The following is a 72089-nucleotide window of genomic DNA, read 5'->3' on the forward strand; positions in this document are numbered from 1 at the left end:
ATGTAAAACATTTCTGTTTAATTTTTTTCTAAAGTAACTGTGTTCTTTGATAAAATCTGAGCTTCGTGTGTGTGTGTGTGTGTGTGTGTGTGTGTGTTTGCTCAATTTTATTGGATCTCAAGATTTACCCTACCTTCTTCATTTACCAAACTTTATAGTTTTTTGTCTTTTACCCATCAATATCAATTTGTGCTGCACAAATATTTCCTGATAGGTCTTTCTATTGAAGGGTAATAACTTACTCTCTGTCTTCCAGCAACTAACTTGCCAATACCACTGTGGAGATGGGGTGGGATTCTGTGCCTGGTTCCCTTCTCCATGCTGGGATTGCGCTTTGACTTGGCCTTGTACAGGTTTTGTGCATACTTTCACAATTACTATGAATTCATATGTGCAACTGTCTTGTTGTGTCTGGAAGAGTTTCCTTGTAATCATCTACTACCTGTGGACCTTATACTCTTCATTTATCTCTTCTTCATGATCCCCAAACTGAGGAGTAGCAAATGCAATGCATATGTGCCACTTTTAATTTTTGTGCATTGGCCAGTTGGGGAAGGGGAGTTATGTGTTAATAATCATTTACTAAAAATATGGCCTACAATGATAAGGGTTGAGAAATTCATTGATCTATGGGTCCAGCAATAAGTCATTAAGAGTCATTTAATATTATGTTTATAAAATAGTAATTATGTGTTATTGCTCCAATGACCTGTCTAGCGATAGATTCCCAGACCAATAATGGTGCTAAGTAGGGTTTTCATCTTGTGGAAAAAGACTTAAATCAATTCAGAAATTAGTTGATCATTCCCATGGCATTTGTGTTACTATTGCACCTGTAGACCTGTCTTGTCAGGCCTGTCATGACTAGCTTGCAGGGAACACAGATGGATGCAAGTGATTGTTACTTTTCTCCTCCACTGGTATGCATACTCATTTTTCAGCACGTGTAATTTACCGAGCAGAGTTGTAACTTCCAGGTCAGCTTGATTTCTCTGTGTTCTGACTCAAGTATGTGGTGCCTTCAACAATAGGAATTTTTCATCTAGTTTGGGATGAGTATTGTCAACATCCTGTAATAACTGATAGTCTGTGGGTTCTCCTTGACCTACCACACCAAAAGAAGTAACCCATTTGGGAGGGGGGGTAGTCTGGGCTTTTTACTAGGTAGTCTTTTATATCTAGTAGGGAATACATTGCCCTATTATAATCTAGCTGAATTTTAATTTCGTGTGTATGTGTGTAAGCTTTACAGTAGTGGATTCATATGATTTTTTCAAATAACTTTATTTGAGTATATTGAGTACTCCCCCATATTCCCTCCTTTAATCTGCCTCCCACTCCCCACCCTAATTTTGCTCTTCTGTTCCATTGTTTTCTTTTAGCATTTGGCACCAATGTGTTCTATCTACCCTCTGAAAGCTCCTCCCCAAGATCCCCAGTAATTTTCTGACCCCTGTGTGTATTTCAAATAAAGCACAAATAGCTGGGGATTCAAAACTAACATCCAAAAAAACTGAATATAGACCTGCCACATGACCCAGCTGTAGTACTCTTGGGCAATATCCAAAGGACTTGATATCTTGCTAGTCATCCATGTTCTTTGATAGCATATTCACAGTAGCCAGATGGAAACAGAACAATATCTGGCAATTGATAAATATATAAAGAAAATGTTGTATATTTGTATAGTGTAATATTTTTCATCAGTTAAGAAAAGTAAATTTTGAAATTTGCAGGTAAATGAATGGAATTAGAAGCAGTCATTCGTAATGAAGTAACTCAAAATCCCAGACCCTGAAGTCAAATTTAACATTATATTTTTAGTTTTGCCTATTTGTGTGTGTGTGAGGTGGGGTTGGGACAGAGCCTTACTATGTAGTCTTTGTTATCCTGGCTGGCCTCAAACTCATAGACATCTGCATGCATCTGCCTGCCAAAGACTGGGATTAAAGGTATGCATTTGCTGTTTTGAGTTAGGGGCTCGTAGCCTATATTGACCTTAAATTTGTGATCCTTCTGCTTCCTGCCTCAGTTTTCAAACTATAATTTTAGTTGTACTGTCACATTCAGTAAATGCAATCCTTTTTCTATTTTCAATATTCGCAGCAGGGCTGTTGCAATGTGCTATAGAACTTAAAATAAAAGAAATTTCATATAATTGACTAAACCTATCATGACTAGTCACTTGTTCTCCTTTATAAATGTACACCCTCAGCCTTCAGACTTTATAGTGATTAATTTCATATGTCATGTACTATATATTTAGAGGTGGAGAATATATATGCTTTTTTCATATTTAGTCTTTCAGTAATAATAATAACAATAACAAATGCTCCTTACTGCAGTTAACTCCTTTTCCTAGTTACTTTTCTATTACTGTGATAAAACCCCATGACCAAGAGAACCCTTAGAAGAAAGTGTTGAATTTAGATTTGCAATTTCAGAGTGTTAGAGTTCATGACAGCTGAACAAAGGCATCACCATGGTGGCAGGAACATGAAGAATCACACCTAAAAAATGGGGCAGAGAGAGACACAGAAATAGTGCAAATCATTTGAAATCTCAAAGCCCACTGTCAGTAACAGACCTCCTCCAACAAGGCCCCACTGTTCCATCAACTAAGGACCAAGTATGCAAACATATAAGCTTATGGGAGCCCTTCTTATTCAACCCCCCCCCACAACAATGAATGTTAGTAATATAGGAACTGGCTTATAGGTTGTACAATAATGAAAGCTATAAGCCTAATGCCCACCACTGACAGAATGTCAGATCCCAAAGACTATCCTTGCATTGCACTTCATGCAGCCTAATAACTGGTACCCTCCTTTTACATAATAATGTAATTCTGATATAAATTCATTATTGGTTTGATGAATTATTTGGTCTTCATATCTACTTAAATATTCTGTTAAAATAGAGAAAGAGGCATAATAGTCATGCAACTAAAATCCAGCAACTATAGTTTATAGGAACCTCTTTCAAAGAGATATCAATGGTAAATAGTGTGGCTGAAAGAAATTTTCCTCTGGAATAAGTCTAGATAATTTAATTTGCATTTTCAGAGGAATGAATTTGTCCTACTCCCACTGAACTTTAAAAATAAAGTAAAATCTCAGTAGAACTCATATTGCCTATTTTAAATTTTAAAAACTTTTCTCAGGAAGAGGTCAGAAGATCTAATATTTTCATTTCATTTGATCAAAGCCATTAACTATTTGTGATAATCATCTTAAGTATTTTGCAGTACCCACAGTTAGTTTTGGAGCTAATGAGAGTCTCCAACATAAAGAATGATGTGTTTGCCTTCTTTTTCCTCTGGATGTATGGTTGCGGTGCTACCAGTGGTTTGTAGCAGCATACCCCAGTATTATTAGCTTCAGGGGAAACATGGTATCTCTTTATGGTTAAAAAATAATCACTTTATATTTTTTTGTTTTGGGAGAGAGAGAGAGAGAGAGAAACAGAGAGAGAGACAGAGAGAGAGATCTCACTGGTGCACTGCCCTGGAACTCACTACATAGCTTATGCTCATCTTGAATTAATTACCATCTTCTTTCCTGCCTCATATCTCCTAGTACTAGGGTTACCTCAGGCCTATTCATAAAGTAGATATTTTTTGTAAGAAAGAATGTAGACAAAGATTAGAATAAAATTAGGTATATTGCTTTTAAAATCCCAGATGTCATGAGCCATAATTTTGATCTTTTCATTTGAAAGTTAGACTTTCATTCTATCTCCCTTTAATATTTTTAAACTCTTATTGTCTAAATGGATATGATTTTTTTCTTTATTTAACTACCACTTTAAAGGCCAACTATAGTTGTTTAAATGAGAATGACCACTATAGGACCATATGTTTGAATGCTTGGTCCCTAGTTGGTGGGAGTGTTTGGCAGGGTTATAGGAATCTTAGGCCATAGATCCTGGATGGAGTAAGTGTGTTACAGAAGGCAGGCTTGGAATGTTTATGTCTTACTCACTTTCAGTCTTTCTATCTGCTTCCCACATGCAGTTGATATGTGATCTCTCAACTTCCTGCTCATGCAGACCTGCCTTCTCTTCCATTATGGACATCTAAACACCCAGAAAAGTAGCCAAAATAACCTCTCATTTAAATTGTTTTGGGTTAAGGTGTTTTCTTAAAGCAGCAGTCAGTAAAGTGCTTGGACCAAAGTTCAGTCCCAAAACTCACATACAAAAGCTAGGCATGGGGATGCACACTTGTAATTACAATGTAGAGAAGGGAGAGATGGGAGAGATGGGAAGACTTCAAACCTTGCTGTCCAGTCAATCTAGCCTGTCTCAGAAACTAAACATAGCAAAACAAACAAACAGATAAACACTAACCACAACAAAACACGCACATTACCTAAGTGTATTTAAGACAGGACTGAGAAATGACATCTGATGTTGCCTTCTGATGTCCACGTGTACTTATCACATGCACACATAAACCTGTACATGTACATGCTTTATGACATGATCAATAGAATCTTAGGGACATATATACTAGCAGCAGAAGCAGTGAGATACATATGTAAGTTTAAGGAGCTCTGTGGAATACCATGCACTGAGTACCAAGTGAGTCTTCAGTAAAACATAAGAATTGCTAAGATAAGAAATGAACAACAACCATTGGAGTGGTACAGCCCTTTTATTGTTAATCGTTGATTGGAATGGGATTCACTGGGGAGACATACTGTTGGGTGTATCTGTGAAGAATTTTCTATAGAAATTAACTGAGAAGAAACAAACCAACACAAGTGTGTGGAGGATCATCCCTGAACTGAATAAAATGGGGAAAAGGTGCAAGAAAGACTGAGGGAAACCAGCACATGTGTCTCTCTCTGCTTCCTGACTGTGCATAAAATGTGACCAGATGCTTTTACTCAGGCCCCCAAGGCCACAGTTGTTTGTGCCACCCACCATGTCTTTAACCAAATTATAGACTAAATTCACAAACTGCTAGCAAAAAGAAATCCTTCTTTACGTTGTTTTCATCAGGTATCTTGTCACAGCAGTGAGAAAAGAAACATAGAAAGCTCACATGAAACACAAGGCTATTACTGAGACAAAACTGACCATGTCATCTTTAGCTCTTTAAAAATGATTTCTGGGTGAAATATGGAAGAATTTCGGTGCAGGGGTTGGAATATCCCTGGAATTCTGTAAGCAGGTCTTAATGAGCTACTCCGGTGGGAGTGTTGAATAGCAAAATTCTGACTGAAGGGCTAACAGTGATGAATGTGGTTCTTAAGCATTCAGAGAAGAATAAAACCTGTTTTACGAATTAGATTAGAGGCTTGTTTTTCTAACATGAAGGCAGCACACCTGGCTGTTTCTCTCCCTACATGCAGAAAAGTTTAATGAAACTAAATTCAGATATAATGGACTAAGTTGTTTGCTGAAGAAAATTTCAAGACAGTGAGATATCCAGGCTATAGCATGGTTATTATTTGATGGAATTAGTCAGATATTCAGTGAGAAAGATCAGAAAATATGAGAAATGAGCAATTTGACAAGAAATGGACTGTGAGCAAATTTAATTTCAGAGATAAAGTAGATGTACACAAAGCATCTGTACTGGTAAAGGTATTAGCATCATTAGAGAAACCTCAACCTCTTCACTGAGACAATATATTGGGAAAGTACAGTAAGGGCAGGGTTTATTGAAGGCACCAACTGGTATAAATTCAAATTGCTTTGAAAGGAGAAAGCCTGAATGAAGAATATTGATGAACAGGTTTCCTGCTCTCAAACAGTCACCTATGGAAATTTTTCCCCAGGTTTGTCAGCCAGTGTGTACAAAAATCATGACAGCTTTGACAGAAACGAGATAGACTACATATTGAATGGGTGTCAGAGCTTGTCAGCATCTCCATGGTGCATGCTTTTCAGGCATGCAAAATGCAAGAATTATGTGGTCTTGAAGGCTTGGTCTGAAGGTTCTAGAAATTGGCTGAAACCAGCTGATGTATGGGAGGTAGGATTCTCCTGACAGAAGCATTGGAAGACCATTGCATGAAGCTATATAACTTGTAATGGAGACATCACATGTTAGGGGGATGCCAGAATCATGTAATGTCCACTAAGAGAGTGCTGTACAGCATGGAGTGGACTCAAGAGAGAGTCTAAGTGTGATACAGTTGTCAGAAATAGAGGGATAGTTGATTCCTAAACATACTGGAGCCTGGATGATACCACAACCCCCAGGTAGTAAACATGGAGTAGCTGGGATTAATATTTTCCCTTTTCCTCTGTGTCTGCCCTTTCCTTTCCATCCTTCCAAACAATGTTGCTGTGTACTATTATTGGGAAATATATAATGTTGGGATCTTTTTTTTTTCTTCCCTGCTTTTTTTTTTTTCTTTTTTTTTTTTTTTTTTTTTTTTTATTCACAAGGCCTCTTGTTATGAGTCTCAAAAGAGACTTTTAGGTTTTTGAATACTGTTTTAACTGTTAAAGGTCATGGGGACTTTTAAAATTGGACTGAATGATAGACATCAGCCTTTGACGACCAGAAATGAAATGCTATGTTGAAAGTAATGTGTTTAGATTGACTGACTACGGACTTTGCATTGATTAACTATCATTTTCATGTTGACTGGGTTGGAATCACCTATGAGGTACACCAATCTGCATGTCAGTGTGGACATTTCCAGAGGACTTGAGTTGAGGGAGAACTCACGCTGAATGTGAGTAATGCCACTCAGTGCAATGGGATCCCAGGCTATATAAAAGAGGGGGGAAAGACAGGGAAAGCCCAAGAAGCACCGGCACTCATCTTCCTTTGCAGACTCTGGGACTTGGATCTCATGATTCTGCCCTCATGTGCTACAGCCGCTCTCACTATCCCTCCTGCCCGACTGTGATTCACTCTACTCTGAAAATGTCAGCCCGAATAAAGGCTTCCTTACGTTGTTTTGTCCCACAAACAGGGAGAGTAAGTGATCCAAACCTTTAATGTGATATCAGCTCAGAGGAAATGGGCATTGAGTTATCTGTTCAGGATTTGAATGTCGTATTAACAGTCAAGTGAGACATCGGGGGAAACCAAGGAAGAAACAGCTTTTTAAAATAAATAAATAAATAAATGTCTTTTATTTCCTGCTGATTTTCTAATTTCTTTCCTAATAATTGGTATTGAAGAATGTAATGGAAAGGGACAGTGTTGGGTGGGTAGAGAGGGAAAAAGATGAATCAGAGAGTGTTTGGGGGCTGATCAAACTACATTGTAGGAGACTCTACAGCATGTACTCTACAGGACTAACTTTTTTAAATAAATAAACGTTTGTGTGAAGCCATGTTAAGGAGATATTTTCTGGGCTACATATTAGAGATTGTTACATCTTTGTTTCATATTACTTTTAGAATCAGGATATCTAGGGGCTGTAGAGGTGGGTCCACAGTTAAGAACACGGATAGTTCTTTCAGAGGATGCAGATGGTGGCTCACAACTATATGAAACTCCAATATCAGGGTATCTAATCCCCCTCTTCTGGCCTCCATGGGTATCAAGCACTGGATGTACATATATACATGCAGGCATAACACCCATGCACTTAAAAACAAGTAAATAATTTTTTTTACAGATCAGATAATCTTATCTCCTGAAGATATGCTAAAAACTGACTAAAAACAATACTATACATAATTTATATACATGTATAGTATTTTTGTGTGTATACATACATATGTAACTTTAATAACTTTTGTTAAGACTCTCTTATCCTAAGACAATTACAGTGGCTTTCTCCAGTCACACACTATTCTCAACCTAGAGAGAATCATTGTTTATATTTATTTGTCTTGATTTTATCTGCTTGGATTTCTGTTACTTTTCATTATTTTGTCCATTGAATAAATTGGCATTTGTAGCATTGGCTTTTTTTTTTTTTTTTTTTTTTTTTTTTTTTTAGTTTTTTGTTTTGTCTTGCTTTTAAACTAGTTATTTTTTTCCATGGATTGAAAATAGTTTTTTTTTTTTTTTTTTTTTTCCCTCACATAATATATCCTCTCCATATCCAGTCCTCTCGGTTCCTCCCCACCCTCCCTTCTCATCTGTATTCATTCCCTTTCTCTCATTAGAAAACAAACAGGCTTCTAAGGGGAAAATGAAATAAAATATAGTAACATCAGACTTGGGATGAAACAAAGAAACAAAAGGAAAAGAGCCTAGGACAAGACAAAAGAAACAAAGACCCTTTTGTTCCTACAACCAAAAAGCTTATAAAAATACTAAACTAAAAGCCATCTTATGTAAAAAAAAGTACCTGGTATGGACCCATGTAGTTCCTGTGCATGCTGCCTCAACCTCTGAAAGTTCATATATATGGTAATCATGTTCATAAGAAGGCCTTGTTTTCTTGGTGTCCTCCATTCCTTCTAGCTTTTACATTCTTTCTGCTTCTTCTGCAGGGTTCTCTGAGCCCCGAGAGGAGAGATTTGATGGACACATCCCATTTAGAGTTGAATATCCCAAGGTCTTTCACTCTGTAAAATGTCTGGCTGTGGTTCTCTGTATTTGTTTCCCTCAGCTGCAGGAAGAAGCTTTTCTGATGATGGCTGAACAAGGCATTGCTCTCTGTGTATAGCAGAATGTCAGCAGGAGTCATTTAATGCTATTTTACTTTAGTAGAACAGAAGTATTTCGGTTTATTCTATGTTCTTGGGCTGGTTCTGAAAGACCCGACTCAGGAAAGGCACCCCCCCCCCCAATCACTCATGCACGAGAAGTAGTCTTTATGCAAAAGCATGAGGTCTTTTATATTCCAGTGCACTGGGGTCTGCAGCCATACTCCACGTGGGGTAGAGGACTAGGTTTAGACAGTTTTTATAGGGTTACAACAAAGCCCGTGCGTCATAAACCAATCATCTCATAGCATCCAGTGTGGACCAATTAATTTGAACTATCCAAGCCTGCACTTATCCCAGGAAGTCTGCTTTCACTAGGGCTTCTGGGTGGTGTGACAAGGCTCATTTCCTGTGTTTAGTCACTCACAAGTGCTGTAGTAACAACCCTGTTGTAAATAGTCAAGAATGTGACCTTTTGCCTACTCACGGCTAGGGGGCAGGGTCTAGGGAGAGTTAGGCTAAATTTTTCCATCCTTACAGTTCTATGTGACCCAAGCAGTGTGGGGTGTGGGCTTCATCTCCTGGTTATAAGTCTTCAGTAAAATATAATATTGGTTGATTACTCCTGTAAGCTTTGTATCACCATTGTCCTAGGATATCTTGCAGATAGGACACCATTGTAGATGGAAGGGTTTGTGGTTGAGTTGATATTTATGTTTTCCTTTTGGCAGCATGAAGAGAACTTTCTTGTAACAAAGATGCTAGCAAGTAGGAGTGAAGGCTCTATGCAGGTACCCAGCTTGACTTCCCCATGCTCAATGAGTTGTGCAGGTGTTGTCTTCAGCAATGGGGCTTTACTATCAATTTGTGGAGAGCAATCTATAGTCTTGACAACAGCCTGGATTATTTTTTCCCTGGCTCAATTAGTTGTAACCAAATCCTGGTATTGTAACTTCATTTGGTTACAAAAGATGAAAAGTAGGGGTTCTTCATACCCATCATTATTTGACAACTCAATTTAGATTGCCTTCCTATATGTATATTTTTAGAAGCTTCTAGTATATTAAATAATGAAAGCTGTCTTTGTGGGGCTGCAATCAGAACCAACCTAGCAGCCCTGAGTTCATACCTTAAGGGGGGTGTGTGGATGAGGGAAAGGATAGCTATAGACGATAAAGAAAAGACAGAGACACAGAAAAAAATCAGGAGGGCAGATTCAGTTTATACTGAATTGCCACCAGTTTATTTTTCACCACTCTTTCACCACCTTAACCAAAAAGGGGAACATGGTATTACAGAACAAACAGACTTTTCTTCCTCCTTTCTCTAAGGATTCAGTAACCACACCTTAGATTCAACTTCTTGTTCCCTGGCCTTAAAGATAAGGAATAACCACACCTCAGAACAGGGTTGTTGTTACTTACAATAAGACAGCCAAACACCCTACTGTAGCCACACCTTTGACCATTAAGTCTTATGTCTTGCTGGGGACAGTTTTGAACTCTCTGTCCTTGAGCCAAGATGGAGTGCAACCATCTTTATGGGCATAGACTATTAGATTGCCATAGTACTCTACAAATGGCCCTTAATTGTACTGTTTCTCCCATATTCCCTCCCTCATTCTTCTCTCTTCTCCCCCTCCCCCACTTGTTCTCCAGTTCCAGTGTCCAGTTCCATTCATGGCTATTTATTACATTCTCTTTTCTAATGAGATCCATCTGTCCCCCCTAGTTCCTGACTCTATACCTTGATTCTCCTGTTCCTGGACCCACCCCACCCCCAATCCACTTTGTTTGCCTTGTGATTTGAGCTGAAATAGCTGTCCCTTTTATTTTCTGGAAGATTTTATTATAATATCAATGTTATTTTGTTTATATAATATTAGGGTTACTTAAATAGCTAAATATTTGGAAGAATGCATGGGTGGAGCCACCTGTGCATGTCTTTTTCTCTGTGGGAGACTTTATAATTACAGATTCAATTTCTAAGTAATTTTAGGACTATAGTTTACATATCTTATGTTAGTTTTTTAATAAGTTACAGTTTACTAAGAATATTTTCATTTGATCTAGTTCTAATTTACTAGCATTATATTGTGAAATATTCCCTCTTGTGATATATTTGATGTCTGATAAAGTCTAAAGTATTTTCCTCTGCATCCCCTCATAGTTGAGAAACATCCTTATGGACTGTCATTCAATTTTTGTAGTATTTTCAAAGAACATATTTTTTTCTTTTTTTTTCTTATTATTTTATTTAATTTTATATAACAAAGTCCAATGAAATGAAAACAAACATTTATACACAATATTTGGGAATTTGGGCGTCGTTCTTTCCAAACTACTTCCTGCTGGTAAGGGGCACTGTCATGGGGTATTCGAAGAAGTTTCAGATATCCTGGCTGTAGTCTGTAGGGCTGTTTTGTCTAGCTGTTTTGAATGTAGGATCACCTTGTACTATGTTTCAGGCGGTCTGGCATGATCAAACCACATTAGTCTGGAAGGAATCCACATCTTTTCATTTTCTGTGGAAACAAAAATAGAAATCCTTTTCCCCAGTAACTTGTCCTTCAACTTAAATTTTGGAGTCAAAGCATTTTTTTTTTAATTTAATTTATTATTTTACATGCCCATCCCAGTTACCTCTCCCCTCCCTCCCTCCCCTCCCACCCCCTCCCTCCCTCCTTCCCTCCCTTTTATCCTCTCTGCCCTCTCACATGCACTCTAAACACCCTCCCCTCCCATCCCCCCACCCCAATTCCATATGTAGGGGAATGCTATCCAGTTCGGGTCATGTAGATCTGACAGGTCCTGTGAAGTAGGGACTAGGGCTTCTCTCCTGTCTCTAGATTAAGGCAGTTATCCCTCCAAGGGGGATATGTTCGCAAAGTCCTTTTGTGCACCAGGGATACATCCTGGCTCCACTGTCTGAGGTCTCTTAGACTGCTCAGTCCTTCTGGCTGAGACCCATATTCAGGGGGGCCTGAGTCAGTCCCATGCTGGCTTCCCAGCTATCAGTCTAGTGGCCGTTAGCTCCTCCTTGTTCAGGTAAGCTGTCTCTATGTGTTTCAAAGAACATATTTTAACTTGTATAAAATATTCCTTTTTAATTTTTGCTTCTTTTATTTATATAATTCTTTTGTATTTGCTTCTTTTCATTTTCCTTTTGTATTATGGAATTTTAATGTGCTGTTCTGTTCATTTAGGATAATAAATACATTGTTTATCATTTCCCTTTTAACATGTGCACACATGTGGAGATTTTTCAGAGCACACCCTAAGTCTCAATGCATTGCCTTTTCACGGAGCTACTTTGTTATTGCTGTGTTTAACTTATTCCTAGCATCCTTTTATGATTCATTTTGTGTATTGATATTTACAAGTATGTAAGTGTTAAGACATTTTTAGGCTTTCAAGTCATCTCTTCGTTTTTTTACTGTCCAGTAAATCATCTGTGTCTATAATCTTACCACCCAGGAGAAAGAAAAGAGTACTTGAAGTGTATAACTGCGACAGTAGTTGGGATGTTATTTTGTATTTGTCTGTGTGTGTACATACATACATACATACATACATACCTTTAATAAACCTTCATTAAATCCCTCCTATCCTAAAGCAACTGTGAATTAAGACTTTCTTGTGGTCATTTGCTCTATCTTTAACTTAGCGAGATCATTGCTTATATGTATTTGACTCAACTTGAACTGCTAGTAATTTTTGTGTTGTCATTTTGTGTGTGTGTGTGTGTGTGCATGTGCATGTTTATGTAAATTCATATATAATATAAATGTATTGAATGCTTTTTTATTTTTGGACACTAACTTTATTTTTAAATTATGTGTTGGTGTTTGTGTGGAGATATGTTTACTTGAGTGTGTACATGAGTGTAGATGCCAATGAAGGCCAAAAGAAGGTGTTAGACCACCCCAGTCTGCTGATACAGATGGTTGTGAGCTGCCATGTGGGTACTGGAAACCAAACTTGGATACTCTGCAAGAAAATTGCTCTTAACTATTGAGCCACCTTTCCAGTCTCACATGTAATACAGCTTTTCATCTACCCTCCCCATCAACCTTGTGTGTGTCAGGGGGTAGTTGAAGAGGTAGAGAGCATACTGGTGGGAGGAGGATTTACTCATAGGTATTTGCTCACTTACCTATGACGTCTGTCATGTGTGAAATCTGTTTGACAGCAGGCTGGAAAGTCTGTGGTAGAAAGTAATGTTGCAGCCTTGAGGCAGAATTCCTTCACCCTCTGGGAAACATGGTTATTTGCTTTTAAGACATTGTAGCTGAGGTGATGAGGCATATTTCCATTCTTAAAGTTAATGTTCCTTACTTAAAACCCACTCATTGAAAAGTACCATTATGGCAATACCTAAAATACTGTCTGTTTAAATAGCCAGCCTGTCACAAATATCATCAAATATGTGATAGATTAAAAAAAAATCTATAGCTGAACTTTTGAAGTCCTAATGGAATGGAGAGTTTGGCAACTCAGTGGAGTTTAAAAGTGTTCCTAGAGTAGGTAGAGGTTTATGTATGGAAGGCTGCTATGCAGCATGTTTTCTTAACTTGAGTCATATAATGTGATGCTAGAGAGAAAAGTTACAGAAGTAACTGCTTAACTGAAAATTGTTAATGGTTTTAACATGTTGGTTTTTGCTTTTTATTTTATTTGGTCTTTCATGTGATTTCAAAGATTTAACATATAGGCTAACCCATGCTTTTACTCTTGAGTTACCTCTCCAGCCCCAGGAGTAATAGTGAACTCTTACTAATAATAATGTTCAAATATTAATTAGATTACTGGTGCTTACTGCAAATTCAGTTTCAATATTATATGTTCTTTGACATCTGGTGTAAATAACATATTTTAAAACAGTATTTTGCTCACATGGAGTTCGGTATATAGTAGGCATAATTTTTTTATAGTTGTATTAAGCATTGAAGAGTAGTTGAAATATGATAGCAGATATTTAGGATTTGGATTAATGATACTGAACTTTATTTATTTATGTATGTATGTGTGTGTGTTATATATGTGTGTTTCTGTGTGTATTGTATCTTACATTTAAATACATGGTGATTACTTTAGTATGTGAAAAACACTTGATTCCATAAACATGCTAGCCACAAATTTCTCTTCCTTCTATGCTCTTGAAGGTAAGATTCCCTAGCTGAACATGTCTTCTTTTGCATAGGGATTTCTTGGGCTCTATATCTGATGCTACTTGATCAGCAGATTCTGTTCACTGTAATTTTGTGCCGTTGTTCAAACAAGCCAATCACATCCTCTGTAGCAAAAATGAGGCACTTTTCTGTTATGAGTAAGGTTTTTTCCACCAGCCTGGTCCCAGAACCGCGCCATTCCCAAATAACATGCAGAGATGCTGTATTTCACATAAAGCTGTAGGCCAGTTACTAGTTTCCAGTGGCTAGCTCTGTCTTAAATATTAACCCATTTCTATTAATCTAAGTATTTCCACGTGGTCTTATCTTACCAGAGAGAGACCATGGCATTCTACCCTGTAGGTCCTCCACCTTGAATTTCCTCCCTACTACTTCCCTCTCCTCCTAGTCTCCTAGTCCCACATTCATTGCTTTCCTATTGGCCAATAGTGCTTTATTCATTAACCAATTAGAAAAACATATTTATAGAATTACATCTCCCATCACCTTTCACATCATACAGTCTTCTTCCTTGTTTCCTTTGCTCCTGAATGATTCCCCATGTGCTTAACATGGTTTTGTTTTCTTGTCAACAAAGTTGTGAGTAGCTGTGATTAATCAACTCTAGTCTCATCCATATACAATGATGAGTGTTGGATGATTGGCTAGTTTCATAGCCTCAGGTTGGGATATGGAGATGATTGAAACAGAATTCTTGCCGTTTCTCAGCTCCTATTCATGATGTCAGAGTAGAGAAAGATTCTGGAAGATTGAGTTGGGGGAAGAATAGAGGAGAGCAAGAAAAGAGATACCATAATAGAGGGAGCCATTATAGGTTTAAAGGGAAATCTGGCACTAGGGAAATATCCAGAGACCTACAAGGATGACCCCAGCTAACAATCTAAGCAATAGTGGAGAGGCTACCTTAAATGCCCTTCCCTGATAATGAGATTGATGACTACCTTATATGCCTTCATCCAGTAGCTAATGGAAGCAGAAGCAGACACCCACAGATAAACACTGAGCCAAACTCCTGTAATCCAGTTGCAGAGAGGGAGAAGTGATGAGCAAGGGGAGTCAAGCCCAGTCTGGAGAAACCCACAGAACAGCTGAACTGAACAAGGAGTTTTCCATGGACCCCAGTCTGATAACTGGGAAAACAGTATAGGACCAACTCAGACTCCTGAATGTGGGTCTCAGTTAGGAAGCTTGGGCAGTCTATGGGACCTCTGACAGTGGAACCAGGATGTATCCCTAGTGCACAAACAGACTTTAGGAGCCCATTCCCCAAGGAGGGATTCTCCCTTAGCCTAGAGACATGGGGGAGGACCTAGATCCTACCCTAAATGACTTGCCCGATTTTGATGATCCTTCATGGAAGGCCTCACCCCTCCCCTGGGGAATGGATGGGGGGATGGGATGGGGGGGGTCTTTGGGGAGCATGGGAGGATGGGAAGGAGAAGGTACTGGGATCAATATGTAAAATAAGAAAAATATACTTAATGAAAAAAATAAAAAGGAGTCTGATATCAGCTATTGGCATAAATGACTAGTGAAATATGCATCAATCCAGAAATGGTATTGGTTTTGCTTTTCCAATACTATTTTATTAGCATTTATGTTTTCCAAAAGCATGAAGAACATTTATTTATCTATCATTAGCTCCAGCTCAATTTCTCTGTAAATTATATCTTTTCCTCTCAGCTGTTAACTCAAGAAACATGACTTAGTAGTTTTTTATTCCCTCATTATATTCACCAAATAACATAATCACTGGAAACAACAGAAATGCAGTAAATATTTGGCATGTAATCCAAAACAGTAATTCGGAAATTACTCTTTCATCCAGAGCTTTTAGTTTTTCCTTAAATGGCATAAGATTTAAGTAAATGTCCTAAGTGTGAATTGTTCAATGTTGTTAAAATACAACCCCCTTCCATTTACTTCCAAAGGGAAGAAAGAAAGCTTTAGAATGTGGCCCATTTTCTCTTTATTCATTCTCCTTCCAAAGTGAATATTAGTTGCCTTAAGGCCTCTGAAGAAACCTTAGGGCAGCAGCTCACTTTGTATAGGAAGGAGAATTAGAATAGCAACATGGTGATCCAAACTTCTTCCTGTCTGTTGATTTTGGATGCTTGATGCACAATTTGAAATTCTTGCTGGAAGCTAGTGCTGCTTCAGGAGTTCCTTAGTTTTGTTCTTGTTTTATTTCTGAAGTTGAAGCTATATAATACCCCTATCCGAAGTACAGGGAAACATGCACGGAAGTGTATTAATAGATCACATATGAGTGCAAGTTATGTGTTAACCTGTACTGCCATACATTTCTTAATTCACTTAGCATAATGATCTCTGGTTCATCTGCATTGTTGCACATATAGCTGTAATCCATTCGTTTTCTATGACTGAATAGCATTCATGATGTGTATCCACATTTTATTTCTATTACTTTTGTTTTTATGCTTACTATTTAGACTTTTCTTGGAAGTTAAGTAATTCTTTTGTAAGAATGTCATGGACTATTTTTCTTACTCGGAAATTTAAGAAATTTTTAATGAAAAACCTAGTCTGACAAAGGATTTTTTCTGATTTCTAAATATATACTTTCTCAGAAGTATAATGCTAAGGTGGTCCTTGACAGTGTATTTGTTTCTGGTAAACCATCCAGTGATAGGCTGTGCTTCCCTCCATTGGTGAGAGACTTAAAGAAATACTAATGACAACAGAAGTCTTCTCTCTATCTCTTGGATTTATTTACAGGAAACAGATCCAAGCTATGCTCGGCCAATTCAGCGAGGCAGAGGCCTTGTTAATAAATGCTGGAGTGCAGCCAGGAACTATTGATGGAGTTCTTTTGGATCTGGGGTGCTCCTCCATGCAACTTGATGCTCCTGAGCGAGGTTTCTCCCTTCGGAAGGATGGCCCCTTGGACATGAGGATGGATGGAGACAGGTAAGTATTGAAAAAGCATTTCTTCTTGCCTCAAGAAAATCAATTCCTTAAAAACATTCAGAATTTAATTTCCTTGAAGACTGAAAAATTCCCAGTACACTCCCACGTCCAGCACTGTCCATACATAGTAAATCATCTGTTTGGTACTGATTATAGACTTAAGTATTTCTTTGGCTTTGCAGTTCTTAAAAAGAAAATATTTACCACCTTTACAGAATATAGTGAGGAAGTATTCAGATGGAGAAATCAACTTTTATGTGTTTTTCTTTCTACTGACAATATGGCTATTTAGTAGTTATTTGGAAAAATTTGATGCTAAAACAATAGCTTTATTTTTCTGCATGCCCAGCTATGTTTCTGTAAGAATCAAGAGGAGCTGTATTTCATTGATATTCTTTTATAATGCTCAAAAAAAAAAAAAAAAAAAAAAAAAAAAAAACCTGCCAGGACTCTGGTGGTCAACAATTCTGTTTTGTTCTGTTTTGCTTCTATCTCTTATGCAGTTATCCTAATTGTACCTTCTCCAAAACATCGGTAATGCATGGAACTGCATCTTACATCACTTCGTATCCATTCATCTGTACACAGAATTTCACCTGCAACTCCTCTTCATTCTTCAGCATGTAGAAATACTAGGCTTGTTTACCATTCTTCAATTCAAATAGACCTCAATATACTTAATAGCACTATGTTTCATTGTAGCAAAGAATAGGAAAATTTTCTTTTTCTTCGTTAATTAAAAGTTTAAGTTAGTACTGACAACTGGACCTACCAGTAGTACCGAGCCAGAATAACCTGTATACAAAGCTTACCCTTGCTTTTCATGTCATGCCATGAATATCCTGTGGTAAATACTCATATATAGTCTCTTAAATTGATAAATGATGTGATTGCTTAATTTTCATTATGATATGTTTGTTAGAATCTTATTATTTCTGAATCCTTTGCATTCTTCCCATTGCATTATTGACATTCATAGGCTGAAGAATATGATAAAATAAAATAATAAAATATTTAACAACTAGTGACTAAATGAAGGTCAAATATCCTCAACTTTAGAAATTAAGGTAGTTGTATATGCATAAAATGTTGAATGAAACTATACTCTTCCTGTGACTCGCTGTAGAAGATGCTTTCTGTAATACAATGAACAAAATTTCTAATTAACAATACCATGTTCTTAATGTAAAAGCTTCTTTGGCAAATTTTAATTTTCAAACCTACATCCATTAATTTCTCCTCAAGAATTTCAAAATAAGATTGTTCCTGAGAATTAAGCCCTTACGTCAATATCTTTTGTTTGATGTTATAATTGAAATAATATATGTTTAAAAGTTGAAGATCTTTCATATAGATAATATGAAATACTCTACATGAGGTTCTTGGAATGGGAAGTTGATTTACTTGAATGTGTGGAAAAATGAAAGGCATGCAAAGATGTGCACTGCAGATCCAAGTAGAAGGATGGGCCATGGGAAAAAAACACATGTGTATCGGCGCACGCAGTTGTTATCTGTCAGAACCCAGAAATTGATAGATCCCTATGCTAAAGATGCATACAGAGACATTTTAGCACTATAGTCTTAACTCTGTGCTGATCCTAATTTTAATAACCACTGCTTTTAGATTATATTATCTTCTCATGTATCAGAGAGGAATTCCAAACCTCAAGGGCTTGAAAGGCTCACTCTTTTAGCAGGTATAGTCTTCATTGGGAGATAATAAATTGGCACTCGAGTTTGGACTTTCTCTTATGATTTTAGTTGCAGTGTTCAGGGAAATCTTTGGAGTGACATGCTTAAATTTGAGTTTTCTTACAGGGAGAGTTCTTCCTGTCCAACATTTTAATGCCTATTTTAGTACAGATTTCTGGCCTGACAACCCCCAGAGTGGAAATTCCTTTTGTCTTCTAGCATTGTGGAAACTTCTACACAGCTATTTCATGACAATGTAACAGTAGAATAATATCATAATCATACCTGGTATCCATTGAATGGCACCTGATCAAAATGCTAGTTTAATTTTCTTGTTTAAAGTAGAAAGTTATGAACAACTAAATCCATCCATACTATCTTATAATTGGTTAGACTGTTATAATTGCCTAAATAGAGCTAAGAGTCTGAATTTGCCATCATTAACAAGGATTGTCCCATTGGGTAGTGGCTTAGGTAACTGAATTCATTGTTAGAAAAATCTAACAGGGATTTTGTCTTTTATGCTCAAAATGATGATTGGCAAATATATGAATTGAAAAGATCTGAAGGTCATGAACATATATTTCCCAGTCATTATAATGTCTATATTTACTGTTTCATGCAGGCCCCTCTCCCAACAATTCTGATAATTGAGATAAGCATTGCTATATTCATTTCTCAGATTAAAATTGAAAGTCTGCCACATTTAAAACTTTAGCCAGTATAGTAAGATTGCAATTATGTAGATCACTACAACCTTAAAAGAGAGAATCTTCATTTTGTAAGCCCAAAAAGCAACCCACTGGGATCAAAATTAGAGCTACCATATAAGACAGTCATTGGCTGTCTTGGGTGATCAAAAGAAAAGACTATCAGTTTGAGGGTGTGGGAGGAGCTGAAGAAAGGAAAGGTAGGGTAATATAATTATATTTCAATTAAAAATACATAAATAAATAAAAGTAAGCAAAACCAAAAAATAGAACCATCATACTTAGAACAGTATGTTTCCTACTCCCGAAAACAGAGAGAAATAAGAATTTCAAAGACAGACTGACAGACATGGAAAATGGAGTACAAAGATAAAAATTGCTCCTGTATGCTCAAGCACGTTAACAAGGTAATAATTTTCAAGGAGAGTTTTAGATGTTTTTTTCAACATCACTCTGGCTTAAGCCTCAGATCTTAATGCTCCCATATCTTTGGTACTCATAACTATTCACAGTATGAAACTAATAATACAACGTGTTTATGTGGGAGTAGTAACTGTACTACTAGCAGATGTTCCTAATAAGTCGAGTCATTGTTAGCTCATCAGTTAGAATGCTTTGACACACTTCTTTAAGTGGAAATAAACTAGAATGATCTGACAGTGATCGTTATTTTATGCTAGTATAATTTAGTCTATGTGGTCAGAACTTGGATATTCTTTTTATGCCCTGCTTGAAAGTAATATTTATGACTCATCACCCAGTACTGTTTATTTTAAAGCTTTAATCCATGATGAATTTTGCCGCTGATAACTAAGGTAATACCAAATATCCAAAACATACATGCTTAACATTTGATCTTTAGTTATTGTGAAGGAAAGCTGCCTAGTATCTCCTTGTGTAGACTTATTGTTTTTCCCCCTCTAAATTAGATTTCATTATTATCTTTTTATCTTTTGTTACATTTTCCTCCACTCCCTTTCATGTAGCCTTTCTAGTAGGATTTTTTGTTGTTGTCCCACATGTAGACTCTTTACTGGCATAGATTAGCTTACTCGCTAGCATTTAGGCTTGATCAGCTATCATCTCTCAGCATTGTGTCTTCTAATCTAAAGAAAAGAATAACTCAATTAATAACTTAAATTTTGAACAAGTTAAATCTAAACACTCTTCTATTACTTTATCTTATAAAGCTGCAAGATCAATATTAACTTTTTTATGCGTGAAAGTTAAAAGTTAACAAAATACTATAACTTCCATTACCTTGACTTCAATGAATGTTTCAGGTTCCTCCTGCCATGATGATTACTATTTAAAACAGAAACTCTCTTCATTTCTGTGATATTTCAGTCTGTTTGAGAATTTCTTCTAGACAATATGTTGTGAACGCCTTAGCTCATGTTCCCAGTACTCTGAGATATCCACTCTTGTCAATGAAAATGGTATCAGTAAACTGCTTGTCTCTTTTTTTTTGCACAGGTATCCTGACATGCCCACTGCTGCTGATGTTGTGAATGCTTTAGATCAGCAAGCACTTGCATCCATCCTAAGAGCATATGGAGAGGAGAAGCATGCCAAGAAAATTGCTTCTGCAATCATTCAAGCTCGCAGGGTTTACCCTATCTCGAGAACCCAGCAGCTTGCTAGCATTGTTGCAGGTACTCTCCTTAATTCTCTTTAATGTCTAAGAGTAAAAATCTAAATTAATATCTGATATATACATATTTGTGTGTATGTATGTATGTGTGTGTATGTATATATGGTGTGTGTGTGTGTGTGTGTGTGTGTGTGTGTGTGTGTGTGTGTGTTCCTTCTGTCTGGCTTCCAGAGGAATTCATTTGTGTGTGAAATCATTTAGAACAGCCTATTCAAATGTCAGGTTTGTTTTGTTTTGTTTTTTAAGCTTCCTCTCTCCAACAATTCTCATACTGCATACAATTTTTTAAAGTTATTTCCATAGGTGGTTGATTAATATAATAGAAAATTTATATGTGGTAACCAAGGTGAAAGATGGAATGACAAGGTTTAAAGGATGTCTTGATCCATCACAGTGGTTGATAAGCATCCTGTATGAGATTTGACATTACCTTTCATAGTTTCACATTTCCACATTTTAATATTTCAGGCAAAAAAAAATTGCATTGCCCAACTGCTAAAATAAAACTCAGTGACTCATACATCTCTTCTAAACAATCAGCTAACAAAGAGTATGTGATGTATAGGTTATTCCACTTTGTGGATGCTAACTAAATCAGCCTAAGGGATTTATTGAAACATTTCATCTTTCTGCTCTTCAGCAGCATAAACCTCTTGAACCGAATTCTAGCTACAAGGCACTTTTTTGTACCCTTTCCATTTGAAGCCAAAGTTGTTTGACAGCTACGTTTTGATGAAAGTTTCTCAAAGTAAAAATGCAGCTCTTGTGGTTATTTAACAGAATTACAGTGGTAAATTATTCATCTTGTTGGATCAACTAAAACACTATCATTTTTATAAACTAAAAATATATTAAGATTGTTTTCTGTTTATATTAAATTATGTAAGTAATAATAATAAGCATTTTGAAAGTATCCAGTATTGGCTAAAGCTACCATAATGCTGGATGGAGTTTAAGGAATAAAACTTAATTATAAATTCACTCAAATCATTAAACTTTCTTATAATAATTGTTTCTGGCAAAATTAACAATAATTAAATAAAATTATAATTTATTTAACATAGTAGAATATAAAGAATTGACTAAGTCTTTAATATTTTAAGATTCCTTTGTCAAGCGCTTTCCAACTTAATGCCTTTTATTGGAGTTGAAGCAGAATTCATGTGGGTTATGTAAACATGCAGTATTTTATTATCCCCCCATAAAAGTTTTAATTAGTATGTTAGCAAGTATAGAATCACCTATTTCTTATATACATTGCCCTTCTCATTCTTTACTCACCAGGCTACTCCACTTGTCCTTGCTGTCTTTAAGAGCACTGCATACCATTTTCTGTGAGAAACCATATTATTTATTCAGAATAACCCTGAATTTTGTCTGGTACTGAATGAGGGCTTGTAGCTAACAAGTACACTAGAGATTGTTCTGTTGAAACCTTTATCCAGTAACTTGTGATACCAATTCTAAAGAGGACCAATGATTTGCTCATGACAACAGCCATTAAGGACAGTTAGTACTCATTAAAATTTAGGAGACAGTGAAGTAGAGACATAATTGGGATATAGTTTTAGGAAATTAAGTTAGCTGTCATTTTGGGGAACCACTAATGGTGTGAGATAGAAATGATGTGACATATACCACAGGAACAATGTGACTTTTCCATGGAATATTATAATGTTAAGAATATAGTAGAGTCATGTTAACAATGAAGTAAAAGTGAGAATACTCACATATAGGCAAGGGAAATTTGTGAATGGAATTAGAACATTGAGTTCTCTGAGTCTGTTTTTATGTCTTTATTGTTAGTCAACAGAAGTACAACTTTATTGAAAGCAATAAGTTTTGAAAAAGAGAAGAGTGTGATATTTCAGAAAGAGAAAACTATGATCTACCCAAATTGAACCAAGAGATTAGAAAGCTTAATAGATCTATAGCAAGCAATGAGTCTGGAGATTTCCAACTAAAACAGCTCAAGTACAGGTGCATTCTATGCTGAATTCTATGAAACCTTTCAAGAACTAAGCAATTCTCCACAAAACTATCCACAAAATAGAAAGTAAAGAAATAACACCAACTTCATTTTATGAAGCCAGTGTTACCCTGAAATCAAAGCTGAATGAGGCCATAACAAGAACTGTAAAGAATTATAAGCACTCTCCCTTATCATGCATGCCACTTGTTTTTAAAATTGTTTTTATGTTTTTAGATTATAATATAATTATAAAACTTTCCTCACCCCAAATCCTCCCATATGTACAGGCAAGGAAAAACATTGTGATCTTTCTTGATCTATTTCAAATTCACAGCCCCTATTGTCATTAATTTTTGGCATGTCTCTGTGTGTGTATTTCTAAGTACATGACTACAACCTGCTCAATATGTGTAATGATGCTTGCATGCATGTTTTCAGGGATGACCATTTGATATTGGATAACAAGTTGGTATCTTCTTCCATTGGAGATGACTATTTTTCCTACACACAGTATTCCTTAGTTGTCTGTAGTATTTTGTGTAAGGCTGAGGCCTCCTGAGCTTTCCTCCTCCATGTTAGCATTTATGTTGTTTTCCTTTTTCAGATCATGTTTATGCAGTTGTGTTGGTAAGACTATAAGGATGTAATGCTTCTGTTATTACTAGGAGACACAATCTCACAGCCTTTTTTTCTACCTCTCGAAATCACTCCACCTCCTCCTTCACAAGGATCATTGAGCCTCATTTTGGGAGTTGTATTATAGATGCATCCATTAGGGCAGGGCTCCACAATTCTTCTTTTGATTAGTTGTGTTTTTCTATAATGGTCTTTATCTGTTGCAAAGAGAATTTTCCTTGATGATGGGTGAGGACAATAGTTTTCTGTAGGGATAAGGACAAATATTTAGAATGTATTTGGGGGTTATACTGGCTTAGTAAAGTAGTGGTTGTAGGTTCTCAGATCTAGGACTTCACTATCCCTGGTGAGATGGCTATGTTTCCAATGAAGAATTTGCAAGCCACTTTGTACTGTTAACATAAATTCTTGCATCAATCAAAAGAGCTCTGTGTTCATAGCATTTTCTACTGTCATTAGGTAATTAAATTAAATATTACATAATATGATGGTATATTGATTATGAAAGAAAAGACATATGCAATGAAGTAGGCTGTTCACAGGATTATTTCCTTGGCTGCACAGAAGCCTTTTAATTTTATGTATTCCAGTTTATCATTTCTTGACACTATTTCTGAGTCTTTTCAAAAAGTCAGTTCTTACCAGGACCAAATGGGCTTTATTTCAAGGATGTAAGGATTGTTCAACAAACATAAATCAATAAATATAATGCATCTTATGACTACACTCAGTGACTGAATCACACAAATATCTCAGTAGATTCAGAAAGGGTCTTTGATGACAACTAACACCCTCTATTGTTAAAATCCTTGAAGAAAATAATAATAGAAGAATATTCCTCAATATAATAAGAGTGTATATAACACATTTATAGTCAGTTATTTACTCAGTGGAGAAAAACTGCAAAAGTTTTCACTACAATGAGGAATAAGACAGGAGTGTCTTCTCATCCAATGTTGTCATTGAAATCATAACTAGAGTAATAATTCAAAAGAAGTAAATTAAAGACATAGAAATAGGAAATCGGAAAGGAAGAAGTAAATTATTCTTGAAGATGACACGATCCCATAAAACAATTGAAGATTCTACCAGAAAACTCTAAGCTGATTAAGAAATTAATTGCAAACAATATTAACATATAAATTAATAGCTTGCCTATGTCCTGATAGCAAATCATCTGAGGAGGAAGTGAGGAAAATGAGCACTTTGATAATAACTGCAAAAAAAAAAAAAAAAAAAAAAAAAAAGCAAGAAAAGGAAATAAACTAGGGTTGGGGAGACAGATGAGCATGAGCTGCTAAAGTGCTTCCTGCCAGCATGAGGTCATGTTTGATCCCAGAATGCATTTAAAGATGATGGACTTGGTGGCATATGTGTGTTATCCCAGTCCTGGGAAGGCAGAGTCTGGTGGAACAGTGATCAACCAGCGGGGTGGGGGTGCTGTAAGATGGCTCCATAATTTAGGGTACTGATTCCTCTTGCAGAGGACTCAGGTTTATTTCCCATCCCCCACTTAGACAGACTTACAGAGACCCAAAAATAGACATACAAATACAAAATAAATTCTTTTTTAAATGTAACAGGTATACAGCACCTGGAGTTGACATCTGGCATCTCTCACTCATGAACTGGCAAAATTAATACTGTGAAAATTGCTGTTTTTCTAAAAGTCATATTATGTTGCTAATTCATACATGTAGAAGAGTGGAAAGTCCTAAGACTAACGGTACTGTAAAACTCACAAGATTCCAGAAACTTTTCAAACGTACCAGGCTTAGGGGGCTCAGAGAGTTAGAAGATTTCCAGGGCCCTCTCCCCAATTATAAAAAGCAGTGACTAACTATTGAACAGAAAAGATTCTACATGGAGATTCTTACAGTTAGTCAGATAGCTAGAGGTTTGCAGTTTTCATAAAGGATCACCAGCATTAGGTTTTATAATAATGATGTTGCCCTTGAAGGCTCCTGTAAGTAACTAATAAACTATTTCACTATGGCACAATAAATATAAGACCCAGAGACAGATATTAGGGTTCAAGCTTCAAGCTGAAGATCAGAAAAGCAAAGCATCTAGCCACTAGTTCTTGCCACTACCTCAACTCAGACCAAAGGGGTGATCCTTAAACTGATCCCCAGATTCATTCAGACTCCTGTGCTCTCTTCAGTGTGGCTAGAGAATAATTCTCAGACTGAATGTCAGCTCTGTGACCCCACTCCTATCTTATATAACTCCCTAATGCTGGGATTAAAGTTATGTGATCCCAAGTGCTGAGATCACTTTTGTGTGAGCTGTTTCTTTTAAGACTGGATCAATTTTGTGTAGCCAGTGTGGCTTTGAACTAACAGAGTTCAGTCTACCTTCTAATCCTGAGTCCTGGTATTAAATATAGGTACCACCATTGTTTGATCTCTATAGCTTGTGGCTGATTTTGCTTTCTGAATGCTCAGGCAAGTTTTATAAATCATAAAACATGTATCACCACATGTCATCAACTGGGTAGAATTGTTTAGTCTTTTATTGTTACCCAACTTCAAGTGACTACATATGTTTTCATGTATTCTCAGGAACAGTCACATAACAACAGTGTTCTACAAATTCAATGAAATGCTATCCAGATTTTCTGTGACATTTTTCACCAAACTTGAGAAACCAATCATAAATGTCACATAGAAGCATAAAATATCCCAAATAATCAAAATAATTCTGGAGCTATCACAATTTCGATATCAAATTATGCATTAGAACCATGATAATACAAACAGCATGGTGATGTCTCCACATGAACATGAAAATTAATGGAATAAAATAGAATATCTAAGAATATGTACAGTATCTGTGGCCCAACTGATTTATGACAGATGTCAAAAACATTCTTTATAGAAGAAATAGTATCTTCCAAAAATAGTGCTTTGAAAATTATATCCACATGTAGAAGAATGAGACTAGGCCCACCTCTCATCGGGCTTAAAATTCAATTGATATGGATCAAAGACCAAAATGCAAAATTTGAGACTTTAAATTGATTGAATAGAAATAGAGAGAAAGCAATTGAAGTTTGAGGGATGAAAATTTACTTTCTGACAAAGATTCAACTATGCTCAGAAGTAATGTCAAGCACTGATAAATTGGGTTACATGAACTTAAATGCCTTCTGTACAACCAAGGAAACAATGTTGTAAAGAAACAGCCTACCCTGTATGTCTTCTTTCATAGTAAATATTTAGTTCAGTTACCTAATGATAGTAGTAAATACTTTAAACACATAGCTTTTTTTTTTTTTTTTTTTAAGCAAGACTTTATACGGGACAAAATAGAATGTGACCTTGAAACAATTTCTTGAACAGAAAAAAAAGGGCCTGCTTGTCAAGCTAATGAATGAAAATGTGTAAATGAGAGCTGTTTCTTGAAATAAACAGGAAACAGCAACAGGGTGATACCTGTGTCAATTCCTAGAGATGCCATAAGTATTGCTGATGGGGGAAGGGCTTCAAGCAATGGAAATGTGATTTTCCAGTTTCGAGACATGAACTGAAATGGAGATATCAGCAGGACGCTGGCCAAGATTCTTATTCAACTTTTCCTAGAAGTTACTGTTTGCCAGCAGAATATTCCATGTTTCCTGTGTCTTCTAGATGTCTTTGTCTCTGACTCCACACTTGACATTGGCCCTTTGCCTCTGTTTTTGTTCTGAATTTCATTTTTTGCATAAGAAACCACTCACCTGTGATTCAGGACCCCTCTGAATCCAGTGTGTGCTTGACTTAGCATTCTGACATCTGCAAAGATCCTGTTTTCAGAGCAGAGCACAATTACAGGTTCTGTGTGTTTGCAAATGGTGGAAGACAGATACTCTTCAAAACACAGTAATTCCTAAGCAATAGTTCTGTCCAAGAAACAAGTATTTTTGTTACACTGAATATAGAGACTATATTTAAATGGCTTCTGCTTTTAATGAATTCACATTAATGTCTTTAAACCTACGTACGTGTGTGTGTGTGTGTGTGTGTGTGTGTGTGTGTGTGTGTGTGTGTGTGTTATCTCAGAACACCAGGATATACCCTACTCAGTTCCCAACACATCTTAAAACCTGTGTTTTTATGGAAATATAAATCACTTCCATTTCTTTTCAAAAAGTTATAATTCAAGAAGACAAGGAACATTAAGAACCACACCTGGAGTCCTAATATCTCAGTAAAATGAACAGTACATCAGATCAATATGCAGCAATGTGTAAACCTAAGGCCACTACCTTTTGCTAGCCCTAGGAATGTCATGGAGTTTCCCAAAGGCAAAAGCCAGGCTCTGGGTTGGAGCTCTACTTATCACCACTGTTATGTATTTTATAAATCATAACAGATGTAATTTATAACCACTTTATAATTCCCCAAATTGCCTCTGGAACTTGATTGTTGATGTTTGTACACATATTCATACATAAACTATTTAGAAAAAAATACCCATATGCTTTAATATATTTAACACATATGTAGTATTTTGTATAGTATAGAAAATATCCCTTTCAAAAAATATTTTGTAAATACTAATTCACGTTTTAGGTCTAACTTTTATTCTAATATGATTATAAATGAAAAAGTAAAGTCATTTACTAAATTTTAGTTTAGAAGTAGATTCTTTATTACCTCTGCCAAGTCACTGTCTGGCTGTAGGCTTTGTGTACCAGGCATACTGAATTTCTTACAGTCTTTCAGACATATAGTCACATTCTCGCAGGTTTTAGACTTACTCGTACCCAAAATTGTGGCCTTCCTGCTTCTTCACTCATGTCCATTTCCTCTGACTAATTCTGACTTATTCTCTAGGAGTACTTGAAATAGCTAATATGTCTGCCCATGTGCCTCTGTAGTACTGTACAAATACAGTGCATCTATTTTTTTTTAAGGTGTCTTCTACGTTTGTATTGTGCAATATAGTTGTCAATAGTAGTTACATTTGGTCATGACGCTTGATATGTAGCTACTCCAAAACAAGAATATATTAATATATCACATATGTAATAAACAGAAAAAAGAGACCATGGATTTGAGAGAACTAGAAGATGCACAAGGGGCTTAAGAAGGAAAAGGGAATGGGCATTGATACAAATACATTTTAATTTCAAAAAATAAAAAATACTACCATAAATATAAATTCCACATTTTTAATACTTATGAATATAAAATAGTTTTTTCTTAATTATATGTTGAAATGGTAATACCTAATGACATCTGTGCTATATATCTGTGTTACATATGGTTTTTAACAAATTAACTTTTCCTTTTTAGCATTTTTAAATGTGCTTATAAGAAAAGCTGTACATAATATGTGTACCGCATTTTATTTTATTGAACATGTACAGTAGCCTGTAAGTACTATGAGACAATAGCATTTTCATATCATGATATTTGAACCTTGGAAGACATTTTTGAATGTTAAGGCATGAAATTAACAGATGCACATTAAAGCAGGGGATCTTGCCTGTAAAATAACATCAAATAATAAAATGATTCCCAATTTTATAAGTCATAAGAGTGTAAATGCACTGACAACATTGAAATAGCATATGCTGGCAAGCTAAAAAGTCACATTGCTTCTCAGTGTTTTAGTTTGTTCATTTTTAGGATAAAATTGTGTTCCTATCTTATTTAATAAAATGTGAAAGAAAAATAATTCTCAGACAGAACATTTTATTCATTCTTAAAATGACAAATAACATATAAACTTACTCTTGTTTGGGAAAAATACTTGATTTAGAAAGAAGTGACTATATCTAGAATTTTGCAGAATGTATATAATTTTACTTAGTCTTGAAAAGCAGGTAAATTGTTGGTCTGCTTCTATTTGAGAGATTTTTTTTTTTTTTTGGAGACAGGGTTTCTCTGTGTAGTTTTTGGAGGCTGTCTTGCAACTATCTTTTGTAGACCAGACTGGTCTCGAACTCACAGATATCCCCCTGCCTCTGCCTCCCAAATGCTGGGTGGGATTAAAGGTGTACGCCAACACCATCTGGCTTAAATCCAAGAATTTTCAAGCAGCTGGTTGTCATCATTTTGTGCTAGGGCATTCCAGATTCTAGTGTCTCTTCTCTTCTTTGGCCACAGCAAGTGATCCCCAATTAAATGCTAAATCTTGTGGAAGGGACCACTTAGTTCAAGACCTAGTCTTCCAGCTGGCTTCACAAATAAATGAACACAGCTCTGGACTTCATCTTTCTTATCTTGAAATAGAAATGAATAACAGCTATGATGATAGTTGGCATTATTTTTGTTAGGCAGACATAATCATACTAATTATATTTTGCTTAAGCCAATATAAGTATCCATTTATAGTCTAAAACCTTTTGCCAGATTCAAAATACACCTAAAGAACTTTATGTTCACAAGTTAGTTTTTCAATCCACAGTCAAAAGTTGGTAGGTGACTCATGATACTATTTGAATAGGAATAATGAAGGCAGTGAGCGTTCACTTGTATTTGTGATTCATGTTGATTAAATGTATATGCTTATTTCCTGACTTGAATTTTATGTAACCTTTGTTCTGACTCATAAACTAGATGCAAGGCCAGGGCTTAATGTGTGCTTGTTAGACAAATAAATCGATGAAATCGTGTGTACATTTATATAGCTAAATAAAATGAAAATTCAGGGGCAAATTTTAAATGCCTAGGTGTTAACTGGGAATCAGTTGTAAGGAGACAGATCGTCAAAGGGATCAAGAAGCTTAAGGAAAGGTAAAAGGCACAGAGGACATGAACAAAAACCTTCAACCAGGCTGTGGAGATAGCTCAGTCAGAACCCAGTGCCACACAAGCTAAGGACCTGACTGAACCCTAGTTCCCTGAAAATGCTGGGATGGCGGCAAGTGTGCTGAATTTACAGGTGGAAATAGGCAGATCCTGGTGATTCTCTGGCTCATCTATCTAGCCTAGTTGATGAGCTTCAGGCTGGTGTTTCAAAACCAAACCAACCAAACAAGAAAAACAAACAAAACAAAGAAAAACAACAACAAAAAACAAACAAACAAAAAACAGGGTTGATGACACCTAAGTCTTGAGTCTCCATACACATTTATACAGACACACCATGCATGCATGCATACACACACACAAATCCTCAACTCTATCCCTTGTCTGTATTTGCTCTGTGAACCTGAGTGAGTGATTAATCTTCTCTGAACCAAGTTACCTGTTTTTGAGGATGACCTGTACGAGTGAGATGGTATCTAAGAATATTTTCTGTGAGAGGTAAGGTCCAGGTGCACTTACACATATTTCTTCCCCTTTCTATCCAAATCCAGGGTAAGGCAGAGCGCAAATTAATACACTGCACATACTCCTGTGCATACTCCTTTTATAAACCTGTACTTTGCCAAGAAGTATGATCTGTGATAGGCTGATCACTTCATTTCAACCCTCTTCCCGTAGGGATGACATGACTTTTAGGAAAAAGAAAACTAATCATCTTTTTCTGCATTGGGACATGTAAAGCATCTCTTTCCGCAGAAATACATTTACTGCTGAAATGTCAATAGATACTTTAAGTAACAAGAAGAGTTGCTATAGTAATACAGTGCTTAATAGGATGAAGTTAGAAAATAAAATGATTTACATTAATGGCACATGCCCTTACCTATTTCTGAAATCATCTTTTATTAGCAGTGTTTTAAGGCAAAAAGAGATTTTCAGAAATTAATAAAACATTTAATAAAAAACAATGATTGTCATTCAAACTTTAATGAACATATTTTTTTCTAAGCAGTTAGTGAAGGAATTTTTATGACTATATTCTTGTGTGCTTCCTCTGTCTTTAACAAAAAAGTGTTCTTTAAACTAACATTGAACAAGAAATAAAGTACTCAGTTGTTTCATTACCATGAAGATTAAAAAATTGTATTGACAAATCCACAGTTAAATTTTGACATTATGCTAACATGTCATGGATGTTGTTGCTCTTGTTGCTCATATCTTTGGTTATACATTGTTATTCTGTGATTTGAAATTTGTTGAGTTAAAACTATTACATACTATATTTGTTAATGTAATATTTTTGAAACTGAGTTATCTGATAACATTTCATGAGTGAACTTAGATTTCCTGTACAAGAAGTCCAATTTTGATGAGAATGAAATCTGGGGAACAACAGGTAGGAAGAAAACTTAAAATTTTACTTCTTAAAAAGAAACTAGAGTTTGGGGCTGGAGAGACATCTGGGTGCACTTGCAGAAGACCCAAGTTCAGTTCCCAGCACCCACATGGAAAAGAACACAACTGTAACTCCAGCTCCAGGTGATCCAGCACACTCTTCTGGCCTCCATAGGCACCTGCACACAAGGCATACTCTTATGCAGATGTATGCACACATATTGACTAATGTTTACCTAGTCTTAATCAGTAGTACAAAGTAGGAAGGAGAGATGTTGCAGTGTCAGCTGACCCAGGCCAAGCACTAAGTTAATAATGATGATGATGATAATGATATGTAATACTATGTATTGAGAAAATACTAAGTACATCTAAAATTACCTTTATAAATAATTTACAACAACCCATAAGACCTGTGTATTTCCCATTTTCAGACCTCAGCTGTCCATAGTGAGATCATATTGTTATCAGAATTAACCAGGTAGAAATTGGAGATTAGATGAGACTTTGAAGAAATTTCAAAAGAACCTCACGGAGTAAAGCCAATTTTACCCAGAATCATTCTGTTTCACAGATTTTAATTAACAGTTTGAAATTTGTAATATTACTTGAATTTCATACTGGTGAAAATTGAACACTGTATTAAAGGAGCCCAGGCAAAAGGACACGAGTTGCGTCACAGAGGCTTATTAAATGTGATGGAAACTCAACAGATGAATGCCGGCAAACAGGTGCAAGAGCTCAATTAATTTTTAAACCCTACGACTCAGGAGGATTGCAATGCATCGTGTTGACAGCCCCAGCACGTTGCTAATTTCATCCACAAGCTTAAAAATCTCAATACATTAGAGCATATAAATGCATTCAATTTTAAAAAGTGTGAGTAGTACTAGGGTATCTTAAAACTAAAAATGTTAATTTCTGTATGGGACTTGAAATCATTTATCTAGTGAAAAGATGGTGTTTTTTATTACTGAATTCAGACTGTTTTCATGTACAAATTGAGTTCCATTATTATGAATAACCTAGACTGTTGTTACTAAGCACAACTTTGTAAATCAGAAAAAAAGTTTATGAACAGTTTCCATCTTCTTTGGTAACGTGAGAGAAGTTTGCAACCCATGCAGTGATGGTATTAAGGAGTAAAGGAATGCTGAATTCTTTTTGGATGGCATGATTGAAAGTAGTAAATTAGGAACTGAAAGCTGAGCTAAAGCTAACACACTTTGCATTCACCAGAAATTCACTTTCTGTGGAGTTCTGGGATCATTTGAGAATGTGATGGAGATGGGGGATGGGCATCTCCAAATAATCTTGCACACATGGACAGCCTTAGGAAGAGGTGAGTTTTAAAGTACCATTTCCTATACATCACTATCTCTGACTCAGAATGGTAAGATGTCTTTTATTCAGTGGCTTTTCCTGTGTACCTAGGATTGGGAAATACAAGTTAGGCTTTTTACAGCCTAGTATGAGCTGAAGTGTATACTGCAGAGTACCAAGTTGAAATATGTGGTGGGAAAAAAGAAAGGTCAGGTGAGTATTAAGGGTAAGTAGGTGGAAACTTCAAGAAGAGAGGCAAGGCATGCTAGTCAAAGGAAAGGGTGTTGCAAGGGCTGGTGAAGAAAGCCAGGCATGCCACCCTCTTACTGTTATAAGTCATGTGTTTAAGATAAGTGTGTAACAACAAATTTTTGGAAAATATTTTCTCTGTCAAAATTTCTAAAGAAGCTTTAAAGAAAATAAAAGGAGCTGGGCTTAATTCCTCAAGATTTTGCCAGAAAAAAAAAAAAAGAAAAGAAAGAAAAAAAACTTTATTTCTCTTTGTATATAAGTTTACTTCTCCCTATTTTTGCTTGGCTGGAGCATATTTATTTTAGCAATCATTTTTAAAACCTGGGTAAATTTTGATTCTTAATCAAATACTTGTAATCTGCACCTAGCCAAAAGTCTAGATAATGGCACCAGTCACAACTGTTGCTTTTATAACTCCACTATCAAGGAAGTGGATGAAAGGGGGGAGACAAATGCACAGTCTAATAACATGAGCTAACAATAACTTATTTTAAATAGAATGAAAAGGACAAAAGCCAAAGGTATTCATTTCCATTCCCAGGTTATGAGACCAGGGAGGTTGCTGCTTTCACCAGATGCATAGTGTTTAGGGTTGACAATGCACATCTCCCCCAGGGACATGCAGACAGAAAGCCAAACTCTTGCAACTTGATTCAAAGAGATTTGACATCCATTAAAACATCTCTCAGTAACAAGCTATTCAGGTTTAGAGTAAAGACTCTATACTTTCCCTCCACCCCAGAAAATGAGATTGTTGCATAAAACACCTGACATGGAATCAGGTCTATGTCAATCACTCTGAACCCGGTGCTATCATTTTAGCTTCCTTTCCTCCTAATCACGAAAAATGAGACGAGGGAGATTTGCTGAATATAACATCTTAAAACTTATGATGAAGTTTAACAACAACAAATAGCACTGATCTGAACTTCCCTACATGTCCAATAAACTGCTCAGAAATCTTAATATTTTCTTTTAGAGTATTTAGATACACTATATATTATCAAAAAAGATAGATTAGTAATATTTAAAGTTCATGCATTTTATCCACATACAATACCTATAAATTTTGGAGGCAATATTTGACCCTTGGTTTTGTTGTTGTTTTTGTTTTGTTTTGTTTTGTTTTGTTGTTTAGCTTTAATTGAATATAAGAATCTGCTTCTTACCCCTTATAATTTGGGTACTATTCATTGATATAATTAAAGTACATAAACATGATTAACAGAAAGTCTGCTTTCAGCGTTTCCCAAGTGTATTTCATGTTAAATATATTATATGGAGTAATTAGTTTTTGAAAATAAAAGCAGCTGGAGTGATGGCAAGGTGGATTAAGTGTTTGCCCTGCAAACAAAGGGCTGGAGTATAGATCCCTAGCATCCACATAAAAGCCAGACATGTGCAACCTGGAGACAGTGACAGAATCTGGGTCAACATGGCTAGCTGGACTATCCTGGATTGGTGAGCTGCATGTTCATCAAGAGGCGCTGCCTTAATATTTAGGGTGAAAAGATATTGAGAAAGATACTTTTAATGTCAGCTCCTCCACTTAGTGTACACAAACTTGTATGTGCACACACACACAAACACACACACACACACACTTTCATATATGTGTGAACACAGATACACCACATCAAACCTTGAGAAACACTGAGTAAAGAACTTTAAAAAGTCATATTTAGGACTTTGCCATGGACATTGTAGCTTTGCAGAGAGTGTGGTATCCTGCATTTTCTGTACTTATATGACAGAAACATTTTGTTGTCTAGTTGGGATCTGAGGGTGTTACATTTCACTAGACCACTTACCTGGAGACATCAGTATGGAAAATGTATGGTAGAAAACCAGGAATCTTCCTTCTCCTTTTGCTCCTGTTAGTATGCACCATGTCTTTGATAGCAGTCATCATAACATCGGCTTATTAAATTAAATATTGTTATTAAAGGGTATGAATTTTTTGAAGGTCAACAATGACATACTTTTAATACTCAATATCCCACTAAAGATCTTAAATACTGGCTACATGGATGAATGGTGTGTATTGTTAAGCATATTCATTTGTTGGGTTTGGGGTTTTGCAGAATATTTTTGTGACATTCTGGGCTATAATTGTTTTAGTCTAGAGTTTTCCACTGGTAACTTTAGATGCACTTCAGTTAATAGTCAGACTAAATAAATGGACCAGCAGAGCAAGACTGTGAAAACAAAGGAGTGGATTAAAATGACTCACAATATATTTTATTGTTGTGGAACTATGCTTAAGAAAGAAAATACCTGTATAGAAATATATCCTATGAAAGCTACAGAAACTGAAAAAAAATATATAATAAAATCAAAATAAAAAGTACTCTTAAAATGACAGAATACAAGTTGTAATTTATATTGCAAGAGAAATCTAGAAGTTTTATCATAGAAAATAATCTTCTGGCCAGATGGTTGAAACATAATCTGGATGATTTATGTTAATGAAGCCCAAGTGCATATTCATAGCACCAGGTATTAACTAGTCAACATTACATGAAAAAAAGAGTAAGAATTCTAAATCCTTATACTTTTAATATATAAGCACTACTTTGTAAATTTTGGGATGTACTATTAATTTGTGCTTTAGAAACATTTTGTACTTTCTTTTGGATACTGACTTACTCTATTTATCTAGAAAAAGTGTTTGGCAAATCCCTAATGTTTTATATGCCTCTTCCCTACCCACGCTGTTTTATATCCAAGGATAAGAGAAGTAAATGTGTGAATGGTATCTATCAGGAACATTTTTTTTCCTAAATGTAAAGTAAATACTCCTTGAATGCTTTAAATTTCATATTCACAATAATCCCATGATCCAGAGTTATAAATGTGACATCTTACCTCACACCCACAGCATTAAAGAGAAAGGCTTTTGTGAGGTCAAGACCATCTCTTTTACCCAATGCTGTCTTAATATGAGTGTAACTATTCATATGCTTTTCCTTAGTAAGATGTGTTTGTGTAAATGGTGAACTTGTAGATGCTTCACCATGACTTAGATGACAACAGCTATTAAATTACATTGACAACATGTAAAATATTAACAGAAATGCTAAGTTCTTTCAATGGATTAGTTTAATATTAACGGAATGTTAATTATTATTCAAATTAACCTAGAAAGTTACTGCAATTCTAATTATACGAGTGCTATTTTATATGCTTCATTAATTATTTAATTTGGAGTGATAAATGCAAGAATATCCACACAAACTTTGAAAAGAAGGTTAATTATGGGCTGGTATGGTTACCAGGAGGTTTCCCAAGTGAGAAAACCTAGCATAAGGAAGCAATTGTCATTATTTAAAATAGTTTTGTATTGATAGAAAAATAGAGAAATGCATTAATGTAAGACCATTGAGAATGTTGGAGCACTTTCATCTGTATCTTGAAATGCAGTATATCATCATTCTGATAATATAAATCAATAGGGGAAATGTAGCATTTACAAGATAGGAGTGGGCTAAACCTCATACTACAATGAAAGTTATTTTCATGTGAACCAAATAGTTAATCATATAAACAAAACCAGAGTATATCAAAAGTAAAGCTGATAATGTTGGAGAGGAGTAAGCTTTCCTCGTTATGAATTGACCTAAGTAAATTAATTAATAAATGGGGGTAAGCAGGGTAGGGGTGGTAAAGAGGAGAAGACTTAGTGGATGAGAGTGCTTGCTCTACAAGCTTAAGAACTTGAATCTGAATCCCAGCAACCACATAAAAAGGCAGGCTGGTTAGGCCCCCATTATTGTGGAGTGGAGACAGCAGACTGTGGATTTTGCCTGGCAAGCTAGCATGGCTCAGAAGTGGGCTTCTGGTTCTGAGACATTGTCTTGAGAAATGTAAGAGTGAGAACTAAAGGGGAAGACATCTCCTTTCTCTTTTAGCTTCCTCATGCGCATGCACATACACAAATACCACCACCCATCCGTGATCCAGCTCCACACACACAATTCACCACGCACAGAATTTTCTGGATTGGGGTTCAGTCCACACACCACAAAAACCTCAATTTCTGTATAGCAGAAAAATCTACAAAATTGAGATCATGGTCTAATAAAATGATTTATATGTGAAAGAACAGGGGTTAATATTATTATTTTATAAACAACCCTTCCAAATCAATAGAGGAAAAAAGCAATATCACATTAAGAACATGAGCATAAGATTTATTCAAGCAATTTACAGCCGGAATCAAATGGCTATTAGATTTGAAAAGATGCCCAAACCTACTAATTGCCAAAGAATGCAAATTAAAACAACAGCACACTATCATTTGCCTACTATTAGACTAGTCAGGGCTGAATACTGGTCATTCCTCATTCTGGCAAGGATGTGAGGAGATTGACTCTATAATATACTATTGATGGAAGTAAATTGGTGCAATCTACTTAGAGGGTAAATTTAGAAGTATTGATCCAAATTTAAATGGGAAAGAATATCCTTTGACCTAAACAATTCCAATTCTGTGGACATACAAGGTTCTCATACATGACTAAACACTTTGCCAGATTCTGACTGCCATTACACTTTGTAGAGATTTTGTGTTATATAGAAACCTAAAGTGTGCAGTATACATATTTATTACAGGCCCTTTGTGATAACAAGAATTTTTATTTACATGTTCCTGTTATGGTAGCAATATGAATTTCACTTGAATAAAACCACCTTTATCTTATTAACAATTGTATTTCGAGCTATCTGGTATGTGCTTATCAATACTTGATAAGTGAATGAACAAAATGAATGATAGAAAATCTATACAACTGAAATTATTTTTCAAAGTAATGTAAGTAAACAAAGCATGTGATTATTTTGCATCTCATTATCTTATGTATGCTTATGAGCATTAGTTCATATAGGTGTGAATATGTATGTATCAAGACGCAAGGAAGTGTGCTTTTTAATTGACTCTTAGGAAGAATTCTTAAAGTAACAATATTAACAGTTTATTTCATGAACAACAGCATTTCCTTTACCTTTTTCATTATAAACAGTGGGTATGTTTATGCAGTTTAAATTTCTTGAGATCCTAATGACTTCTAAATGTAAATTCTTAATTTTATTTTTATTTTGCAAAAGAAATATGTAAACATTATATTCAACTTGCCTGTTGATAATGTATCATATATAAGGGTTTGCAAGTGTGCATTTCCTGAAGAGAAAAGTATCTGCAGGTGCTCCATTGCATGTGCAAATGCTTGATGACTTAAGGACAAGCCCAGTCATTATCTGATATAATTAAATCCATGCAATCATGGGTGTAGAGGCAATGAAATTGCTAGTAAATTTGAGGGCTCAATTGCCCCATTAACATCATAATTTACTACCCACAATCACATTTGACACAGTGGTCTGGACCTCTATCATGATTTTGTTTTTAATATTATGTTTTTTGTGATGGAAAGTGTTTTGCTTTTCATTTGGTCACTCATTCATATGAAAGTCATGTTCTTTATAATTCACTGAATGCTATAAAGAAAACCCTCTGCACTAGTAGTCCTGGAATTTTATTCTTTCTTTCTTTCTTCCTTTCTTCACATTCATTATGTATTCATTATCTAGTCAATATACATTTATTGAATAAACACTTGGCTACATGGCTGACATTGTCTGGCATGAAATCACAGGCACTGTGGAAACACAAATAGGACCTACAAAGGCTCAAACCAGATGGGGTCCCAGCGATGAGATGGAGAATTGAACACAGAGTCCACAATAAGACATTTGCTATTGATACCCACTGGCAAAGAGATCAGTTTTCTCTAATGGAATGTCAGTGGGTTTATTAACCACATTCCAGAGTAGGCCCAAGCTCGTGAATAGCTGACCAACATAAAATGAACTCCATCTCTTCTTGTAGACTCTTTGTTTGGTTGGTTTTGAGAGAAAGAGAGAACATGAAGCTGAGTGAGTATGGGAGTGAGTACAGGCAATCTGGGAGTAGTGAGGGAGAGGAAAATCACGATTAAAAAGAGAATTAAGAAAAAATTAAAAAAAAAAAAAAAAAAAAAAGTAGCTTTGTCCCTTGACCAAAAAGAAATGAGGCTCTTTTAAAGTAGTGCCACCCAGGTAATAAAGCCCTTTAGCTGACTCATTAGGTCTGGAGTAAACTTCATCATCTCTATTTTGTCAAAAATACTATAGGTAACTCATAATGTACCACAAGTTAAGAATTACAAGTTTATCTCTCAAGATCTAGGGGCTTAGGAGGAAATAGTAAACAGCCCCTGCTGTCAAGAAGAACACCAGAGACAAATTGATGAGTTGGGTAAATAAGGGGGCAATTGTGAAGAGTTTGCTGTAATGAGTTCTGCCTGGGTTAAGCACACCTTTTCCCACATATGCATTTTTCTATGTCAGCCAAGTCTGTTAATGGATTATAAAACACAAAAATGAGAATTTTCTCCATTTATAAAACCAAAGCGCTCAAATTGTGGTTAAGACCATATTTTCTGTCTTAACTACTCTATTCCATAATTGAGTGAATTAGGTATACCGTGATTAAACTCAGGAAGTGGAAAAGCAGACAAATTCTATTTCTGATAAAAGCCCGTGGGAGATTAGGGAGAGGTGAAGGGTTGCAAAACTGAGCTCCTTAAAGGCAGGGACCATGTCTCACTTTCACTGATATTTTCTCCCTTATGGCCTAATCCAGACCCCAGCATCTAAGAAGGCACCAAATCTGGTGTGATTTTGTCTCTTTTCCCCCAGTGGCTTGTAAACAGGTGGTTCTCCCTAACCTTTGATACCCCTGAGAACTGTCCTAGCACTAGGACCAATGACTGCAACAAGGAAACCCACTTGGAGTCTTTCAAGATGACAGAATGTTTACTCTTGGCTTAATTAAAAAAAGAAAAGGAAAAAAGAAAAAAAGCCTTGTTTAATCCTTCATGTTGGGTGGGCTTTTTCCTTTCCTTTCTTCTTTTTTATTTATTGGTATTATTGCTAATTGGTGCTTTGTTAGTACTGCCTTGAACTCTGTTCTCTTATGGTTACATTATATTCTTCGTGTGTGTGTGTATGTGTGTGTGTGTATTTATATGTAGACTCTAGAGATCTATATTAGGTTTCTTCCTCAGTTGCTGTTCTTGATTTTTGAGACAGGATCTCTCAGTGAGGCCCTGGTATCCAACTGTCTCTAGCCCCAAATTGCTGGGCCAGTAGACATGCACCACCTTGCCAGGCTTTTTACTGAACACTCCGTGTCTGAACCAAGATCTCATACTTGCACAGCAAGCACTTCATTGACTGAGCCATTTTTCCAATCCCCCTTTTATTTTCTTTTAGTTTTATTTTATGCAATATGAATTACCTACCTTTCTTCCTTCCTGTATGCTACAGAAACAAAGCACTAATACTAATGAAGAGAAGCCTTGGAAAGTACTTTATCCAAAACAGAGAAGGATGTGTGCAGATACTCTGAGCAACACCGAGATGCTTCAAAAAGCCCATCTCCTGTTCTCTGAGGATAAGACAGGAAAGTCACTGGACCATACATAAAAATCCTCTCTAGGAAATCTATTAAATATAGTCCACATCAGAATTCCATAAACAATAATCACAAAGCCCCTGAATGAAAGCTTAATAGATTAGTAATATCATGTTATTCTTAAGACCTAGGTATAATTGAAAGGTTTTGTGTTCGTTTTCTTTGACTACATGGCATTATGAAGGTCAAATGGGACTTCCATGAAGAAAAGCTTGTTTGATTACAGGGGTCTTAATTTGACATCTGCAGGTTTCTACACAGTGTGGATATATCTAATGTGAACATAGATTATATAAACTTTAAATTGTGTTATATAGAACATTAATATAACTTTACTTTATGTTGCTACTTTGAAGTAAAAATAAATTTCCTCAGATTAAAAGAATTGGTCAAGATCCTCATAGTTTTACAGCTAGCTGACTGTTAGGATTATAAACGGCGTCTATTCTGAGGTCATAGGAAAGTGCCATTTATCTGGGAAGCAGAAATGTCTTTCATATTTTGAGGATACTCCAGATATCAATTGATTATTCTTAGTATTTTGTTGTAAGATATTATTTTATTGTTTTCAAAAACATTCACTGACAGTAGCCAGAAACTACATCATGCTCCCCACCTTTCTCTATCTTATGAACTTAGTTAACATAAAGCCATATGTGGATATGTACTATGTTTAAAACTATATCCTGAAATGAATATCTTTGAAATGAAAAATGTGTTATAAAAAATCAAATTAAGCAATTGCTATGTATAACCATGTTCTTAATTTCTGCAAAATTTTAAATATAATAGTAAGAAAACATTTAAATCATTTAAAAGCACCCTGAAATATTTGATAATTACTTGGCTGTATGAATATTTGGTTATTATTTTACATGAAAATGCATGTTTTTAAGATGTATTTTCCATGGCATTTCTCTTTTGAACATTGGTGTTGAATTTTGTAAAGTCCAAAATAGCTAGGAATTCACTCTTACTCAAGAGCCTCAGATAGTATCTCACTGAATTTTGTTTAGATCTTTACAACTGTGTGAAACACATTTCTTAGTGACCTAAACTATTTTTTTTTCTTGAAAACATGAGGAATCAGTTAACAGATAGAGTGAAACTGACGTACATTTTCTGTTTTGACAGTGACATCTTATTTCTGAGAGACCTTCAGGTTGGAGGACAAATTGGTAGCATGTAGGTTTTAGAAGGTGCAGAGTGAGCTCATCATAATGATGGTTTATGTAGATACTCAGATTCTTCATGCTTGTGTATGTTACTTCTCCTATGATGCAGTTCACAAAGAAAATTAATATACAGTACTGGCTGTACCCATTCTGTGTAAACAGTATGAAATATGAGCTAAGCATACATATACTTGTATGATTTACTTTTCTCCAAGAAGCATATCCAAGATATTCAAATACTAGTAATCCACCCATTCTCTCAATTGTTCATTTGTAAGAAATATAGAATAAAAATATAAACTCTTGAATATTCACTAACAGCCTGTTCTTAAAGGTAAAATTCTCAAATAAATTTATTGACATTTCTAAGATTTATTAACATCATATTTGTTGATCAAATCTCATATATAATTTATTATTTTTGCTCAACCCAATGAGCTGTACATAGCAAGTTTGGTCTTATACACATGTTGCAGAGTATTATGAATAAAGTATCTATATCATTCTGCAGTTTGCTTCTTTTGTGATCAGATTCAAGTCTCATTATACTTGTGATTTGATTGGTTTTCCTTCCTGTGGATTCTTAGTGCCTTTTGAAGCAAAAGTTTTGAATTTTGAAAGACTCCCAACTTACCACACTTTTTCTTTTATCATTCATGATGTGATTATTTTAAACAGTATTTTTATTCCTAGAGAATTTCATAACAACCCACCCCCTCTGCCTTCCCATCCTTTCCCACCAAATACTGAACATTCTTCTCCTTTGCCCCCTCGAAGTTTAGTTTTTATTGCCCAATGAGTCTGGGGAGTGGGGCCTGCCCTGGTTTGTGGTCAATCTACTAGACATCAGGTCCTTAAAGAAAACCAACTCTTCCTATTCCAACAGCTATCACAGGCCAATAGCTCCTCAGCAAGGGGTGGGACTTGATGATCCCTTGGCCTCTGTGCTGGATATTGTTTGGCCTCAGCTTGCATGGGTCTTATACATGCTGTCACTGTTTTCTTGAAGTCATCTATCATATCACTGCCACCACCATCACTACCAAGACCACCACCAACAGCAACACCAGCTCTTAGTAACTTTCTGCTCCTTCTTCCAGAAAGATCCTTGTGTCTTGAGGGGAGGAGTATAGGTCCTATCTAGAGCAGAGCACTCCCCAGTCTCTTATTCTCTGTACATTGACTCACTGAGGATCTGGTATTTTCTTTGTTGCTTTTATTACTTTTCTTACTGTCTTTAGCTTGTAGCAGTTCAATTATGATGCACCAAAATGTAGTTGTCTTTATTTTATTTGTAGCAGACTACATTTTCTTATTACTATAAGTTAATGGTTTTTGTAATGTTGTGAAATTATATATTACTACCTTCAAAATGTTCTTCTACCTCTCTTTCTTTGTTTGATTACAATTGCTGTTGAGTTACAAAATAGTTATATAACTTAAACCATAAAGAAAAATTAAAATGAGAGGGAATTATGAAATGTTACAATTTCTCAGAAATTTTAGCTTTTAGGGTTTTTTTTTTTTTATTATTTTACATATCAATCCCAGTTCCCTCTCCCTCTCATCCTCCCATTCCTCCAACTGCCCCCCACAACCCATTACCCATCTACTCCCCATGGAGGGCTAGCTATTTAAAAAGGGTAAATAGTGCACACCCTAGAACGTTTACTTAGCAAAAGTTAATGTTGCCTGTCTTCTTTCCTTATTCTTATAAAACCTCTCTAGGTGCCTTTCCTCCCTCTGCTGTCTATGCAAGAAAGGACTTGCTGCAAAGGTCTACCCACATCGCTACCAAGACTTTCCAAGCGCTTCGCATCTTTGTGAACAATGAGCTGAATGAGCTCTACACAGGACTGAAAACAGCACAGAAATTTCTGAAAAGTGGTGGCCGCCTTGTTGCCCTCTCCTTTCATTCTTTAGAAGATCGCATTGTGAAACGATTTTTGCTTGGGATAAGCATGACAGAAAGATTTAACCTGAGCATTAGACAGAAAGTGAAGCAAACTTCACAGCTGAATTCAAGTCGTGGGAGTGTTGAGAGTGAAAGGAGCAGCCCTGTAAGAGCTCCTCTGATGTGGGATCTCATTCACAAGAAGGTGCTCACTCCGGAAGATCAGGATATCCAAGAAAACCCCAGAGGGCGCTCAGCCAAGCTAAGGGCAGCTATCAAATTATGAGGCTCTTATTATTCGATCCTTAAATTTTCCTCCTGTACTTCTGTTTTTGTTTTCTAATATAGAAGTGTTTCTGAACACTTTAATGCAACGTAAAGTATGGGGCAGCCTGGAAATGAGTGATAAGTATTTTTTTCTCTAAAGATAATGTAGGAAGCTTTGACATGGCATAAAAACTTCCACTCAGAGATCACAGAGTCTCAAAATGGGAACTTGTTGATCTCTGCGTTGTATTTGAATTATAAAATTCAGTCATTTCTTTAATGAAAAAAGTGGAAAACCACAGAGACAGCTGACAGGAGCTTCTGAGAACCCTGGGACTCTAGACAAACAGCTCGCTCAGGGAGCCTGCATGGGCTGAAGGAGACCATTTGAATGTGCATGACAGTTGGGTGGCTTAATCTGTTTGTGAAGCCCCTGGCAGTGGGACCAGGATCTATCCCCTAGTGCTTGAACTGGCTTTCTGGAGTTCATTTCCTATGGTGGAATGCCTTGCTCAGTATTGATGCAGTGGGGAGGCTTGGTCCTGCCTCAACTTAAATTGCCAGGCTTTGTTGACTCCCTGTGGGAGGCCTTACTCTTTCTGAGGAGTGGATGGGAGGTGTGTTGGTGGTGAAGTGGAAGGAGCAGGAAGAGGAGAGGGAGAACTGTGGTTGGTATGTAAAATGAATTTTAAACTTTTAAATAAAAAAATATTGAATCACTGCATAAATTTTTGTGGCTATTTTGTTTGTGTTTTTATATTATAGTCACTAGTTTATAAGTGACTAAAGTATACCAATTAAGTTTTTGTAAGTAATGTATTTGTCACCTCACTTTAAACATTGCAAATGTTTGAAAAACATACATTCTTTAGTCTCTGCAGAATGTTATATATTTCCAACGGTTTTTAAAACTCTGATTATTTTTGTTTTGAAAGAATAAACAATTACTATCATGTATGCTTTCAAGAACAATTCTATCCCCTTTTTCATTTCTGATTTGGTTGATTTGCATGTTTTCTCTCTGCCTTTTGGTTGGTTGGAATAAAGGTTTGTCTGTCTCATTGATTTTCAAGAAGAACCAACTCTTTGTTTCATTGATTCTTTGTACTGTTTTCTTTGTTTTCTACTTTATTGATGTCAGTCTTCAATTTGATTATTTTCTGGCTTCTACACCTCTTGGGTGAGTTTGCTTCTTTTTCATCTAGAGGTTTCATGTGTGCTGTTAAGTCTCTAGTGTTACTATTCTTCAGTTTCTTCATGTGGACATTTAGTGCTATCTCTTAGCACTGCTTTAAATATGTCCCATAAGTTTGGGTATGTCGTGCCTTCGTTTTCACTGAATTCTAGGAAGTCTTTAATTTGTTTGTTTATTTCTTCCTTGTCCCAGGAGTGATGTAATTGAGCATTGTTTAATTCCATGAGTTTGAAAGCTTTCTTCAATTTGTGTTGTTGAAATCTAACTTTATAGCATGGTGATCCAATAAGATACAGGGCATTATTGCTTTGTTGGTGGGTATGTGGTCGATTTTAGAGAAGGTTTCATGTGACAATGAGAAGAAGGCTACCTTAAATGCCATCCTAGAGCCTTTACCCAGTAGCTGATGGAAGCAGAAGCAGAGATTCACAGGTAAGCACTGAGCAGAAGAGAGGGAGGAATGATGAGTCAAGACCATTCTGGGGAAGCCCACAGAAACAACTGACCTGAGCAAGTAGGAGCTCACAGACACCAGTCTGACAGTGGGGAGAGCAGCATAGGACAGAACCAGGCCCCCTGAGCATGGGTGTCAGTTGATAGGCATGGGCAGTCTATGAGGCCTCTGGAACCAGTATTTATCCCTATTGCAGGAATGGACTATGGGGGCCCATCCCCTACAGAGGGATACTCTTTCAGCCTAGATAAATGGAGGAGGGCTTATGCCCTGTTCCAAATGATGTGATAGACTTTGATGATCCCCCATGGCAGGCCTCACCCTCCCTGGGGAGCGGATGGGGGGGTGAGATGGTGGGTTGGTGGGGCCATGGGAGGATGGGAGGGAGAGGGAACTTGGATTAGTATGTAAAATAAGATTGTTTTTAATTTAAATAAATTAAAAATGTTTTTCAATAAAAAAGAACAATTCTAAGTATTCTTTTATTTTTTGCTTGTTTGTTTTTCTTTTGGGTTTTGGTTTCTCAAGACAGTGTTTCTCTGTATAGCTTTGGAGCATGATGTGGAACTAGCTCTTGTAGACCAGGCTGGTCTCAAACTCACAAAGTTCCACCTGCCTCTGCCTCCCGAGTGCTGGGATTAAAGGCATGGGCCACCACTGCCAAGCAAGAACATTTTATACTCTCTGCTTCCATATTCATATTAATGTATTATGCCAAATGAGGTGTTATTAATTTAGATGGTAAAAACTCTGGGTAAATAAATATGAAATGAAATTATAAAACTATGTCATTTGTAAGTCTATATTTTAACTCATTTGTATGATTGCTGCAATATTTTAGTAGATATTTTATCTATTCAGCAATCTTCAGTTGAACAAGATAATATTCAAGTAAGAGAGATTTGTGAGTGTTTGGTAAATATAAATTGGTGGCAGAAATCCTAACTCTGAGATGCACTTTTCTCAGAACTTCAATACCATGTGTTTAATATCAGATGGAGAATTGTTTGCAAAGTCTACAAATACCTCAAGAGAGGTATCAAAATCGTTCTATATTTCTCAACTTCATATTTTTATCCAATTTTATTTGTGCATAGATGCTATTTTCAGTTAATGTTTAGTAACACAAGGTGCTCTGACAATTTAAAGAGAATCTGTAAATATAAATTATGTTTTTAAAGTCTTACTACACTAAAAGCTTTAAAAATTAAAGATGTAATAGAATGATTTGTGCTAGATAAAAGTAGACCTAGTTCATAATACCTATCACAAAGTTCTTCAAAAACATTTTGGCCACTTTTTATCTCAAAATCCATTCAAGCTATTAGACAAAATGAAAAAATAAGTATTATTTTGATGTATGAAAAAGAGGTTGTTTCTTTGGTGACAGTGCATCCCCTTATGCAATATGTTGCCTTAATTGCTTAAAAAATGATTTACTCGTAACAGGTTCCCTGTTGTGTTTCTGATTACTCAAATGATTATATAGAAAGCTAAAAAATCAAAGAAGGGCATGAGATACTTCTGATCCTTGAATAACTGTGTCCCTTGAGCTTTAGCTTATATTTACCTATTACTACTCATCAACCTTACTCAAGTGAGGGCTTATATTAATAAGCAATCAACATGAGCCCCATCATTCTCTCAAGGCAAGTGTTATCCAGTGCTACTGGAACTAACATGACGAACTGTGTAAATAAATATGACTATTGATGATAGGTAAAATAAAAACAATTTTAATTTCAGGTCTGCATTTGATTGCTGAAATTGTGAACTTAGGTATGCTATTTAATTCCTAGAATTCTTGTTTACTTCACTTTATTTTTTTATTTTAATAACCAAGTCCATTTAAATGAAAACAAGCATTTATAGACAATATTTGGGAATTTGGACATCATTCTTTCCAAACTACTTCCTGATGGTAAGGGGCGCTGTCATGGGGGATTCGAAGAAGTTTCAGAAATCCTGGCTGTAGTCTGTCAGGCTGCTTTGTCCAGCTGTTTGAAAGTAGGATCACCTGGTACTGTTTCAGGTGGTCTGGCTTGATCAAACCACATTAGTCTGGAAGGAATCCACATCTTTTCATTTTCTGTGGAAACAAAACTAAAAATCCTTTTCCCCAGTAACTTGTCCTTCAACTTAAATTTTGGAGTCAAAGCATTTTTTTTTAATTTATTATTTTACATGTCGATCCCAGTTCCCTCTCCCTCCCTCCCTCCCTCCCTCCCTCCCTCCCTCCGTCTTTTCCTCCCTCCCTTCCTCCCTCCCATTTACCCTCTCATCCCTCTCACATGCACTCTAACCACCCTTCCCTCCCATCCCCCCACCCCAATTCCATATGTAGGGGAATGCCATCCAGTTGGGGTCATGTAGATCTCACAAGTCATGTGAAGTAGGGCCTAGGGCTTCTTTCCTGTCTCTAGATTAAGGCAGTTATCCCTTATGCCTTAAGGGATGTGTTTGCAAAGTCGTTTTGTGCACCAGGGATACATCCTGGCTCCACTGTTTGAGGTCACTTAGTCTGTTAAGTCCTTCTGACTGAGACCCATATTCAGAGGGACCTGAGTCACTCCCATGCTGGCTTCCCAGCTATCAGTCTGGTGGCCCATTAGCTCCTCCTTGATCAGGTAAGCTGTCTGTATGTGTTTCTGCAGCCTGGTCTTGTCCTCTCCATCTGCATCTGGGTTCTACTTTGACTCAGTGTTTATGTATGGGTGTTTGCTCCTGTTTCCAACAGGCATTAGTTGAGGGCTCCATGGATAAGTTAGTTGTTGATCTCACTCTCTGGGAAGGGCATTTATGGTAGCCTTTCCACGGAAGCTCAAATTGTTAGTTGGGAGCAGTTTTGTAGTTCTCTAGACCTTTCTTTGTGTTCAATTTTATCTTCAAACCAATATTGGCTCCCTCTTTTATGTTCTTGTTCTCTCTCTCTCTCTCTCTCTCTCTCTCTCTCTCTCTCTCTCTCTCTCTCTCTCTCTCTCTCTCTCTTTCTCTTTCCTGCCTTCTATTCCTAACCAGGCTAAATCTTCCTGGTTGCACATGTTTTCCTTTCCTCCCCCTCGTTTTTTCCTACTTCTCCCTTCATTCCTGCCCTCATACTTCCCGTGAGCTCTGGGGGACTTGTCCCTTCCTGGAGCAACACTATTTGTAATAGCAAGAACCTGGAAGCAACCTAGATGCCCCTCAATTGAAGAATGGTTAATGAAGATGTGGCACATCTACACAATGGAATACTACTCTGCAGAAAAAAATAATGGTACCTTGAAATTCGCAGGCAAGTGGATGGCACTTGAAGAAATCATCCTGAATGAGGTAACCCAGTCACAAAAAGAGGAACACAGTATGTACTCACTGATATATGGATTTCAGACCTAGATCAAAGGATCACCAGCCTATTATTCACACCACCAGAGGAACTAGGATACAAGGTTTATTTCACTTTAAAACAAGAATGTTATTTAGACTTTGTAATGAACTTACTATGAGTGAAACAGAATAATATTTATGCATGAAATAATAACAGGAATGAAATAAGGCAATGATCGAGCCTAGGAACATAATGAGGACCTTTAATTCCAGCACTCCAGAGGCAGAGTCAGGTGGATCTCTGTCAGTTCGAGGAGAGCCTGGTCTACAGAGATCATTCCAGGACAGGGTCCAAAGCTACACTGAGAAGCCTGTCTGGAAAAACAAAGACAAAAAAACACATACTGAATACTCAGTGGTACAATTATTTTGCTGACAAAGATTTACCAAACTCTATCTCATGTTTGTGCACACTGTGGTTAAGGATGTGTGTAGTTTATCCTGGCAAGTGTAAATATAACCCCTGTGTCACAGCAATCAATGAAGTTGCAACCCATTTATTTGGAAATTTTATTCCCACTTACTATTTATTTAAAACCTTTGCTATTTGTCATGCCTTGAGAAGGTATTTAAAAGACACAGCTGTTGCTCCTGTGGGATTTCTGTTTATGAAAAACAAGATGGCATTGAAAGAATGGACTCAGTTTTTTGACATTTATTTGGGTTGGACAAAGTAACCTCATATTCCTCCGTATCAATGTCTATGCTGTTGAAACCTATAGAGGATGCTTTGGTGTATTCTATTAAGGAAAAAAAATAAAGTAATTTGGAGATATTAGGAGGAAGATTGTTACAGGGCTATAAAACACAAGCACAGAAAGACAAGTATGATAATTTTTTTCTCACACAAGGAAACTAGAATTATTGAAAATTTAAAGATAGCCTGAAAGCAATGAACACATGGTAAAGCCAAAAGAAATAGTAGGAGAAGAGAATAGTAGGGAAGTAGATAAGGAAATGTCATGGTGAAATATACTGATACAATTTTAGTGGAGCTTATAATGTGTGTAAGTCTCTACTTCATAAAACCTGAAGAGAAGACCAAGAGAGCAATTGAATGTAAGTGTTGGGAACTTTAAAGAGACAATAACTAGTAAAAGTACTATTGATACTTTTAATGAGCTAATTATCTTTGATTTCTCAGGCTCAGAAAGATGTTTTACTAGAATGAAATTAAGTGTTGCCCCTCCCTGTAACACAAATAATAAAAACCCAGAGACAGGTATTGGGGTTCATGCTGAAGATCAGAAAAGCAAAGCAGCCAACCACCAGAAAGCTCTTATCTTTACCAAGGCTAGAGTGTCCCTATCCTCAACATAGCTAGAGATCAATTGCCAGATCTGAGACCCTGCTCCTGTCTTAACATACCTCTTTAGTGCTGGTATTAATGGCCTGCACCACCACTTCCTGGCTTCTATGGCTAACTAGTATGGCTGCTGAGATTAAAGGTGTGTGCCACCACTGTCTGGCCTCTATGGCTGTGGCTAGCTTTGCATTCTGATATTCAGGCAAGCTTTATTAGATCATAAACAATATATCACCACTCCTCCCTTCATCTAAGTGTTGATAAATCTCATCATCTCCTATTTTGTACCCCCATATTTCAGACAAAACTAATCCTTCTCCCAACATTTTACCTTATCCAAGATTCAATTCAATCAATTTTGCTTGTTTCCTTAGTCTCTAACCTCTTCAGAGTACAGTCTTACAATGGCCATTTGTTAATTCAAATGGTAGTAATTAAATCACATCTAGATAAAAGATAATATATTAAATATTATATCTTTGCTTTGTGTACGTTAAAATGAAAAGAATAGAGGCTTCGTAGCAAACTAGGAAATATTTATTAAGTATGGCATCATGTTTGATTATGACAATATAACACTTATTGAATACCTTACTAAAAATAGGTAACCCAGTTTAAGACATACCTTATTATATGAGTGGAATATAACAAAGCAAAAAAAAAAAAAAAATGCAAGAGCAGAGTAAAAGCCAGCATTGTTGGCCACTAATTTTGATCCTAGTGTGCTTCTGAGAGACTAAGGAACTTTGGACAGTCTCTTTGGGAGCACATGTGAATGTGAAGCCAAATGCACCTTGAAATAACTGAATTTATTTTCAGACCATTTTAGACCTTGAGATAGGATTAAATTGACCTGGTTATTGATGGGAGATGTCATTCTGTAAATATGTTTCTCTTATTGGTTAATGAAGAAAGCACTGTTGGCCAATCGGAAGGCAAAATAAGCAGAATTACAAGACAAGGAGGATTCTGAGAGATGTAGTATGGAGAGTCAAGATGTAGATACTTTAAGGAAGAAGGTCCAGACCCGCTCTCCAGTAAGATAAGACAACGTGAAAATACTTAGATTTATAGCAATGTATTAATATTTAAGACAGAGCTAGTCAATAAGAAATGTTAGTAACAGGCCAAAAGATTTATATCTAATACAGCATCTCTGTGTTGTTTGGGGCTGGCAAGGCTGTGGGACCAGGCTGGTGGGAAAACCGCTCATAACAGGTGACTAGAGTCATTAACAAGAATTCCTTTCAAAAATATTTTAAACCCCCTCAAGATCACAGTTCTAAAATAATCTGTGCTTATATATGTAGTATATATAATTCAGAAAATTAAAATGAAGAAATGATACAATTTTTAAAGGGAGAAGAATGTGGATAATGAAAAGTCCCCAAGGAGGGTGTATGTGCATAGCCTAAATACATTTCAGGAGACAAAAATACCTGAAGAGTAAAAGGGTTAAACTGAAACATCTAGAATGGAACAGTACTCAGGTACTAAAAAATTTAAGACCTCAGTAAATTTGAGAATATTCAGACATTTTGAGCTGGAGGGTTCTCCAAAGGAAGCACCTGAAATAAAGAAGTAACAAAAAGAAAAGGGAAAGGAAATGAGGAAGAGACATATGAGCTAGAATTAGAATTCTAGTTCATGAAATTTCAAAAGGAAATAAAGAAAATAGGAGAAAGAGAGGACATAGTTGGAAAAAACATAGCTAGAATCACTAAAAAATTGGTAATAAACATCAAGCTATTGATTCAAGAAACACCACACCTCCCTAGATATACCTACAAGTAGAAAGCAATAGACACATATTTGGCTCAGAGACCACCAGGGAAATCTTAAATGATAAACTTCACTTACTATTGAGGCACAAAAAATTGATAGATTGATATGGAGATTAATACATGTGGAATCTGTAAGCATAAAATTACAATAAGTAGGAGTTTCAATTATTTTAAAATGTGAAATTAACATAACTAGGCAAAATTATGAAGTTTAAGAGTCATGGGTGAAAGACATGTATACCAACTACTTTCAGTATCTTAGGGAGCAAAGAGTTGCCATCAAATAAAAGCATGTACTTTCTTTTCTTATAAGTGGTCCACCATTTTCATACATTGCATTTTTTATAACATAAAGAATAGTGGGGATTTTCATGTAGAAAAGTATATTTTTCTATTTTCTTTGATTGAAAATATATTTTTTTTCATATTATATTATTCTGATTAGGGTTTCCACTCCCCCAACTCCTCCAAGATCCTTCCCACATCTCCTCACATCTGAATATACATCCTTTCTGTTTCTCCTTAGAAAAAAAAATGGATCTAAAAAAAATAATAAAATGAAATAAGATAAAATCAAACCAGAATAGAACAAAACATAAAGAGCCAAAGCACAAGCACAAGAAGTACATATAGATGAAGAGATGCATTCTAACACACAGGAATTAAATAAAAACATAAACCTAGGAGCATACAGCGAGAGAGACACAGAGATAGAAAGAGGGGAAGGACCTGTAAGGTTAAAAAAAAAAATGAAACATTATGAGACAAAGAACCTCCCAAGATGCCATTGAGTTCAGTCCACTTTATGTTGGCCATCTACTGCTAGGCATTGACTCAGCCTTTTATCCCCAATGAGACACCATTGAAGAAAAATGGATTTATATTTTCTAAAGGTGGTCAACTGGAATTAGCCTATGGGTTAGGGATGGAGGCTTGTGTCCACTCTTCTCAGCACTAGGGCCTCATTTGGCTTAGATCAGTACAGCACCTATGTGTATGTCCATCCTGCTGTATTTAGAAGACCTTGATTCCTCATGTCATCTCTCCCTTTGACTCTTAACATTATTTTGAATCAGTCCTTCTGAAGGGTTCCCTGAGTCCCAAGGGGAGGGATTTGATGGCACATCATATTTGAGACAGAGTACTCCAAGATGTCTCATTCTACACAATATCTAGGTGTTGAGTGCATATATTGGCTGCAGGGGGAGGCTTCTTTGATGATGGCTGAACAAGAAGACACTGATCTATGAGTATAGTAGAATGTCATTAGGTGTGTTTTATTGCTACATGTCTTTAGCTGTACAGTAGTATTTTGTTTTCCTGTAGGTCCCTGGCCTATTTGGTCTCATGTTTTTGGACACTAGAGAGTAGTGTCTGAGATAGGTTCCATATAATATTAATTTCAGCAACTGTTTACATAAGTTTCTTTTCCATTAAATTTAAGTAAGACTCAAATGTTATCCTTATATTCAAACTAAACTACATAGTTCAATGCTCTATTTTTATGATTATTTTGTATTGTTTTATTTTCTCTCCATTATTAATAATATGTGGGTAATATTTTGTTAATGATAATTAATTGTAAAGCATTTTATTTTAAAACAATCATTTCTCATCTTACATACCAATCCCAGTTCCCACTCCCTCCCTTTTCCTGCTATTCCCACCTTTACCCACACCATCCCCATTCACTCCTCAGAGATGATAAGTGTTTATATGGGGAGTCAACAAAGTTTGGCCCATCTCTTTGAGGTGGACCAAGGCCCTGCTCCCTATATCTAGGTTGAGCAAGGTTTCCTTCCAAAGAGAATGGGCTCCATTATGAGAGTATTGAGAAACTTGACACGAGCGAAATTACCAGGCATCCACAAAGATAACCCCAGCTGAACCCAAAGCATTAGTGGGTAAGTTTAAATGGGAAGATGAGGAGTTTTCCATATCATTTGAAAATGTGTTAATTTTTATAATCAGAACATATCCATTTTATAAAGGCAATCTGCTTTTATAATTATTACCATTATTATTTTTAAACAACAGAAGTTTTGGAATCCAATTTTTATTGAAATCCTGGGTATGACACTTTGCTTATCACTCCCCTCTCTCTTCAAGTGGATTCCAGGAGTTTCACTGTTTAGCTGTGGATATCTGCTTGGGTTTTTACATCAACTACTAGATGAAGGTTATAGGACGGCATATAAGTTAGTTATCAGTCTCATTGTCAGGGAAGGGCATTTAAGGTAGCTTCTCCACTATTCCTCTGATTGTTAGTAGGGGTCATCCTTATAAATCTCTGGACATTTAGTGTCAGTTTTCTCTTTAAACCCTCTATTATAATATCTCTTTTCTTGCCCTCATCTATACGTCCCCCGACTGAATCCTCCAGGTCCCTCATGTTCTCCTCATCTCTCCTTTTTTCCCCTTCTCTTTCTCCTAACTCACTCTCCACTCACTGACCCCCCCTACCCAATAGGCACAGGAGATCTTGTCCCTTTCCCCTTCTGTGGGGAAATATGTATGAATCTCTTAGATTCCTCTTTGTATCCTAGCTTCTCTGGCGGTGTAAATTATAGGCTGGTGATCCTTTGCTCTATGTCTAAAATCCATAAATGAGTGAGTACATACCATGTCCATCTTTTTGTGACTGGATTACCTTACTCAGGATGGTTTCTTCAAGTTCCATCCATTTGTCTGCGATTTTAAAGATTCCATAGTTTTTATCCACTGAGTAGTATTCTGTTGTGTAAATGTATACATCTTCTTTATCCATTCTTCAGTTGAGGGGCATCTACATTGCTTCCAGGTTCTCGCTATTAAAATAATGCTACTATGAATATACTTGAACAGATGTCTTTGTTGCATGGATGTGAATCCTTTGGGTATATGCCTAAGAGTGGGATTCTGGGTCCCTGTGGTAAACTAATTCCCATTTTCCTGAGGAACCACCATACTGATCTCCAAAATGGCTGTACAAGTTTGTACTCCCACCAGCAGTGGAGGAGTATTCCCCTTTCTCCACATCCTCTCAGTGTAAACTGTCTTTGGTGTATCTGATTTTAGCCATTCTGACAGGAGTAAGATGATATCTCAAAGTTGCCTTGATTTGCATTCCCCTAATAGCTAAGTTTGTTGAGCACTTTCTTAAGTGTCTTTCAGCCATTTTGGATTTCCCTATTGAGAATTATCTATTCAGTTCTGTACCCCACCGTTTAATTGAATTAGTTGCTGTTTTGGTGACTAGTTTGAGTGCATGTCTACTGGCCCAGCAATTTGGGGCTAGAGACAGTTGGATACCAGGGCCTCACTGAGAGATCCTTTTCTTGTTTCTGATTTTAGAGAATCACCTTAAGCTTCTCTCCATTCAGTTTGATGTTGGCTGTTGGTTTGCTGTATATTGCTTTTATTTTGTTTAGGTATGTTGCTATTATCCCTGATCTCTCCAAGACCTTTATAATGAAAGGGTGTTGAATTTTGTCAAAGGCTTTTTAGCATCTAGTGAGATGATCATGTGGTTTTTCTTTTTCAGTTTGTTTATATGGTTGATCACATTGATAGATTTTCGTATGTTGAACCATCCCTGCAACCCAGGCATGAAGCCTACTTTGTCATGGTGGATGATTTCTCATATTTGTTCTTGGATTCAATTTGCATTATTTTATTGAGATTTTTTTTCCTGCAGATAACTTTAAATCATTTATTTACATGTATTTACTTATCTTTTTATTTAATTTTTTTATTTTACATATCGATCCCAGTTCCCTCTCTCCGTTCCTCTCTCCCTCTCTCCCCATATGCACCCCAACCACCCTCCCCTCCCATTCCCCTTCTACTCAACATGTAGGGTGATGCCATCCAGGAGAGGGTCATCTAAATCTGTCAAGTCATTTGAAGTAGGGACTGGGACTTCTCTCCCTGTCTCCAGGTTAAGGCAATATCCCTCCATGGAGGTTGTGCCCGCAAGATCCTTTTGTGCACCAGGAATACATCCTGATTCCACTGTCTGAGGTCCCTTAGACTGCTCAGGCCTTCTAGCTGAGACCCATGTTCAGGAGGTCTGAGTCAGTCCCATGCTGGATTCCCAGCTATCAGTCTGGGGGCCGTTAGCTCCTCTTTGTTCAGGTCAGCTGTCTCTGTGTGTTTCTGCTGTGTGGTCTTGTCCTCCCTCTCTGCTTCTTGATTTTAGTTATGATCAGTGTTTAGTTGTGGGTGTTTGCTTCTGTTTCCAACAGCTACTAGATGAGGGCTCCATGAGTTGTTGATCTCATTATCAGGGAAGGGCATTTATGGTAGCCTTTCTACTGTTGCTCAAATTGTTAGTTGGAGTCAGTCTTGTAGGACTCTGGACATTTCTTTAGGTTCAGTTTTCTCTTCAATCCTATAATGGCTCCAGTATTTTTGCTTCAATGTTCATGAGGGATATTGGTCTGTAGTTCTCTTTAATAGTTGTGTCCTTGTGGCATGGGTACCAAGATAATTGTGGCCTTATAAAAAGAGTTTGGTAATGAACCTTCTGCTTCTATTGTGTGGAACAATTTGAGGAGTATTGGTATTAGCTCTTCTTTGAATTTCTGGTAGAATTCTACAGTGAAGCCATCTGGCTCTGAGCTTTTTTTTGGTTGGGAGACTTTTGATGACTGCTCCTATTTCATTAGGGGTTATAGGTCTATTTAAGTTGTTTATCTGTTTTTGATTTAATATTGGTAAGTGATAGTTATCCAGAAATTTGTTCATTTCTTTTGAATTTTCAAAATTTGTGGAGCACAGGTTTTCAAAGGATGACCTAAATATTATCTGGATTTCCTCAGTGTCTGTTGTTATGTCCCCCTTTTTGTTTCTGATTTTATTAATTTGCATGTTCTCTCTCTGTGCTCTTTGTTTATTTTGGATAAAGGTTTGTCTATCTTGTTGATTTTCTCAAAACCCAACTCTTTGTTGCATTAATTTTTTTTTTTTGTATTGTTTTCCTGGTTTCTACTTTATTGATTTCAGCCTTCAAATTGATTATTTCCTGGCATCTACTCCTCCAGGATGAGTTTGCTTCTTTTTTTCTAAGGCTTTCAGTTTTGCTGTTAATTCTCTAATGTGACTATCCTCTGTTTTCTTCATATGGGCATTTAGTGCAATGCACTTCCCTTGTAGCATTGCTTTCAAAGTGTCCCAAAAGTGTGGGTATGTTGTGTCTTAATTCTTGTTGAGTTCTAGGAAGTCTTTCATTTCTTTCTTTATTTCTTCTTTGACCCAGCTATGGTGCAATTGCACATTGTTCAGTTTCTATGTATTTGTAGGGTTTCTGCAATTTGTGTTGTTTTTGAATTCCAATTTTAAAGCATGTTGGTCTGATAATATACAGAGAAGGTCCCATGTGGAGCTGAGAAGAAGGTACATTCTTTTGTGTTTGGATGGCATGTTCTATAGATGCCTGTTAAACCCAATTGAGACATAAGTTCTGTTAGTTCTTTTGTTTCTTTCTTAAGTTTGTGTCTGGTGGTCCTGTTTACTGGTGAGATGGGGTGTTAACATCTCCCACTATGAGCGTGTGAGGTTTTTGTGAGCTTTGAGTTCTAGTAGCATTTCTTTTAGGAATGTGGGTTCCTTTGTATTTGGGACATAGATGTTCAGAATTGAGACTTTGTGCTGACGGATTTCTCCTGCGATGAATACGAAATGACTGTCTTCATCTCTTTTGATTAATTTTGGTTTGAAGTCTAACTTGTTAGATATGAGGATAGCCACGCCTGCTTGCTTATTGGTTACATTTGATTGAAAGACTTTTCCCAACCCTTTACCCTGAGGTACTGTCTGTCTTTGAAGCTTAGATGTGTTTCCTGTGTGCAGCAGAAGAATGGATTCTGTCTTCGTATCCATTGTGTTAGCCTGTATCTTTGTATAGGCAGGTTAAGACCATTAATGTTGAGGGAAAGTAAGGACCATTAATTGTTAATGCTTGGCTGTTTTTGATTTGTTGTTAGAGCTGGTATTATGAATATATTTGCCCTGCTTTATCCTCTGGGTATTGGTGAAGTGGGATTATCTATTGCCTATGTCTTTGTGAGTATAGTTAATTTCCTTGGGTTGGAGTTTTCCTTCCAGAACTTTTTTGTAGGACTGGATTTGTAGATACCTATTGTGAAAATATGGCTTTGTTATTGAATATCTCGTTTTTTCCGTCTATAGTGATTGAGAGTTTTGCTGGGTATAGTAGCCTAGGCTGGCATCAGTGGATTCTTAGTACTTGCAGAACATCTATCCAGGACCTTCTGGCCTTGAGAGTTTCCATGGAGAAGTCGGGTGTAATTTTAATAGGTCTGTCTTTATATGTTACCTGGACTTTTTCCTTTGCTGCTCTTAATATTCTTTCTTTATTCTGTATGTTAGGTGTTTTGATTATTATGTGTCAAGGGATCTTTTTTCTTTAGTCCAGTCTATTTGATGTTCTGTATGATTCTTGTTCTTTCATAGGCATGTCCTTTTTCAGATTGGGAAAGTTTTCTTCGCCTTCCTCTATGCCTATTATACTTAGATTTGGCCTTATCATGGTGTCCCACATTTCCTGGATGTTTTGTGTTAAGGTTTGTTGGATTTAAGATTTTCTTTGGTCTATGAGTCTCTTCCTTCTAGTTTATCTTTAGCACCAGAGATTCTGTCTTCAATCTCTTTTATTCTGTTGGTTATGCTTGCGTCTGTAGTTCCTGATCGTTTGCCCAGTTTTTCTATTTCCAGCATTCCCTTAGTCTGTGGTTTCTTTATTGTGTCTATTTCAATTGTCAAGTCTTGAACTGTTTGAGTTGTTTCCTTCATCTGTTTGATTGTTTTTTCTTGGCTTTCCTTACTTTCTTTAAGAGATTTGTTCATATCTTCCTATTTTTTGTTTGTTTTTTTCTTTCATTACTTTAAGGGATTTTTTGATAATATCTTCGAGGGCCTCTGTAATTTTTTTGAAGTTATTTTTTAAGGTGCTCTCTTCTGCTTCATCTGCTTTGGTGTGTTTAGGTCTAGTTGATGTACTGTGCCTAGATACTGGTGGTGTCATCCTTGCCTTTCTATTGTTAAGTGTTTTCTTGTATTGCCATCTTCCCACAGCTTCTTCCAGTGAGTGGAGGTGGAGTCTCTCTCTCTCTATGCTACTCTCCCGGTGGGCATAGGTGGGTCAGGAGTTCAATATCTGTAGCTCTTGGTGGTCCAATCTCTCTAGGAGGGCTCTCCTCTGGCAAAGATCAGGCAGGCGAGGACCTAGGGTGGTCCCGCATAGATAGGCGGCTCTAGTGTGCTCAGAGCAGATTCAGGAAGTTCCCCGGTGGTGGAGAGGTTGTTGGACCCGCACTCTGGGCCAGTGCTCAACTGCTGTGGAGCAGTGGGCCCAGTAGGGTACAGGATTGGGTGAGGGCATGTTCTGGGTGGGGTGGGTTTTGGATCAGAGTACTAGAACTTTTCTCTCTGGGGACAGGATATAGATAGGAGTGAGATTTGGGGCTAACTTAGGGAGTTCCCAAGGAAGGGTGTGTGTGTGTGGGGGGGAGGTTGACCTGAACTGCTCCCAGGCCTGGTGATGGGGGTCAAAGATCAGGCTGGGAGTTTTATTCTTTTGCTAATAGATATTTATTCCTTTTACTTGTACCCATTGCTTTGTCTTCCAAACTTTTTTCTTCAAATAATTATATCCAAATTATTACTAGTCAATCCCCTTTAAAGTTCTACAATATAAGCACATAATCAGATTATAAAGAATACTAATGATCACAAAATAGACTAACACCTAGCAGTAATTATGAAATAATAAATTGTCTGAGTCATTTATTCCTAGAATTGAGGTTCTTGCTATTTTTTTCAAAACAAAGTCTTCTTTGAAAAGTTTAATTAAAATTATAGTTTCTTTAAAGAAAAAAAATCACATGTACAGTGTGTGTGTGTGTGTGTGTGTGTGTGTGTGTGTGTGTGTGTGTGTGTGTAACATCATGGGTTTTATGGAGATGCCTAAGGTCTGTCATGGGCCCTTTGATTTCTACACTATAGGAATGTCAGTGTCATCAAGTCACCTTTCTCAGATATATATATGGACAAGCCACTGATCTATGAATATTGCCCAATATCATTAGGAAAAATTATTGCTACATTTTCTTTTAGAATATTAGCATTTGATTTACCCTGGATCTCTGGACTGTCTAGTTTCTGATTCTCGGTTACCCAAACAGTGTTGGGTATAGGCTTCTTCTCTTGGCATTAGTCTTTAGTAAAATCAGACATTGTTTGGCTACTCCCACAAGTTCTATGCCATCCTTGCACTAACATATTTACAGGAAGAACAGAGTATAAGTCAAAGATTTTGTGTTTGTGTTGTTGTCTATATCTCTCTTTTGGTAGTTTGCAGAATACCTTCCTACACCAAAAAGATTAGAATGTAGGAATAAAATCTCCATGTGGGCACCAGCTCAATTTCTCCATGTTCAATGAGATCATGTGCATTCAAATATAAAAAAATGAAGTCAAAATATTATTATTTGTGAACAATAAGATAGTATACACAAATGACTCTAAAAGTTCCACTGTGGATCTCCTATAACTGATAAACACATTCAGTAAAGTAAATGAATACAAAATTAACTTCAAAAAATCAGTAGCCCTCCTATATGCCAATGACAAATGGATGAGGAAGAAATCAGGGAAACAACACCATTTTCAACAGCCTCAAATAATATACAATATCTTGGGGTAACTCTAACTTAACAAATAAAAAGATCTGTATGATAAAAACTTCAAGTCTTTGAAGAACAATTCTGTACAATAAAAGAGCTATGAGAGGTATCACCATCTATCATTCCAAATTTTACTAAAAAGTTATTGTACTACCACTCATAGAACATGTAAAACTATAAAATCATACATTTCAAATTATTTCATTGAAGTCTTAAAGATATGCTATATGATATACTATTAGGTCTATTCTCACTTTAACCTAACTTCACTTAAAAGCATAGTTACTGTAGGTATGTGCAATATTGTATAGGCATATAGACACGATCGTGGTTTTTGTTGTGTTTTCTTGTTGTTGTTGTTTTGCTTTGTTTTAGTACTGAAGATTGAACTCAGGTCCTTATACATGCTAGGCAAGAGCACTACTTCAGAGTTATATGCCTAGATCTTTTACAGTTTATTTTTCATTTTTCTGATGTGGTTATGATGCTGAATTAAATAGAATGACCTTAAACTCACAGCCCAAAGAGGCTGTGAACTAGCAATCCTCCTGCTTCAGCCTCTGAGTCTGTGACTACAGGCTTTTATCACCAGGTCCCACTAGCTGTGATCAAGTTTTCACTGTTTTTAAAATCTACTTCCTTACAATAATCCAATGATGCCATATAGAATTCTGGGAAATATAAGTCTGGCTTGAAGAAAAAGAAGTATTTTGCTGTATCATATACATGGAGAAGAATGGGATGGTCATGCCTTGAATGGCAATGCAGTCAACTTAACCCACAAAGATGCTACAGTCTTTACTCTCTCAAGGTCCAAAGGTCATATCTGCCTTAGAGTAGACAGACAAAACAGATCTTCACCCATATTCAGTATCAGGAACCTCATATTAACACCCTTGCTAAATACGACCACACCAGAGCTGACTGTCAGATCAAAATTAAAAGACAAGTATATATTGTGGTTAAACCCAGCATCATAACCAGGAATGTGACCCCAGGATGTAAGAAGCCAGGAATGGCATATAGAATGAAAGGAATTCAAAAGAAATGTGTGAGCATGTATGTGTGCATGAATGTGTCTCTGTGCATGCAAGGACAGAAGTGAGAGGTGATCACATATTCTTCTGTTACATCACTAGGCATTATTTCCTCGAAACAATATCTCTCACTGAACCTGGAATTCATCATTTTGCCTAGACTGGCTGACTTGTCCCATGCTTCCTAAAGCACTTGAGTTTCACAAATATTTGCATCCACATCTGGCTTTTATAATGGTCCTAGGGATCTGAACTCAGATCTCATGCTTGTAGAAGTGTTATTATCTACTAAGACATGTTTCTGGCCCTGTTGTGTTTCAATTCTTCACTTCTCATCAAGCACCACATTCCACCCCACACTTTCCCCCCTTTCTTCCTCTCTGTTTCTCTGTATGTATGTATATATTATGTGTTTGCATGTGTATTATTCTGTCATTGTAGTGTACTTAATACAATAATCTTGAAGAACTCATGACAGGATGTAGCTCATTTGAAGTATCTAAAGTCTATTTAAAAAACATGTCTTCTGCATGATTGCTCATGCCACAGCAATAGCATTATTTGCATAATTGCTCATGCAGCAGCAACAGGCTGTCCCTTATATCCACTTTAATTTTTGAATAACAATTATGAATGAAATGATGGTCCCCAAGTCCTTTGAATCACCCATTTTTTATGCAACGAACTCTACTCTGTTGTTTTACGTGACATCTTTTAGAACAGACACATCATCTTTTGAGGAAAGGGCACACTGTTAACGTTGTAAAAGCTGTACTACAAATGTTGGATATTTTGCTCACAGTTTTGTTTTTAACTCAATGTTATATGTTAATAAGAGTTTTACATTATTAATGTACATTATTAATAAGAGAATACAATATCACAGTATTCATTGCATCACTCATTGAAATATTCAATGACTCAATTTTATAGTTGTTTCTTAGGCACTTTAGAGAACTGCTCAGGAACTTGATAAAAAAGAAGATTGCAAACAATATAAAATGAGTCTAGAATGTCCATCTTATTTCTTTAAGAAGATTTTGAATAAATGTAATTAATAATAGACTAAACCAACCCCAAAATATATTATGAATTTCCTGTCTTTCTAAGATCAATAGGATCTCAACTTTCCCCAAACTTTGCAAACTTGAGAATACTTGTGTCCCTTACTGCCAACTTCTGTCTTTAACATTAACCCAGCATTTGAGGAACAGTTAATAGTCTTACAAAGTTTGTACATTAAACATAATGTATTTCACTATTTTATTAAAGGTATATCCAGTTATTAGCCAGCTTTCATTTGTTCAGTATATAACAACATGTGTTCCCTCATGACTTAAGTGACTTTGGAGATAAGATGATTATACAACAACTGATGTCCCAAAGACTAAGGAAAGACCTTAACCAGAGGACAAAGCTGGTTCAAATTTGAATGCTGTCTTGGATTACTTGTATCTTTTAATGAACTTTGGATTGGCAAGTGTGTTCTTAGTTCAGCTGACAAACATCTCTCATTGAAATATTCAATGACTCAATTTTATAGGTGTTTCTTAGGCAATTTAGAGAACTGCTCAGGAACTTGATAAAAAAGAAGATTGCAAACTTTATAAAATGAGTCTAAAACAAAATTGTTTTAGAAATAAAATGCTCATCAAAGGTAAGTAACAAATGCTTGCATTTAAGTCTCTCCACACCCCTCCATGGATTTTCTTACCTCTTTTTGTTAGCTAAACCTTCATCACTCAAAATCAACTTAATGTTCTTAAGAACCATTCTTTTCTGGAAAAGGAAGTATTACTGACCGTGTTGCTGCACTCTGAGGCCCATGTATGTGCCTGCAACAACCATGCCTACTATAGATTACTATGTTAAGAAGACCAAATAAGGTGCAAATGCCACAGAAGGTCCGTTCTCAGTACTGGACTTGAATCAAGGTTAAGGATTCACAATTGCTTTGCTGATGTTTAACATTTACCCCAACACAGATTCTTCACTCAGAGTCAGTCTTACATCTCAAGATTCTGACTCTCCAAAGTGTCAGCTTCATCCCTCCTATTGTCTTCCATGCATGCATTTCTCTTGATAAACTCCACAGTTTATTTAATACTTGGTATTTGTTTCTCAGGATACTTTGGGTGATATATTGTCTTAGGGGTTCTATTGCTATGAAGAGACATCATGACCACAGCAACTGTTATAAAGGAAAACAACTGTGTGACTTACTGTTTAGAAGTTTAATCCATTATCATCATGGCGAGACATGGAGGTGTGCAGTCAAACATGGTGCTGGAGAAGTAGCTGAGAGTCCTATTATCCTACATCCTTTAAAAGAAGTCAAGATACAAATATTAGGTGCTGAATATTCCTTAAATACAACTGCTCCTGGATTTTGCAGCACAGAGCTAGGAAACATGTTTACAAAACTTTATCTACAATATAAAGCTATTCATTTACTCATGGACCTCCAGTTCCAATGCTGAATGTGGTTCATCTAACATTGTCATTTTTAAAAATTTTAAACTGTCTTCCTAATAATGAGAAACTCACTATCATTTTTCTTAATATATGTACTTATTTCCTCAGTTCATATAAGTGCTGTTAATCTCCAGATACTGTTGTGGCAGCTTCCCCCTTGCAAATAAACTTGCCTCTTTCCCTTAGCACAGATTTGCCTTTTATTCCCGGGGAAGCTCACACCATCAGGCTGGATGAATAGCTTATATGAAAAGTTTTTGGTTAGTGTTTTCTAACAGCAACACTTGCTAATACCTATACCAGAGAGTCTGGAAACAAAAAAGACCTTAGTTCACAAGGCAGGATGCCTTAGCAATCCCAGTGCAGAAGGCCTGGAGGATTCCTGGAGAGTCAGTGGTCTTTAGTCCTTGTTGGACAGCTAAAGAAGATTAAAGCAGATTTTTCATCAGGACTGCCAGTTCCCTGATAATGACACAGAGACTTCTTAATTATGAAAGACTGGCCAATAGTGTAATCAGGTTCCTGACTAGTTTTAACTTAAATTAACCCATTACTATTATACTATGTGCTGCCATTTAACTTATGGCTGTTATCTCTCCTTCTGTGTGTCTTTCTTGTTCTCAGTCTCTCTCTCCACATCTTTTCATTTTTGTTCCCAGAACCCTCTCTGCCTTCAAGATGCTGCTTTTCTATTGGCTGTTCAGCTCTTTATTAAACCAACCACAGTGATATATCTTTACACAGCGTAATACAGTATCTCACAACAGAGTTCTGTTGTCAATGGAGGATGGCAGCCACTGTGGCAGTAGTAGCAACTTGCCAGCAAGATGTTAAAGCAAGTAGGCTAAAAGAAAATCCTTTGCAGTGAGCTTTCTCTTTATATGGACAATACTGGAAAGTGCTTCCTACTCTCAGGGATTGGCTTCTCCTAGCAGATGATTTTAGATCCAGTCATGTTAACAAAGAAAATTAATCGTCATATGTACAAACAGTTTACCAAAAGGACATACGCAGAGCTACTAACACATCTTTAACAATTTTCAAAAAATGAAAATTCCTATGAATCTCCTTTATAAAAAGAGCAGGCGTTAGTTATAGTCTTTTATGAGGAACAGTATTTAGAACTTAACACACTATTTTACTTTAATTACGAGTGTGCTGCAAGTTACCTATTTGTTCTTCTTAAATGTATTTTAACTTCATATCCCTTGATCATGCAGTTCAGAAGTTTTACACACACACACACACACACACACACACACACACACACACACACACACTCTACATGTACATCATACAGAGGACCATAATCAATCTCATCTTCTTCCACCAACCATGATTCTAGTTGTATCATAATTATTTTTGCTTCCTTTGTAAATATTTTGAGGGAAAAGTTAATTAAAAATTAGTGTTATAAATAGCGACAGTAGGTGGAGAAAGTATCCCTCTATGTCTAAACACATGGGGGAAGGCCTAGGCCCTGCCCCAAATGATATGACAAAGTTTGAAGACTCCCCATGGAAGGCCTTCCCCTCCCTGGGGCCAGAAAGGGGATGGACTGGAGTTTACTGGGGGTGCTAGAGGAGGATGAGAGGGTGAGGGAACTGGGATTGACATGTAAAACAACCTTGTTTCAAATTTAAATGATAAATAAATAAATAGCAGCAGTAGTGTAAGGAGCATGTAAGAGCATAGAAAGTGTCAGATTGCTGTTGTAAGTTCAGGCCACTAATGGGTTTCCTGGATCTTCAGACTTTTCTCCTCTAGTTAGAAATGTTTCTATTGCAATAATAGTGACCCAACAGACAAGCTATTGGATATGATCACTTGCTTTCCTTCTCTATTCCTACTGTATCCTTTTGATTCAATCATTTATCCATACACTATTAACTGCGTGATCTGCCACACAGTGTTTCAAACTGTGGGTTACAACTGCATACAAATGTCATTTAACAGAAGGATGGGGTGGGGGGTGGTGTCAAGCAAGAAGATTTGGCAAGAGTACAAAGTTTCCAAATATGAAATGACTAAAACTTAGTACAAAAGCAAACACTTAATGAATCTGAGGTGTTTCTGACAGCAATAGTCTATGTTGTATCAGGTGACTTTATTCCAACATTGTTCTGAACAAAGAGCACATTTACTTTTACAGTAAGCGTGTTGTCAAATCATGCCACACAAACAACTTGGAAGCTAATGTATGCTATAAATTTCAGTGCTCTTTTTTCTGCTCATGTAAAGACTTTTGCTTTTACAGAGACACAATGTTATAATTCTGAGAAAACACGGACGTTTGCTATCTTTGTACCATCATTCCTTAACGTGGAAGAATTGTGTTGTTAGGCATATTTGGTTTTTAGAGCTGCTCTTTGAGGATCTGGAGATGTGAGGCAATGGTTGAAGTGTTCAGTGTGTAAGTGTAAGAACTAGGAATTCTATTTCCACAATACACATAAGCACAGGGCAGGTGTGGCTGCTGCTTCAATTCCAACATTTAAAAGATGAAGACAAGTGCTCAGAGCAAGCCAGGTAGCCAGACAGCCTCTCTAGAGAGCTATGCCTTCAACTGTGAGATCCGGTCTCAGTGAAGAGGTAGAGAATGATGAAGGAAGATTCCCAATGTCAATCTTTGGTGTCCATACAAATGCAAACATGTATACACACATAGTAAATTATAAATAAAGTTTAAAGAATTCTGTTTGACTTACTGTTCTCAGGCTCATTTAAAAGCCTTAGAATGAATTTTGGTGTGAGAGTAAGATGGGATTTCCAACAATTTCTGTAATGGCCGTAAGCATAGTTCTCTCATTTGTCACTATATATTTCTGCAAAGCAGCACTCCCAGTATTGAAGATTACAAACTTAACAATGTCTATCAACTTTGAAAAACTTTGAAGATGCTCTATGTCCTCCAGTATTAAATATTAGATAAGTGTTTAAATCTTTATTTAAAAATAAAGGTGTACATCCAGTTCATTGTTATGTAAACCTTTTTTTACTTTTAAGAAATAGCAAAATCCCTCTCTCTCTCTCTCTCTCTCTCTCTCTCTCTCTCTCTCTCACACACACACACACACACACACACACACACATACACACAGAATGCCCAGAAGCTTGACTGCTAGGTAACTCTAGCTCCTGTCAAACTGACAATAAACATTAACTGTCACAAACAGCCAAGAGCGAGTATTCTTCTATCACAATTCAGACAAGATTTCTAACAAATAAAAATAGTTATATTATAAAATTATATATTGTGTTGACAAAGTAAAACAGGCCAAGTGTTTTCCATAACTGAAGCCTATTAAATATTGTGTCAGTCCAAGTACCCTGAAACAATTATTTCTCCAAAAGGGAGAATCCAGATAAAAGAGAAATTATTCTGGTTTGAAGATTTTTTTTCCAGAGGAAGAGGTGAAAATTTTTAAAGGGTAACACACCTCATTTTGATTATTTTCCTTCATACATTTTTATTGTTAAACAACTATCCCTAATTGTGAAAAATACACAAAGATAATCTGCCGATAAAATCAATTGGTCTGCATTGACTGAGAATCCTGAGATAATCTTTGTCCACTTGGGATTGGGATTAAGTTTTGTTTATAAATTACACTTAAAGTTTGAATTATGAGTAGCAAAAATTGCAACTCTCAAATACATATTTCTTAAAATAAATTCATTCACATTAGATCACTGATTGTAAAGCAACTCTTTATAAAAAAAACAAACAAACAAAAAAAAAAACCTGTCACTGCAGCATATCCTGTCTGGATTCCAGAAGAGAAGATGATCCAAAGTTAAAATAGAATGAATTCCTTTAATTTGTCATGAGATGGTAGAGCAACAACAGGAGGTCTACTTTACCTGCACAGCTAGTAGAATTCAAGATGAATCACACATAGCTATTTTGAGGGGAAAGGTCCATATAGAAGCATATTCTTCATAGATCCCTGCCCTGGGCCTCAACAACATTATTAATCTCACTGGTGAGTTAGTGAATGATTTTATTGCATGAATAGAAGTTTAGTTAACCATGTTATAATATCTATGTATAAGGTTTATACAAATCTGAACAGTTTGGCTCAAGATTATGGCACACATTTGCTGTGCAATTAAAGAGAAGCTTTAATGTGATAGAACAGTATTCATTCATCATATATAACAACTGCATGAAGTGTGGCAGGAATTCTACAACTGAGCATAGCTAGCATAAGAAACTGAGAAATCATAAATGAGGATGACTACACATCAGAAAGACCCAAAAGCCAATACTGAAAAGCAACTGTATGAGCATCTGAAGTTGTCTTGGCTCACTTTGTTTGAGCCAAGATGCATGTAACTTACTTTTTGTACTAATTTTCCATACAGGAGTGTCATGGTTACAAAGCTGAAAACTGGTTCTGTACAAGAAAATAATAAGACAATTGACAATGTATAGGTATTATAAATTTCTGTCATGTAATAGTTTATTATTATCTCTATATTAAAAATACTTCCTTTCTATACAAGATGAACTTAATAGTTAAGTATTCTGGACACTATACAAGAGGCTAACCTTCACCTCTTCTTAGGACAGGTGATAAAATGCTACCTGACCTTTTTACCAAGATAAAGGGCTGTTTAGGCAGATATAACTAACACATGCATCAGAGCATGACTTTTTGTGTCCCTTAAACAACTTGAAGCTTTTTTATTTCATACTTAATAAGCTGGGTGTCTACCAAGCCTGAAGGATCCTTCATGCTTTTCACAACTTACTCAATCTAACAACCATGACAGGATAATATATACTATGTTCTCAGTAAATATCTGTGAACTTGAACAAGAAATGAATACCTGTTAGAAGTAAGTTTTCCCTGCCATCCTGGACCCACTGCAGCACCAGCCCCAAATAACACACAGACATGCTGTATTAGACATAATTCTCTTGGCCTGTTACTTGCTTCTTATCAGCTAGCTCTGTTTTAATTATTAACCCATTTCTATTAATCTAAGGATTTTCACGTGGTCTCATCTTACTGGAGAGTGGGCCCGGACCTCCATTGTCTCCAGTCTCTACATACTGACTCCTCCCTCCTACTTCCTTGAATCCTCCTTGTCTCCTAGTCCTGCCTATCTTGTTCTCATATTGGCCAACAGTGCTTTATTCATTAACCAGTACAAGAAACATATTTACTGAATGACATCTCCCATCAAATCTAACAAAGGCTTAAAAAAAATCTACTAATTCTCTTTTATTAGGGTGGAAACACTGAAAGTTACATATGGCCAGGTTGTTTTATTTTATTGGGTTTTTTGTTGTTGTTTTGTTTTGTTTTTTGGTACTTGAATCAAGTAGTAAACATTTTTTCAATCCAATCCCCAACCCCCACCCCTGAGGTTTATGCTATCTCCACTCTTTATGCTTTGAGCTTTCTCCCATCTTACAACTTGTTATCGTTTTCTGCATTTCAGCATTTCTTCCCCACATCTGGAGCCTTACTCCATCCCCAAGTGTCATGTATGATAAAGATCAAGATTGGGAGAAACTTAAAGAGAGATGAAGGATAGCTCTGTGTCTTGATAACAACACAACTGACATCTTGGTAATTTGATTTTTCCATAAAAATAATGCCCCTGAATCAGAATGGTCACAAATTATATCTGCAGGAAAGTAGCCTACTTTACAGTGTCAAGTGTATGGCATGGGGAAAGAAAGAAAGTAGGAATAGGTTTAAAGTGATTGTGCAGTTGGATTTATGGTTCTAGAATCTTCTGGTCAGGGGAAGCAAGTGCATCACAAGAATGCAGGATTTGAGCAAGATTTGGCATGCAAACATAAACAGCCATATTCTGGAACAATGGTTAAAGGATTTCTACTGTTATTCTTCTTAAGCCCCATACGCATGAAAAACAGTTGTGGCAACTGGTCTCAGCAGAGAATCAATGGGTCACCATGTTGATGTAACCATTTCATTTATTATTTGTTTATTTATTTATTTTGGTTTTTCAAGACAGAGTTTCTCTGTATAGGCCTGGCTGTTCTGGAACTCACTCTGTAGACAAGGCTAGCCTAGGACTCAGAGATCTGCCTGTCTTTGTCTCCTGAGCACTAAGATTAAAGCTATGTGCCATGATGCCTGACTGATGCCCTGTTTCTTATGAAAGCCTTGTAAAGTCTTGATAAAGATGTATTTTGAATAATATCATGAAAATATAGGAGAAAGAGATGTACATGTGGGAATGGTTGGTAGAGCCATAGTTTACCACTAATTTGAAAAGTGTGCCACCAGATTTTAATCAATTTTCAAATATATTATGCTCTAATGGAGCTTCATAATGACTATGTTTATTGAATGAAGCATAAAAACAAGAGATTCCCTAGTCCATTTTTGTTGCCCATAATTATAATATACTATTACAGACTGCACAACTTCTAAGGGGAAGAAGTTTGTTTTGACTCACATGTCTGGCACAAGATTAAGAGGTTGGAAGTGACAATCTTGATGGTAGAGTCCCAACGTGGTGCAGTTCTCAAGAAACAGGGAGGATATGTATGTCTTCTTGTCTCTATGATTTTCTCCCACTTTTAACCATGGACACTTTACTCTGTAGGCTTTGCTAATCATAATTACCTTTGACAGGCAACACATCTAAATACCATAATTGTTATATTTTTCCCTACATAATAGAATTCAAACACAATTCAAATTCCATGTGAATTTTGAAAAAGGCAAATTGTACTTAAATGATAGCACCTTCCCATTAGCAAGGAAATGATTACTGGACACAGATATAATGATTGTGTAAAGAAGATGGGGTACTTTTGAGATGAAAGAGAATTTTATCTTATCAATATATAAAGTAATAAGATAGTAATAAAATTATTGTAATAAAATTACTAATGAGACTTACTATTTGGAGTTGTGACTAAAGATAATGGGAGAAAGAGGTTTTCATATTTGGCTTTTGTTTTTCAGTTGTTTGCTTGTTTGGTTTGTTGCCCTTTATTTTTCTTTTGAGACAGGGCCTCACTATATAACTCTGGCTGGTTGAACTTGCTATGACTACCAGGCTGGCCTCAAACTCACAAAGATCCACTTGCTGGACTTCTGCTTGAGTTGGGGTTAAATGTGTGAATAACTATGGCCAAGACTCCAAATTTTAAAGAAATGTGCCAGATATATGAATAGAAATGTAAAAGATAGCAAAGGATCCATGCTACAAGGGCTATATACACTATTTATACTCTGTTGAGCAAGATTTGAACTGATAAATGAGCAAAGCATCTATGTCTGAGATCTGGAAGATGCTGGCCATGAGACCTCAGAAGCTCTAGAGAAGAGAGTTCACAGAGCCTATCTGCATCAGTGACAACAGTACATCAGTGGATAGAATATACTTCCCTAAGTCTCTTCATCCTCCTATGTTCTAATCAAATGTTGCTAATAGGAGGAGCAGAAGAAATGGGATATTTTATGCTGGAGAAGTGAGGAGGGATTTACCATTTTCTTGATTTTAATCTCTAAGATTCTCGAGTCACATCAAGTTGAGGAAGAGAGAAGGCTAAAAGTGGATAAGAAATTGGATGTTGTTTTAGGTTTATTTTTAATAACGGATGATGACACTACTCTATTATTATTCAGAAATTGATAAGAAAGCTATATACTTTGTTTGAGATGACAGAGAAGAGAGAGGCATTAGAATAGCTTCAAGGTGGCAATGGGAAAAAAAAAGAAAAAGAAAAAAGAAAACAACTGACCTTATTGTATCCTTCTTGGCTCAGCTCATTCAACCAACAGACACAGGAAAGGTCAGGGCAATAAATATTTTTGCTCATACAGTGACATAAAGCTGAAGGGAAATACGTGAGTGG

General features: G+C 36.4%; 1 protein-coding gene across 1 annotated transcript; it reads left to right on the forward strand.

Moving 5' to 3' along the window:
- Nucleotides 1–16463: 16463 nt before the first annotated feature.
- On the forward strand, nt 16464–44277 carry LOC127226511 (12S rRNA N4-methylcytidine methyltransferase-like). The gene is made up of 3 exons (XM_051190606.1): nt 16464–16699; nt 20580–20758; nt 43498–44277. The coding sequence occupies exons 1-3, from the start codon at nt 16464–16466 to the stop codon at nt 43947–43949; spliced, it is 867 nt and encodes a 288-aa protein (XP_051046563.1). The 3' UTR covers nt 43950–44277.
- The last annotated feature ends 27812 nt before the right edge of the window (nt 44278–72089 follow it).

The sequence above is a fragment of the Phodopus roborovskii genome, unplaced genomic scaffold, assembly GCF_943737965.1.
Source record: "Phodopus roborovskii unplaced genomic scaffold, PHOROB, whole genome shotgun sequence".
Taxonomy (NCBI): domain Eukaryota; kingdom Metazoa; phylum Chordata; class Mammalia; order Rodentia; family Cricetidae; genus Phodopus; species Phodopus roborovskii.

Bases quoted from the DNA above. Each gene is read 5' to 3' on its own strand.
- LOC127226511 (XM_051190606.1), top strand. From the start codon at position 16,464: ATGACAACAGAAGTCTTCTCTCTATCTCTTGGATTTATTTACAGGAAA. The intron at 16,700-20,579 runs GTAAGTATTGAA...TTTTTTGCACAG, and splicing joins ATGAGGATGGATGGAGACAG to GTATCCTGACATGCCCACTG. The intron at 20,759-43,497 runs GTACTCTCCTTA...AAACCTCTCTAG, and splicing joins GCTTGCTAGCATTGTTGCAG to GTGCCTTTCCTCCCTCTGCT.